The sequence below is a fragment of the Salvelinus namaycush genome, unplaced genomic scaffold, assembly GCF_016432855.1.
Source record: "Salvelinus namaycush isolate Seneca unplaced genomic scaffold, SaNama_1.0 Scaffold225, whole genome shotgun sequence".
Classification (NCBI taxonomy): domain Eukaryota; kingdom Metazoa; phylum Chordata; class Actinopteri; order Salmoniformes; family Salmonidae; genus Salvelinus; species Salvelinus namaycush.
Window position 1 is genome coordinate 2,822 of NW_024059064.1, and position 72,089 is coordinate 74,910.

At 46.8% G+C, this 72,089-nt stretch overlaps 1 protein-coding gene across 1 annotated transcript; it reads right to left on the reverse strand.

The window, feature by feature from the left end:
- Positions 1-4,262: 4,262 nt before the first annotated feature.
- Positions 4,263-45,505, reverse strand: LOC120038571 (transcription elongation factor A protein 2-like). Its single transcript, XM_038984265.1, has 10 exons — positions 45,277-45,505; positions 35,585-35,647; positions 34,978-35,083; positions 30,395-30,491; positions 29,295-29,449; positions 24,354-24,410; positions 24,029-24,183; positions 23,208-23,354; positions 13,953-14,024; positions 4,263-6,090 (listed from the first exon to the last, which is right to left on the reverse strand). Exons 1-10 carry the CDS (start codon positions 45,343-45,345, stop codon positions 6,082-6,084), a joined length of 930 nt encoding a protein of 309 aa, XP_038840193.1. The 5' UTR covers positions 45,346-45,505; the 3' UTR covers positions 4,263-6,081.
- Positions 45,506-72,089: the final 26,584 nt, after the last annotated feature.

Below are 72,089 nucleotides of genomic sequence, written 5' to 3' on the forward strand. Positions count from 1 at the left end.
GATCTTCTGAACTGCACGTGGCCCAGTTGATCTACTGAACTGCACGTGGCCCAGTTGATTTACTGAACTGTACGTGGCCCAGTTGATCTACTGAACTTCACGTGGCCCAGTTGATTTACTGAACTGCACGTGGCCCAGTTGATTTACTGTACTGTACGTGGCCCAGTTGATTTACTGAACTGCACGTGGCCCAGTTGATTTACTGAACTGCACGTGGCCCAGTTGATTTACTGAACTGTACGTGGCCCAGTTGATCTACTGAACTGCACGTGGCCCAGTTGATCCACTGAACTGCACGTGGCCCAGTTGATCTACTGAACTGTACGTGGCCCAGTTGATCTTCTGAACTGCACATGGCCCAGTTGATCTTCTGAACTGCACGTGGCCCAGTTGATCTTCTGAACTGCACGTGGCCCAGTTGATTTACTGAACTGTACGTGGCCCAGTTGATTTACTGAACTGCACGTGGCCCAGTTGATCTACTGAACTGTACGTGGCCCAGTTGATCTACTGAACTGCACATGGCCCAGTTGATTTACTGAACTGCACGTGGCCCAGTTGATTTACTGAACTGCACATGGCCCAGTTGTTTGATCTACTGAACTGTACGTGGCCCAGTTGATCTTCTGAACTGCACGTGGCCCAGTTGATCTACTGAACTGCACGTGGCCCAGTTGATTTACTGAACTGTACGTGGCCCAGTTGATCTACTGAACTTCACGTGGCCCAGTTGATTTACTGAACTGCACGTGGCCCAGTTGATTTACTGTACTGTACGTGGCCCAGTTGATTTACTGAACTGCACGTGGCCCAGTTGATTTACTGAACTGCACGTGGCCCAGTTGATTTACTGAACTGTACGTGGCCCAGTTGATCTACTGAACTGCACGTGGCCCAGTTGATCCACTGAACTGCACGTGGCCCAGTTGATCTACTGAACTGTACGTGGCCCAGTTGATCTTCTGAACTGCACATGGCCCAGTTGATCTTCTGAACTGCACGTGGCCCAGTTGATCTTCTGAACTGCACGTGGCCCAGTTGATTTACTGAACTGTACGTGGCCCAGTTGATTTACTGAACTGCACGTGGCCCAGTTGATCTACTGAACTGTACGTGGCCCAGTTGATCTACTGAACTGCACATGGCCCAGTTGATTTACTGAACTGCACGTGGCCCAGTTGATTTACTGAACTGCACATGGCCCAGTTGATCCACTGAACTGCACGTGGCCCAGTTGATCTACTGAACTGTACGTGGCCCAGTTGATCTTCTGAACTGCACGTGGCCCAGTTGATCTACTGAACTGCACGTGGCCCAGTTGATTTACTGAACTGTACGTGGCCCAGTTGATCTACTGAACTTCACGTGGCCCAGTTGATTTACTGAACTGCACGTGGCCCAGTTCATTTACTGTACTGTACGTGGCCCAGTTGATTTACTGAACTGCACGTGGCCCAGTTGATTTACTGAACTGCACGTGGCCCAGTTGATTTACTGAACTGTACGTGGCCCAGTTGATCTACTGAACTGCACGTGGCCCAGTTGATTTACTGAACTGCACGTGGCCCAGTTGATTTACTGAACTTCACGTGGCCCAGTTGATCTACTGAACTGCACGTGGCCCAGTTGATTTACTGAACTGCACGTGGCCCAGTTGATTTACTGAACTGCACGTGGCCCAGTTGATTTACTGAACTGTACGTGGCCCAGTTGATTTACTGAACTGTACGTGGCCCAGTTGATTTACTGAACTGCACGTGGCCCAGTTGATCTACTGAACTGTACATGGCCCAGTTGATCTACTGAACTGCACATGGCCCAGTTGATTTACTGAACTGCACGTGGCCCAGTTGATTTACTGAACTGCACATGGCCCAGTTGATCCACTGAACTGCACGTGGCCCAGTTGATCTACTGAACTGTACGTGGCCCAGTTGATCTTCTGAACTGCACGTGGCCCAGTTGATTTACTGAACTGCACGTGGCCCAGTTGATCTACTGAACTGTACGTGGCCCAGTTGATCTACTGAACTGCACATGGCCCAGTTGATTTACTGAACTGCACGTGGCCCAGTTGATTTACTGAACTGCACATGGCCCAGTTGATCCACTGAACTGCACGTGGCCCAGTTGATCCACTGAACTGCACGTGGCCCAGTTGATCTACTGAACTGTACGTGGCCCAGTTGATTTACTGAACTGTACGTGGCCCAGTTGATTTACTGAACTGCACGTGGCCCAGTTGATCTACTGAACTGTACGTGGCCCAGTTGATCTACTGAACTGCACATGGCCCAGTTGATTTACTGAACTGCACGTGGCCCAGTTGATTTACTGAACTGCACATGGCCCAGTTGATCCACTGAACTGCACGTGGCCCAGTTGATCTACTGAACTGTACGTGGCCCAGTTGATCTTCTGAACTGCATGTGGCCCAGTTGATCTACTGAACTCTACGTGGCCTTGTTGATCTACTGAACTGTACGTGGCCCAGTTGATTTACTGAACTGCACGTGGCCCAGTTGATTTACTGAACTGCACGTGGCCCAGTTGATTTACTGAACTGTACGTGGCCCAGTTGATTTACTGAACTGTACGTGGCCCAGTTGATTTACTGAACTGCACGTGGCCCAGTTGATCTACTGAACTGTACGTGGCCCAGTTGATCTACTGAACTGCACATGGCCCAGTTGATTTACTGAACTGCACGTGGCCCAGTTGATTTACTGAACTGCACGTGGCCCAGTTGATCCACTGAACTGCACGTGGCCCAGTTGATCTACTGAACTGTACGTGGCCCAGTTGATCTTCTGAACTGCACGTGGCCCAGTTGATCTTCTGAACTGCACGTGGCCCAGTTGATCTTCTGAACTGCACGTGGCCCAGTTGATTTACTGAACTGTACGTGGCCCAGTTGATTTACTGAACTGCACGTGGCCCAGTTGATCTACTGAACTGTACGTGGCCCAGTTGATCTACTGAACTGCACATGGCCCAGTTGATTTACTGAACTGCACGTGGCCCAGTTGATTTACTGAACTGCACATGGCCCAGTTGATCCACTGAACTGCACGTGGCCCAGTTGATCTACTGAACTGTACGTGGCCCAGTTGATCTTCTGAACTGCATGTGGCCCAGTTGATCTACTGAACTCTACGTGGCCTTGTTGATCTACTGAACTGTACGTGGCCCAGTTGATTTACTGAACTGCACGTGGCCCAGTTGATTTACTGAACTGCACGTGGCCCAGTTGATTTACTGAACTGTACGTGGCCCAGTTGATCTACTGAACTTCACGTGGCCCAGTTGATTTACTGAACTGCACGTGGCCCAGTTGATTTACTGTACTGTACGTGGCCCAGTTGATTTACTGAACTGCACGTGGCCCAGTTGATTTACTGTACTGTACGTGGCCCAGTTGATTTACTGAACTGCACGTGGCCCAGTTGATTTACTGAACTGCACGTGGCCCAGTTGATTTACTGAACTGTACGTGGCCCAGTTGATCTACTGAACTGCACGTGGCCCAGTTGATTTACTGAACTGCACGTGGCCCAGTTGATTTACTGAACTGCACGTGGCCCAGTTGATCTACTGAACTGCACGTGGCCCAGTTGATTTACTGAACTGCACGTGGCCCAGTTGATTTACTGAACTGCACGTGGCCCAGTTGATTTACTGAACTGTACGTGGCCCAGTTGATCTACTGAACTGCACGTGGCCCAGTTGATTTACTGAACTGCACGTGGCCCAGTTGATTTACTGAACTGTACGTGGCCCAGTTGATCTTCTGAACTGTACGTGGCCCAGTTGATTTACTGAACTGTACGTGGCCCAGTTGATTTACTGAACTGCACGTGGCCCAGTTGATTTACTGAACTGCACGTGGCCCAGTTGATCTACTGAACTGTACGTGGCCCAGTTGATTTACTGAACTGTACGTGGCCCAGTTGATTTACTGAACTCCACGTGGCCCAGTTGATTTACTGAACTCCACGTGGCCCAGTTGATTTCAGGCTCCCGAGTGGCTTGCGGTCTAAGGCATTTCAGTGCTAGAGGCATCACTACAAACCCTTGTTTCGATTCCAGGCTGTATTGGGGAATCCCATAGGGCAGCGCACAATTGGCCCAGCGTCGTCCGGGTTAGGGTTTGGCCGGAGATAGGCCTTCATTGTAAATAAGAATTTGTTCTTTCACAGACTTGCCTGGTTAAATAAAAAAGTGTTTACAAAGTTCTAACAAGAACTCACCAGGACCGCCAGTCTCTTTCCACACTCCCTACTGCTTTTAATTTAAAACAAGTTCCCATTGGGAGGACAAGTGTTTACATACAAAATAAATCACTTGCATGACAAAACTTTTCAAACCAGTCGACCGTTTTTGTCAGGATGCCCTCTTCTCCAGTAGCCTGAAATCCAACCAACATCATTATCATTGTTTCAACAACGGAGAAAGTAGGTTTGGATATCAGGCTACTTCTCCAGTACCCGCTAACCCTTTACTAGCGTACGATCAGGCTACTTCTCCGGTCCCCGCTAACCCTTTACTAGTGTACGATCAGGCTACTTCTCCAGTCCCCGCTAACCCTTTACTAGCGTACGATCAGGCTACTTCTCCAGTACCCGCTAAACCTTTACTAGCGTACGATCAGGCTACTTCTCCAGTCCCCGCTAACCCTTTACTAGCGTATGATCAGGCTACTTCTCCAGTCCCCGCTAACCCTTTACTAGCGTATGATCAGGCTACTTCTCCAGTACCCGCTAACCCTTTACTAACGTACGATCAGGCTACTTCTCCAGTCCCCGCCAACCCTTTACTAACGTACGATCAGGCTACTTCTCCAGTCCCCGCTAACCCTTCACTAGCGTACGATCAGAGAAGGACAAGAGGAGAAACTGACAACTGTCCCGTCTCCTCCCTTTTCTCATTCCACTCCTCTGTAACTCTACATCTTCTAGCAGAACCTCCAGTTTCATTCATTTGTTCATTTTAACAGAAGAATTTAAACCTAAATGGAAGTCTTTAAGAACCCGTGCAGCGTGTTTGTAAGACAGTAGATTCAGAATGACTCTATATACAGCAGGTGTGTATCCCAAATGGCACCCTATCCCCTTTGTAGTGCACTACTTTTAGTGCCCTATATAGTGAATAGGGTGCCATTTGGGATACACACGTCAAGAGTGCATATACTCTATCTACAGCAAGTGTATAAAACGAATAGCAAAATAATCATTTGTGGCACAGAGAGGCAAAGAAAGGCACCACTATGTTCCCTAATGCCAAAAACAAAAGCTTTTTTTTTGTTGTTGTTGTAAGATATAGCTTAAACTAATAAACATCAAACCAAAACCTTGTCTTTAAGAGTAAGTGCTTAACTTCAGCCTGGTACCGAGATCGGTTTCCGAGATCGGTTTCCGTGATCGGTTTCTGAGATCGGTCAGTGCTCTTGTCAACTCGTTGACATTCAATAAGAGGTTGTGGTAAGAGAGCAGAAACAGAAAAGGTACCCAGGCTAGCTCCATATCACAGAAATTAAAATACTAGACTAGCTCCATATCATAGAAATTAAAATACTAGACTAGCTCCATATCATAGAAATTAAAATCCTAGACTAGCTTCATATCATAGAAATTAAAATACTAGACTAGCTCCATATCATAGAAATTAAAATACTAGACAGGCTCCATATCATAGAAATTAAAATACTAGACTAGCTCCATATCATAGAAATTAAAATACTAGACTAGCTCCATATCATAGAAATTAAAATACTAGACTAGCTCCATATCATAGAAATTAAAATCCTAGACTAGCTCCATATCATAGAAATTAAAATACTAGACTAGCTCCATATCATAGAAATTAAAATACTAGACAGGCTCCATATCATAGAATATCATTAAAATACTAATACACGTCAAACATTTTCTCAAAATATATTCCAGATTTATGAGGTATCAAAACAAAATAAAAACAACAAAAGGAAGAAAGAAAAAAAACAGATTTGCAGTTGTAACAAAATAGGTCCCGGTTCTTCTTTATCCGTGTCAGCTCATCTTGTAGCCAATCATCATCTTCTCCTCAACAGAACTGGAGTGGAAGGAGAAAAGGGTTTCAGTAAAGGTTATACCTGTGGGTGATTTACTTTAGTTGAATGCACTGATTGCAAGTCCTTCTGGATAAATTACTAAAATGTGAGAATACATGAGAGAAAAAAATAAACTATCTGGTAGGTGTGTTGTATTATCCTGATGTGAGAGAATATATAACTTCATTAAAAGTCTGCATGGTTACCACTACATTAGTAACCGGTAAAGTCACCACTGCTTGACAATGTCTGCTGCCATCTAGTGGTGAAACTGTGGTACTGCAAAAGGGCTGCGCAGCCAAGCAACAACCGTAGCATCATGAATCCACTTCCCCTACATCTGCTGCCATCTAGTGGTGACACTGTGGTACTGCAAAAGGGCTGAGCAGCCAAGACACAACGTATCACCATGATTCCACTTCCCCTATTTCTCCTAGCCCTTATTTACAAATCACAACAAGTCAAGGTTAGGTACCTCTCATTAGTCATATGTTGGATTCCAAATGAACCCCTTACCTCTACCCCTATACACATGACTACAGATCTGACAGAAGTGGATATGGTAAACATTCCACCTAACCAAATCAGAACGTGAACCACATACATACAACTACTGTTCCAATCATTTAAGATCTAGAGAAGAGGGTAGGGGGGGTAAAGGGTCCATGTGGAACTCGGCAAAATGCCCAAACCCTTATCAATCCTAACTCCAACAAGAAAAAGTTGGACCCGTTTAAAAAAATAGACCTGTTGGTTCTTGGTGACTTCTGATTGGCTAACAAAAACAAGCTACACGACACTCTTGTGAAAAGCAAAGAGCGAGAGCAGAAACATAAACGACCCCGTGACGCTACTGCAAGGGGGTCGCGTTCAGATCTGTACTGGTTCCTTACAGTTAAAATTACACCCGAGATCCGTAACCATCACATCAGATCGGAACCAGACCAGTAACAATCACATCAGAACCAGACCCGTAACAATCACATCAGAACCAGACCCGTAACAATCACATCAGAACCAGACCCGTAACAATCACATCAGAACCAGACCCGTAACAATCACATCAGAACCAGACCCGTAACAATCACATCAGAACCAGACCCGTAACAATCACATCAGAACCGTAACAATCAGATCAGAACCAGACCCGTAACAATCACATCAGAACCAGACCCGTAACAATCACATCAGAACCGTAACAATCAGATCAGAACCAGAACCGTAACAATCACATCAGAACCAGACCCGTAACAATCACATCAGATCAGAACCAGACCCGTGACAATCAGATCAGATCAGAACCGTAACAATCACATCAGAACAGAACCAGACCCGTAACAATCACATCAGATCAGAACCAGACCCGTGACAATCAGATCAGATCAGAACCAGACCCGTGACAATCAGATCAGAACCAGACCCGTGACAATCAGATCAGAACCAGACCCGTGACAATCACATCAGAACCAGACCCGTGACAATCACATCAGAACCAGACCCGTGACAATCACATCAGAACCAGACCCGTAACAATCACATCAGAACCAGACCCGTGACATTAAACAGAATTTTGATCTGGACCCAGGCGGGTCCCGGATCTAGTCTCGGGTATTCAGGAAGACTAACTCCAACCACCAGATCAAGTAAAGAAGGTACTCCCTACTGGGTAGTGTCTATAACTAGGGAGCAGGGTAGTGTCTATAACTAGGGAGCAGGGTAGTGTCTATAACTAGGGAGCAGGGTAGTGTCTATAACTAGGGAGCAGGGTAGTATCTATAACTAGGGAGCAGGGTAGTGTCTATAACTAGGGAGCAGGGTAGTGTCTATAACTAGGGAGCAGGGTAGTGTCTATAACTAGGGAGCAGGGTAGTGTCTATAACTAGGGAGCAGGGTAGTGTCTATAACTAGGGAGCAGGGTAGTGTCTATAACTAGGGAGCAGGGTAGTGTCTATAACTAGGGAGCAGGGTAGTGTCTATAACTAGGGAGCAGGGTAGTGTCTATAACTAGGGAGCAGGGTAGTATCTATAACTAGGGAGCAGGGTAGTATCTATAACTAGGGAGCAGGGTAGTGTCTATAACTAGGGAGCAGGGTAGTGTCTATAACTAGGGAGCAGGGTAGTGTCTATAACTAGGGAGCAGGGTAGTGTCTATAACTAGGGAGCAGGGTAGTGTCTATAACTAGGGAGCAGGGTAGTGTCTATAACTAGGGAGCAGGGTAGTGTCTATAACTAGGGAGCAGGGTAGTGTCTATAACTAGGGAGCAGGGTAGTGTCTATAACTAGGGAGCAGGGTAGTGTCTATAACTAGGGAGCAGGGTAGTGTCTATAACTAGGGAGCAGGGTAGTGTCTATAACTAGGGAGCAGGGTAGTGTCTATAACTAGGGAGCAGGGTAGTGTCTATAACTAGGGAGCAGGGTAGTGTCTATAACTAGGGAGCAGGGTAGTGTCTATAACTAGGGAGCAGGGTAGTGTCTATAACTAGGGAGCAGGGTAGTGTCTATAACTAGGGAGCAGGGTAGTGTCTATAACTAGGGAGCAGGGTAGTATCTATAACTAGGGAGCAGGGTAGTGTCTATAACTAGGGAGCAGGGTAGTGTCTATAACTAGGGAGCAGGGTAGTGTCTATAACTAGGGAGCAGGGTAGTGTCTATAACTAGGGAGCAGGGTAGTGTCTATAACTAGGGAGCAGGGTAGTGTCTATAACTAGGGAGCAGGGTAGTGTCTATAACTAGGGAGCAGGGTAGTGTCTATAACTAGGGAGCAGGGTAGTATCTATAACTAGGGAGCAGGGTAGTGTCTATAACTAGGGAGCAGGGTAGTGTCTATAACTAGGGAGCAGGGTAGTGTCTATAACTAGGGAGCAGGGTAGTGTCTATAACTAGGGAGCAGGGTAGTGTCTATAACTAGGGAGCAGGGTAGTGTATATAACTAGGGAGCAGGGTAGTGTCTATAACTAGGGAGCAGGGTAGTGTCTATAACTAGGGAGCAGGGTAGTGTCTATAACTAGGGAGCAGGGTAGTGTCTATAACTAGGGAGCAGGGTAGTGTCTATAACTAGGGAGCAGGGTAGTGTCTATAACTAGGGAGCAGGGTAGTGGCTATAACTAGGGAGCAGGGTAGTGTATATAACTAGGGAGCAGGGTAGTGTCTATAACTAGGGAGCAGGGTAGTGTCTATAACTAGGGAGCAGGGTAGTATCTATAACTAGGGAGCAGGGTAGTATCTATAACTAGGGAGCAGGGTAGTGTCTATAACTAGGGAGCAGGGTAGTATCTATAACTAGGGAGCAGGGTAGTGTCTATAACTAGGGAGCAGGGTAGTGTCTATAACTAGGGAGCAGGGTAGTGTCTATAACTAGGGAGCAGGGTATTAGTCATATGTTGGATTCCAAATGAACCCCTTACCTCTACCCCTATACACATGACTACAGATCTGACAGAAGTGGATATGGTAAACATTCCACCTACCCAAATCAGAACGTGAACCACATACAACTACTGTTCCAATCATTTAAGATCTAGAGAAGAGGGTAGGGGGGGTAAAGGGTCCATGTGGAACTCGGCAAAATGCCCAAACCCTTATCAATCCTAACTCCAACAAGAAAAAGTTGGACCCGTTTAAAAAAATAGACCTGTTGGTTCTTGGTGACTTCTGATTGGCTAACAAAAACAAGCTACACGACACTCTTGTGAAAAGCAAAGAGCGAGAGCAGAAACATAAACGACCCCGTGACGCTACTGCAAGGGGGTCGCGTTCAGATCTGTACTGGTTCCTTACAGTTAAAATTACACCCGAGATCCGTAACCATCACATCAGATCGGAACCAGACCAGTAACAATCACATCAGAACCAGACCCGTAACAATCAGATCAGAACCAGACCCGTAACAATCACATCAGAACCAGACCCGTAACAATCACATCAGAACCAGACCCGTAACAATCACATCAGAACCGTAACAATCAGATCAGAACCAGAACCGTAACAATCACATCAGAACCAGACCCGTAACAATCACATCAGATCAGAACCAGACCCGTGACAATCAGATCAGATCAGAACCGTAACAATCACATCAGAACAGAACCAGACCCGTAACAATCACATCAGATCAGAACCAGACCCGTGACAATCAGATCAGATCAGAACCAGACCCGTGACAATCAGATCAGAACCAGACCCGTGACAATCACATCAGAACCAGACCCGTGACAATCACATCAGAACCAGACCCGTAACAATCACATCAGAACCAGACCCGTGACATTAAACAGAATTTTTGATCTGGACCCAGGCGGGTCCCGGATCTAGTCTCGGGTATTCAGGAAGACCTCTAACTCCAACCACCAGATCAAGTAAAGAAGGTACTCCCTACTGGGTAGTGTCTATAACTAGGGAGCAGGGTAGTGTCTATAACTAGGGAGCAGGGTAGTGTCTATAACTAGGGAGCAGGGTAGTGTCTATAACTAGGGAGCAGGGTAGTATCTATAACTAGGGAGCAGGGTAGTGTCTATAACTAGGGAGCAGGGTAGTGTCTATAACTAGGGAGCAGGGTAGTGTCTATAACTAGGGAGCAGGGTAGTGTCTATAACTAGGGAGCAGGGTAGTGTCTATAACTAGGGAGCAGGGTAGTGTCTATAACTAGGGAGCAGGGTAGTGTCTATACCTAGGGAGCCGGGTAGTGTCTATAACTAGGGAGCAGGGTAGTGTCTATAACTAGGGAGCAGGGTAGTATCTATAACTAGGGAGCAGGGTAGTATCTATAACTAGGGAGCAGGGTAGTGTCTATAACTAGGGAGCAGGGTAGTGTCTATAACTAGGGAGCAGGGTAGTGTCTATAACTAGGGAGCAGGGTAGTGTCTATAACTAGGGAGCAGGGTAGTGTCTATAACTAGGGAGCAGGGTAGTGTCTATAACTAGGGAGCAGGGTAGTGTCTATAACTAGGGAGCAGGGTAGTGTCTATAACTAGGGAGCAGGGTAGTGTCTATAACTTAGGGAGCAGGGTAGTGTCTATAACTAGGGAGCAGGGTAGTGTCTATAACTAGGGAGCAGGGTAGTGTCTATAACTAGGGAGCAGGGTAGTGTCTATAACTAGGGAGCAGGGTAGTGTCTATAACTAGGGAGCAGGGTAGTGTCTATAACTAGGGAGCAGGGTAGTGTCTATAACTAGGGAGCAGGGTAGTGTCTATAACTAGGGAGCAGGGTAGTGTCTATAACTAGGGAGCAGGGTAGTATCTATAACTAGGGAGCAGGGTAGTGTCTATAACTAGGGAGCAGGGTAGTGTCTATAACTAGGGAGCAGGGTAGTGTCTATAACTAGGGAGCAGGGTAGTGTCTATAACTAGGGAGCAGGGTAGTGTCTATAACTAGGGAGCAGGGTAGTGTCTATAACTAGGGAGCAGGGTAGTGTCTATAACTAGGGAGCAGGGTAGTGTCTATAACTAGGGAGCAGGGTAGTATCTATAACTAGGGAGCAGGGTAGTGTCTATAACTAGGGAGCAGGGTAGTGTCTATAACTAGGGAGCAGGGTAGTGTCTATAACTAGGGAGCAGGGTAGTGTCTATAACTAGGGAGCAGGGTAGTGTCTATAACTAGGGAGCAGGGTAGTGTCTATAACTAGGGAGCAGGGTAGTGTCTATAACTAGGGAGCAGGGTAGTGTATATAACTAGGGAGCAGGGTAGTGTCTATAACTAGGGAGCAGGGTAGTGTCTATAACTAGGGAGCAGGGTAGTGTCTATAACTAGGGAGCAGGGTAGTGTCTATAACTAGGGAGCAGGGTAGTGTCTATAACTAGGGAGCAGGGTAGTGTCTATAACTAGGGAGCAGGGTAGTGTCTATAACTAGGGAGCAGGGTAGTGTCTATAACTAGGGAGCAGGGTAATGTCTATAACTAGGGAGCAGGGTAGTGTCTATAACTAGGGAGCAGGGTAGTGTCTATAACTAGGGAGCAGGGTAGTGTCTATAACTAGGGAGCAGGGTAGTGTCTATAACTAGGGAGCAGGGTAGTGTCTATAACTAGGGAGCAGGGTAGTGTCTATAACTAGGGAGCAGGGTAGTGTCTATAACTAGGGAGCAGGGTAGTGTCTATAACTAGGGAGCAGGGTAGTGTCTATAACTAGGGAGCAGGGTAGTGTCTATAACTAGGGAGCAGGGTAGTGTCTATAACTAGGGAGCAGGGTAATGTCTATAACTAGGGAGCAGGGTAGTGTCTATAACTAGGAAGCAGGGTAGTGTCTATAACTAGGGAGCAGGGTAGTATCTATAACTAGGGAGCAGGGTAGTGTCTATAACTAGGGAGCAGGGTAGTGTCTATAACTAGGGAGCAGGGTAGTGTCTATAACTAGGGAGCAGGGTAGTGTCTATAACTAGGGAGCAGGGTAGTGTCTATAACTAGGGAGCAGGGTAGTGTCTATAACTAGGGAGCAGGGTAGTGTCTATAACTAGGGAGCAGGGTAGTGTCTATAACTAGGGAGCAGGGTAGTGTCTATAACTAGGGAGCAGGGTAGTGTCTATAACTAGGGAGCAGGGTAGTGTCTATAACTAGGGAGCAGGGTAGTGTCTATAACTAGGGAGCAGGGTAGTGTCTATAACTAGGGAGCAGGGTAGTGTCTATAACTAGGGAGCAGGGTAGTGTCTATAACTAGGGAGCAGGGTAGTGTCTATAACTAGGGAGCAGGGTAGTGTCTATAACTAGGGAGCAGGGTAGTGTCTATAACTAGGGAGCAGGGTAGTGTCTATAACTAGGGAGCAGGGTAGTGTCTATAACTAGGGAGCAGGGTAGTGTCTATAACTAGGGAGCAGGGTAGTGTCTATAACTAGGGAGCAGGGTAGTATCTATAACTAGGGAGCAGGGTAGTGTCTATAACTAGGGAGCAGGGTAGTGTCTATAACTAGGGAGCAGGGTAGTATCTATAACTAGGGAGCAGGGTAGTGTCTATAACTAGGGAGCAGGGTAGTGTCTATAACTAGGGAGCAGGGTAGTGTCTATAACTAGGGAGCAGGGTAGTGTCTATAACTAGGGAGCAGGGTAGTGTTTATAACTAGGGAGCAGGGTAGTGTATATAACTAGGGAGCAGGGTAGTGTCTATAACTAGGGAGCAGGGTAGTGTCTATAACTAGGGAGCAGGGTAGTGTCTATAACTAGGGAGCAGGGTAGTATCTATAACTAGGGAGCAGGGTAGTGTCTATAACTAGGGAGCAGGGTAGTGTCTATAACTAGGGAGCAGGGTAGTGTCTATAACTAGGGAGCAGTGTAGTGTCTATAACTAGGGAGCAGGGTAGTGTCTATAACTAGGGAGCAGGGTAGTGTCTATAACTAGGGAGCAGGGTAGTGTCTATAACTAGGGAGCAGGGTAGTGTATATAACTAGGGAGCAGGGTAGTGTCTATAACTAGGGAGCAGGGTAGTGTCTATAACTAGGGAGCAGGGTAGTGTATATAACTAGGGAGCAGGGTAGTGTCTATAACTAGGAGCAGGGTAGTGTCTATAACTAGGGAGCAGGGTAGTGTCTATAACTAGGGAGCAGGGTAGTGTCTATAACTAGGGAGCAGGGTAGTGTCTATAACTAGGGAGCAAGGTAGTGTCTATAACTAGGGAGCAGGGTAGTGTCTATAACTAGGGAGCAGGGTAGTGTCTATAACTAGGGAGCAGGGTAGTGTCTATAACTAGGGAGCAGGGTAGTGTCTATAACTAGGGAGCAGGGTAGTGTCTATAACTAGGAGCAGGGTAGTGTCTATAACTAGGGAGCAGGGTAGTGTATATAACTAGGAGCAGGGTAGTGTCTATAACTAGGGAGCAGGGTAGTGTATATAACTAGGGAGCAGGGTAGTGTCTATAACTAGGGAGCAGGGTACACAGCCTACCTTCCAGCGGTTGCCACAGCCGTTGCACAGTACGAAGGTGGTCATGGGTTCATCAGCACTGCGCGTCTGCACCTAGAAAACACAGAGAACGACAGCGTGTACAGCAGGGGTAGGCAACTAAATCCAGCCGTGGGATGATTTTTGTCCGGAGCGGATGGTCGGGGGGGGCGAAACATAATGATAATAATTTGTACACTGCAAATTGACTACAACTAAGGCTAAAAAGAGATTGTTTTTGAAAATAACATACATTAAATTACATTGAGACATGATCACATATTTCTGATGATTTTACAGTCATTTTTGACCCCAAAATAAAAATCTATAAATACAATACCAGTCAAAAGTTTGCACACACCTACTCACACTCACACACCTACTCATTCCAGGGTTTTTCTTTATTTTTACTATTTTCTACATTGTAGAATAATAGTGAAGACATCAACACTATGAAATAACACATATGGAATCATGTAGTAACCAAAAAAGTGTTAAAAAAATCAAAATATATTGTAGATTCTTCAAAGTAGCCACCCTTTGCCTTGATGACAGTTTTGCACACTCTTGGCATTCTCTCAACCAGCTTCATAAAGGTAGTCACCTGGAATGCATATAAATTAACAGGTGTGCCTTGTTAAAAGTTAATTTGTGGAATTTCTTTCCTTCTTAATGCCAATCATCTGTGTTGTGACAAGGTAGGGGTGCTTTACAGAAGAAGCCCTATTTGGTCGAAGGAATTGTCCCTAGAGCTCCGAGACAGAATTGTGTCGATGCACAGATCTGGGGAAGGGTACCAAAACATTTCTGCAGCATTGAAGATCCCCAAGAACACAGTGGTCTCCATCATTCTTAAAGGGAAGAAGTTTGGAACCACCAAGACTCTTCCTAGAGCTGGCCGCCCGTCCAAACAGAGCAATCGGGGGAGAAGGGCCTTGGCCAGGGAGGTGACCAAGAACCCAATGGTCACTCTGACAGAGCTCCAGAGTTCCTCTGTGGAGATGGGAGAACCTTCCAGAAGGACAACCATCTCTGCACTACTCCACCAATCAGGCCTTTATAGTAAAGTGGCCAAACGGAAGCCACTCCTCAGTAAAAGGCACATGACAGCCTGCTAGGAGTTTGCCAAAAGGCACCTAAATCAAATCAAATCAAGTTTATTTTATATAGCCCTTCGTACATCAGCTAATATCTCGAAGTGCTGTACAGAAACCCAGCCTAAAACCTCAAACAGCAAGCAATGCAGGTGTAGAAGCACGGTGGCTAGGAAAAGCTCCCTAGAAAGGCCAAAACCTAGGAAGAAACCTAGAGAGGAACCAGGCTATGAGGGGTGGCCAGTCCTCTTCTGGCTGTGCCGGGTGGAGATTATAACAGAACATGGCCAAGATGTTCAAAATGTTCATAAATGACAAGCATGGTCAAATAATAATCAGGAATAAATGTCAGTTGGCTTTTCATAGCAGATCATTAAGAGTTGAAAACAGCAGGTCTGGGACAAGTAGGGGTTCCATAACCGCAGGCAGAACAGTTGAAACTGGAACAGCAGCAAGGCTGCAAACCTAAAGGACTCTCAGACCATGAGAAACAAGATTCTCTGGTCTGATGAAACCAAGATTGAACACTGTGGCCTGAATGCCAAGCGTCACATGTCTGGAGGAACCCTGTAGGAAACCTCCCTACGGTGAAGCATGGTGGTGGTGGCAGCATCATGCTGTGGGGGTGTTTTTCAGCGGCAGGGACTGGGAGACTAGTCAGGATCGAGGGAAAGATGAACAGAGCAAAGTATAGAGAGATCCTTGATGAAAACCTGCTCCAGAGCACTCAGGACCTCAGACTGGGGCGACTGTTCACCTTCCAACAGGACAACGACCTTAAGCACACAGCAGAGACAGCGCAGGAGTGGCTTCGGGACAAGTCTCTGGACATACTAAGACAATCATGAAGAGGGCACGACAACACCTTTTCCCCTCAGGAGACTGAAAAGATTTGGCATGGGTCCCCAGATTAACAAAAAGTTGTACATCTGCACCATCGAGAGCTTCCTGACCGGTTGCATCACCGCCTGGTACGCCAACAAGTCGCTACAGAGGGTAGTGCGTACGGCCCAGTACATCACTGGGGCCAAGCTTCCTGCCATCCAGGACCTATATACCAGGCGGTGTCAGAGGAAAGCACAAACAATTGTCAAAGACTCCAGTCACCCAAGTCATAGACTGTTCTCTCTGCTACCGCACGGCAAGCTGTACCGGAACACCAAGTCTAGGACCAAAATGCTCCTTAACAGCTTCTACCCCCAAGCCATAAGACTGCTGAATAATTAATGGAAACTCTTTACATTGACGCCCCCATCCATTAGTTTTTTACAGTTCTGCTACTCGCTGTTTATTATCTATGCATAGTCACTTCACCCCTACCTACATGTACAAATGACCTCTAACCTTTACTCCCACACACTGACTCGGTACCGGTACCTCCTATATATAGCCTCGTTACTGTTATGTTATTGTGTTACTTCTTATTATTTTCTACTATAGTTTATTTGGTAAACATTTTCTTAACTTTTCTTAAACTGCACTGTTGGTTAAGGGCTTGTAAGTAAGCATTTCACAGTAAGGTCTACACTTGTATTTGGCGCATGTGACACATTTTAATGTCCTTGAGTGTCCTTGAGTGACATTTCTAAAAACCTGTTTATGTTATGGTGTGTAGATTGATGAAGAAAACAAACAATTTAATTAATTTTAGAATAACTGTAACGTAACAAAGATGGAAAAAGTCAAAGGGTCTGAATACTTTCTGAATACAATGTGTATATATAGATATCAAAAAAAATCCCACTAAAATCTTTGGCGGTCCAAAAAAACAATACTTTGAGTCCAGTTTTGGCCCGCGGGCCGCCAGTAGCCTACCTCTCATCTATAGTATCTGTTAGCTGTTTGAATACTTTCTGAAGGCACGGTATGTTAGTCCCTGTGTAGAGGTCCAGTTCACTATGTCAGTCCCTGTGTAGAGGTCCAGTTCACTATGTCAGTCCCTATGTAGAGGTCCAGTTCACTATGTTAGTCCCTGTGTAGAGGTCCAGTTCACTATGTCAGTCCCTGTGTAGAGGTCCAGTTCACTATGTCAGTCCCTGTGTAGAGGTCCAGTTCACTATGTCAGTCCCTGTGTAGAGGTCCAGTTCACTATGTCAGTCCCTGTGTAGAGGTCCAGTTCACTATGTCAGTCCCTGTGTAGAGGTCCAGTTCACTATGTTAGTCCCTGTGTAGAGGTCCAGTTCACTATGTCAGTCCCTGTGTAGAGGTCCAGTTCACTATGTCAGTCCCTGTGTAGAGGTGCAGTTCACTATGTTAGTCCCTGTGTAGAGGTGCAGTTCACTATGTCAGTCCCTGTGTAGAGGTCCAGTTCACTATGTCAGTACCTGTGTAGAGGTGCAGTTCACTATGTCAGTACCTGGGTAGAGGTCCAGTTCACTATGTCAGTCCCTGTGTAGAGGTGCAGTTCACTATGTTAGTCCCTGTGTAGAGGTGCAGTTCACTATGTCAGTCCCTGTGTAGAGGTGCAGTTCACTATGTCAGTCCCTGTGTAGAGGTCCAGTTCACTATGTCAGTCCCTGGGTAGAGGTCCAGTTCACTATGTCAGTCCCTGTGTAGAGGTCCAGTTCACTATGTCAGTCCCTGTGTAGAGGTGCAGTTCACTATGTCAGTCCCTGTGTAGAGGTCCAGTTCACTATGTCAGTCCCTGTGTAGAGGTGCAGTTCACTATGTCAGTCCCTGTGTAGAGGTCCAGTTCACTATGTCAGTACCTGTGTAGAGGTCCAGTTCACTATGTCAGTCCCTGTGTAGAGGTCCAGTTCACTATGTCAGTACCTGTGTAGAGGTGGAGTTCACTATGTCAGTACCTGTGTAGAGGTGGAGTTCACTATGTCAGTACCTGTGTAGAGGTGGAGTTCACTATGTCAGTACCTGTGTAGAGGTGGAGTTCACTATGTCAGTACCTGGGTAGAGGTCCAGTTAACTATGTCAGTACCTGTGTAGAGGTGCAGTTCACTATGTTAGTCCCTGTGTAGAGGTCCAGTTCACTATGTCAGTACCTGTGTCCAGTTCACTATGGCAGTACCTGTGTAGAGGTGCAGTTCACTATGTCAGTACCTATGTCCAGTTCACTATGTCAGTACCTGTGTGTAGGTCCAGTTCACTATGTCAGTACCTGTGTAGAGGTGCAGTTCACTATGTCAGTACCTGTGTCCAGTTCACTATGTCAGTACCTGTGTAGAGGTGCAGTTCACTATGTCAGTACCTGTGTAGAGGTGCAGTTCACTATGTCAGTACCTGTATCCAGTTCACTATGTCAGTACTTGTGTCCAGTTCACTATGTCAGTACCTGTGTAGAGGTCCAGTTCACTATGTCAGTACCTGTGTAGAGGTCCAGTTCACTATGTCAGTACCTGTGCAGAAGTGCAGTTCACTATGTCAGTACCTGTGTCCAGTTCACTATGTCAGTACCTGTGTAGAGGTCCAGTTCACTATGTCAGTACCTGTGTCCAGTTCACTGTGTCAGTACCTGTGTAGAGGTCCAGTTCACTATGTCAGTACCTGTGTAGAGGTCCAGTTCACTATGTCAGTACCTGTGTCCAGTTCACTATGTCAGTACCTGTGTGTAGGTCCAGTTCACTATGTCAGTACCTGTTTCCAGTTCACTATGTCAGTACCTGGGTAGAGGTCCAGTTCACTATGTCAGTACCTGTGTAGAGGTCCAGTTCACTATGTCAGTACCTGTGTAGAGGTCCAGTTCACTATGTCAGTACCTGTGTCCAGTTCACTATGTCAGTACCTGTGTCCAGTTCACTATGTCAGTACCTGGGTAGAGGTCCAGTTCACTATGTCAGTACCTGTTTCCAGTTCACTATGTCAGTACCTGTGTAGAGGTGCAGTTCACTATGTCAGTACCTGTGTCCAGTTCACTATGTCAGTACCTATGTCCAGTTCACTATGTCAGTACCTGTGTAGAGGTGCAGTTCACTATGTCAGTACCTGTGTCCAGTTCACTATGTCAGTACCTATGTCCAGTTCACTATGTCAGTACCTGTGTAGAGGTGCAGTTCACTATGTCAGTCCCTGTGTAGAGGTCCAGTTCACTATGTCAGTCCCTGTGTAGAGGTCCAGTTCACTATGTCAGTACCTATGTCCAGTTCACTATGTCAGTACCTGTGTAGAGGTGCAGCTCACTATGTCAGTCCCTGTGTAGAGGTCCAGTTCACTATGTCAGTCCCTGTGTAGAGGTCCAGTTCACTATGTCAGTACCTGTGTAGAGGTGGAGTTCACTATGTCAGTACCTGTGTAGAGGTGGAGTTCACTATGTCAGTACCTGTGTAGAGGTGGAGTTCACTATGTCAGTACCTGTGTAGAGGTGGAGTTCACTATGTCAGTACCTGTGTAGAGGTGGAGTTCACTATGTCAGTACCTGTGTAGAGGTCCAGTTCACTATGTCAGTACCTGTGTCCAGTTCACTATGTCAGTACCTGTGTAGAGGTGCAGTTCACTATGTCAGTACCTATGTCCAGTTCACTATGTCAGTACCTGTGTGTAGGTCCAGTTCACTATGTCAGTACCTGTGTAGAGGTGCAGTTCACTATGTCAGTACCTGTGTCCAGTTCACTATGTCAGTACCTGTGTAGAGGTGCAGTTCACTATGTCAGTACCTGTGTAGAGGTGCAGGTCACTATGTCAGTACCTGGGTAGAGGTCCAGTTCACTATGTCAGTACCTGTGTCCAGTTCACTATGTCAGTACCTGTGTAGAGGTCCAGTTCACTATGTCAGTACCTGTGTAGAGGTCCAGTTCACTATGTCAATACCTGTGCAGAGGTGCAGTTCACTATGTCAGTACCTGTGTCCAGTTCACTATGTCAGTACCTGTGTAGAGGTCCAGTTCACTATGTCAGTACCTGTGTACAGTTCACTGTGTCAGTACCTGTGTAGAGGTCCAGTTCACTATGTCAGTACCTGTGTAGAGGTCCAGTTCACTATGTCAGTACCTGTGTCCAGTTCACTATGTCAGTACCTGTGTGTAGGTCCAGTTCACTATGTCAGTACCTGTTTCCAGTTCACTATGTCAGTACCTGGGTAGAGGTCCAGTTCACTATGTCAGTACCTGTGTAGAGGTCCAGTTCACTATGTCAGTACCTGTGTAGAGGTCCAGTTCACTATGTCAGTACCTGTGTCCAGTTCACTATGTCAATACCTGTGTCCAGTTCACTATGTCAGTACCTGTGTCCAGTTCACTATGTCAGTACCTGTGTCTAGTTCACTATGTCAGTACCTGTGTCCAGTTCACTGTGTCAGTACCTGTGTAGAGGTCCAGTGCACTATGTCAGTACCTGTGTAGAGGTCCAGTTCACTATGTCAGTACCTGTGTCCAGTTCACTATGTCAGTACCTGTGTCCAGTTCACTGTGTCAGTACCTGTGTAGAGGTCCAGTGCACTATGTCAGTACCTGTGTGTAGGTGCAGTTCACTATGTCAGTACCTGTGTCCAGTTCACTATGTCAGGACCTGTGTAGAGGTCCAGTTCACTATGTCAGTACCTGTGTAGAGGTCCAGTTCACTATGTCAGTACCTGTGTCCAGTTCACTATGTCAGTACCTGTGTCCAGTTCACTATGTCAGTACCTGGGTAGAGGTCCAGTTCACTATGTCAGTACCTGTTTCCAGTTCACTATGTCAGTACCTGTGTAGAGGTGCAGTTCACTATGTCAGTACCTGTGTCCAGTTCACTATGTCAGTACCTATGTCCAGTTCACTATGTCAGTACCTGTGTAGAGGTGCAGTTCACTATGTCAGTACCTGTGTCCAGTTCACTATGTCAGTACCTATGTCCAGTTCACTATGTCAGTACCTGTGTAGAGGTGCAGTTCACTATGTCAGTCCCTGTGTAGAGGTCCAGTTCACTATGTCAGTCCCTGTGTAGAGGTCCAGTTCACTATGTCAGTACCTATGTCCAGTTCACTATGTCAGTACCTGTGTAGAGGTGCAGCTCACTATGTCAGTCCCTGTGTAGAGGTCCAGTTCACTATGTCAGTCCCTGTGTAGAGGTCCAGTTCACTATGTCAGTACCTGTGTAGAGGTGGAGTTCACTATGTCAGTACCTGTGTAGAGGTGGAGTTCACTATGTCAGTACCTGTGTAGAGGTGGAGTTCACTATGTCAGTACCTGTGTAGAGGTCCAGTTCACTATGTCAGTACCTGTGTAGAGGTGGAGTTCACTATGTCAGTACCTGTGTAGAGGTCCAGTTCACTATGTCAGTACCTGTGTCCAGTTCACTATGTCAGTACCTGTGTAGAGGTGCAGTTCACTATGTCAGTACCTATGTCCAGTTCACTATGTCAGTACCTGTGTGTAGGTCCAGTTCACTATGTCAGTACCTGTGTAGAGGTGCAGTTCACTATGTCAGTACCTGTGTCCAGTTCACTATGTCAGTACCTGTGTAGAGGTGCAGTTCACTATGTCAGTACCTGTGTAGAGGTGCAGGTCACTGTGTCAGTACCTGGGTAGAGGTCCAGTTCACTATGTCAGTACCTGTGTCCAGTTCACTATGTCAGTACCTGTGTAGAGGTCCAGTTCACTATGTCAGTACCTGTGTAGAGGTCCAGTTCACTATGTCAATACCTGTGCAGAGGTGCAGTTCACTATGTCAGTACCTGTGTCCAGTTCACTATGTCAGTACCTGTGTAGAGGTCCAGTTCACTATGTCAGTACCTGTGTCCAGTTCACTGTGTCAGTACCTGTGTAGAGGTCCAGTTCACTATGTCAGTACCTGTGTAGAGGTCCAGTTCACTATGTCAGTACCTGTGTCCAGTTCACTATGTCAGTACCTGTGTGTAGGTCCAGTTCACTATGTCAGTACCTGTTTCCAGTTCACTATGTCAGTACCTGGGTAGAGGTCCAGTTCACTATGTCAGTACCTGTGTAGAGGTCCAGTTCACTATGTCAGTACCTGTGTAGAGGTCCAGTTCACTATGTCAGTACCTGTGTCCAGTTCACTATGTCAATACCTGTGTCCAGTTCACTATGTCAGTACCTGTGTCCAGTTCACTATGTCAGTACCTGTGTCCAGTTCACTATGTCAGTACCTGTGTCCAGTTCACTGTGTCAGTACCTGTGTAGAGGTCCAGTGCACTATGTCAGTACCTGTGTAGAGGTCCAGTTCACTATGTCAGTACCTGTGTCCAGTTCACTATGTCAGTACCTGTGTCCAGTTCACTGTGTCAGTACCTGTGTAGAGGTCCAGTGCACTATGTCAGTACCTGTGTGTAGGTGCAGTTCACTATGTCAGTACCTGTGTCCAGTTCACTATGTCAGGACCTGTGTAGAGGTCCAGTTCACTATGTCAGTACCTGTGTCCAGTTCACTATGTCAGTACCTGTGTGTAGGTGCAGTTCACTATGTCAGTACCTGCGTGTAGGTCCAGTTCACTATGTCAGTACCTGAGTCCAGTTCACTATGTCAGTACCTGTGTGCAGTTCACTATGTCAGTACCTGTGTGCAGTTCACTATGTCAGTACCTGTTTCCAGTTCACTATGTCAGTACCTGTGTCCAGTTCACTATGTCAGTACCTGTGTCCAGTTCACTATGTCAGTACCTGTGTCCAGTTCACTATGTCAGTACCTGTGTCCAGTTCACTATGTCAGTACCTGTGTCCAGTTCACTATGTCAGTACCTGCGTGTAGGTGCAGTTCACTATGTCAGTACCTGTGTCCAGTTCACTATGTCAGTACCTGCGTGTAGGTGCAGTTCACTATGTCAGTACCTGTGTCCAGTTCACTATGTCAGTACCTGCATGTAGGTGCAGTTCACTATGTCAGTACCTGTGTGTAGGTGCAGTTCACTATGTCAGTACCTGTGTGTAGGTGCAGTTCACTATGTCAGTACCTGTGTCCAGTTCACTATGTCAGTACCTGCATGTAGGTGCAGTTCACTATGTCAGTACCTGCGTGTAGGTGCAGTTCACTATGTCAGTACCTGTGTGTAGGTGCAGTTCACTATGTCAGTACCTGCGTGTAGGTGCAGTTCACTATGTCAGTACCTGCGTGTAGGTGCAGTTCACTATGTCAGTACCTGTGTGTAGGTGCAGTTCACTATGTCAGTACCTGTGTCCAGTTCACTATGTCAGTACCTGTGTGTAGGTGCAGTTCACTATGTCAGTACCTGTGTCCAGTTCACTATGTCAGTACCTGTGTAGAGGTCCAGTTCACTATGTCAGTACCTGTGTGTAGGTGCAGTTCTTGCCCCTGCATTTGCCACATTGAAACATGTCCGTCTCGGTCCCGCCCACTTTAGACAGCTGGTGCTCTCTGATGGCGTCCTTGGTCAAAGTCTTCCTCATCTCTTTCAGCTCCGCGCTCGCCATCTCCTGTCGGGTCACACACAGACAGAACCTTACAGGACGGGTCTCAGATATGAAGCGCACACAAACCACATTAAAGAGTAAATCCCTTCTCTTTCAAAGTGTGTAAAGGCGTCCGAATGCTTCGCACAGTTTTTTATCTCGGGCTGTTCCGGCACACCACATTATTTCAGAAGGAGAGCCCGAAGTCCACGCCCCTTCGTTCTGTGATTGGTTAACAGTAGGGATTCTACAATGACGTTTTGAAGTTGTCATTCAACGAGAGACGACTCGCTTTCATGTAAAAAAAATCCATTGAGAAATACTGCACCAAACATCTCTGTTAGATGTAAAAGTTATCTTAGATTAGTCTGGCTACGGCGTCTTTGTTTTTCAAGCGAAGGTCTTTATGGGAGCACACTGGTTTGGTTGGAGTGGACACCAGCTGACCTGAATCATTATGCTGTACTATTAAAACATGAAACACACAGACACCTCTCTCTCACCCTACACACACACACTCCCCCCACGCTCCCCACACACACTCCCCCCCACCACAGACTCCCCCCACACAGACCCCCCCCACACACACGCTCCCTCCCACGCTCCCCCCCACCACACAGACCCCCCCGCACACACCCCCCACACAGACCCCCCCCCACCCCCCCCCCCACACACAGACCCCCCTCCCCCCCACGTACCTCAGCGGCCATGTTAGCGATGCGGTCAGCTGAGATGTTCCCAGCGAGGACATTGCGCCGGAGGTCTGGGTTCTTCGGGTCCTTCAGGTTGGAGATACGGCTCCTCAGTCTGGACTTGTACTTCTGGTCTGTAGACCTAAACTCCTGGTAGATACGTGGAGACGGGAAAGTGAAGGAGAACGACGCAGGGAAGAAAGAAAAAAAACTTTTGCCACCAAAAAGATAACCAAAAGCACAACTCTGTACTCACACTATTACAATGCGTCTGGTCCTCACCACACCAGCAGAAACAGAATGACAACAAGAACACAGGTGGAAAGGATATAGTCCTCAATCTGAGCAGCCAAGTTCTCAGTGTCTGCTCCAATGGGCTTGTAGTCATCTGGAACATCAAACACAGTTGTCAGTGCAGGCTAGTGGCCAATCCTCAACAAAAAACAGGGCTTTAGTTTGAGATACCGTTACTCGAGGTATAACAAAACACTACTGTGTTTTCCCATCTATCTAAGGTCTCCATTATATTAAAATCATGGTTGTATAAAAATATTTCACTACAAAAGTGTTTAAGTTGATAGATTGTGACACATCTTCTTTAACTTAGAAATAATCATTTCTGGCTGTAGAGGGGGGTGGGGGGGGGGGGCACATCAGGTCATGTAACCCAATATTACAAGTTGTGATGTTAGAGCTAAAATGTGGAATACAAGTTTGTCTGCACTACATACACAAACAACCAACATTAAGATATCTTTTTTTTTATTTAAATTTTAAAATCTTACCCCCTTTTCTCCCCAATTTTCGTGGTATCCAATCGCTAGTAATTACTATCTTGTCTCATCGCTACAACTCCCGTACGGGCTCGGGAGAGACGAAGGTCGAAAGCCATGCGTCCTCCGAAGCACAACCCAACCAAGCCGCACTGCTTCTTAACACAGCGCGCCTCCAACCCGGAAGCCAGCCGCACCAATGTGTCGGAGGAAACATCGTGCACCTGGCCCCCTCGGTTAGCGCGCACTGCACCCGGCCCGCCACAGGAGTCGCTGGAGCGCGATGAGACAAGGATATCCCTACCGGCCAAACCCTCCCTAACCCGGACGACGCTAGGCCAATTGTGCGTCGCCCCACGGACCTCCCGGTCGCGGCCGGCTGCGACAGAGCCTGGGCGCGAACCCAGAAACTCTGGTGGCGCAGCTAGCGCTGCGATGCAGTGCCCTAGACCACTGCGCCACCCGGGAGGCCCTCATTAAGATATCTTAACGTATCGAGGAAACATAGACCTGTAAACACACGTAAAAATAGGTCGGAAATATCAACTATGAATGTTTGCGTTTTTACTATTTCGTTGCATTACAACCTGTAATTTAAATTGCTTTTTATTTGGATTTCATGTAATGGACATACACAAAATAGTCCAAATTGGTGAAGTGAAATTTCCAAGTGAAATTTTAAAAATAACTTGTTTCAAAAGATTTGGGGGGGGGGTAGGAATGTGGTGCGTGCATATGTATTCACCCCCTTTGCTATGAAGCACTTAAAAAGGACCTGGTGCAACCAATTACCTTCAGAAGTCACATAATTAGTTAAATAAAGTCCACCTGTGTGCAATCTAAGTGTCACATGATCTGTCACATGATCTCAGTATATATACACCTGTTCTGAAAGGCCCTCAGAGTCTGGAACACCACTAAGCAAGGGACAACACCAAGCAAGAGACACCATGAAGACCAAGGAGCTCTCCAAACAGGTCAGGGACAAAGTTGTGGAGAAGTACAGATCAGGGATGGGTTATAAAAAAATATCAGAAACTTTGAACATCCCACGGAGCACCATTAAATCCATTATTAAAAAATGTAAAGAATATGGCTCCACAACAAACCTGCCAAGAGAGGGCTGCCCACCAAAACTCATAGACCAGGCAAGGAGGGCATTAATCAGAGAGGTAACAAAGAGACCAAAGATAACCCTGAAGGAGCTGCAAAGCTCCACAGTGGAGATTGGAGTATCTTTCCATAGGACCACTTTAAGCCGTACACTCCACAGAGCGGGGCTTTACGGAAGAGTCGCCAGAAAAAAAGCCATTGCTTAAAGAAAAAAATAAGCAAACACGTTTGGTGTTCGCCAAAAGGCATTTGGGAGACTCCCCAAACATATGGAAGTAGGTACTCTGGTCAGATGAGACTAAAATTGAGATTTTTGGCCATCAAGGTAAACGCTATGTCTGGCGCAAACCCAACACCTCTCATCACCCCGAGAACACCATCCCCACAGTGAAGCATGGTGGTGGCAGCATCATGCTGTGGGGATGTTTTTCATCGGCAGGGACTGGGAAACTGGTCAGAATTGAAGTAATGATGGATGGTGCTAAATACAGGGAAATTCTTGAGGGAAACCTGTTTCAGTCTTCCAGAGATTTAAGACTGGGACAGAGGTTCACCTTCCAACAGGACAATGACCCTAAGCATACTGCTAAAGCAACACTCAAGTGGTTTACGGGGAAACATTTAAATGTCTTGGAATAGCCTAGTCAAAGCCCAGACCTCAATCCAATTGAGAATCTGTGGTATGACTTAAAGATTGCTGTACACCAGCGGATCCCATCCAACTTGAAGGAGCTGGAGCAGTTTTGCCTTGAAGAACAGGCAAAAATCCCAGTAGCTTGATGTACCAAGCTTATAGAGACATACCCCAAGAGACTTGCAGCTGTAATTGCTGCAAAAGGTGGCTCTACAAAGTATTGATTTTGGGGGGTGAATAGTTATGCACGCTCAAGTTTTCTGTTTTTTAGTTCTTATTTCTTGTTTGTTTCACATTAAAAAATATGTTGCATCTTCAAAGTGGTAGGCATGTTGTGTAAATCAAATGATACAAACCCCCCAAAAATCCATTTTAATTCCAGGTTGTAAGGCAACAAAATAGGAAAAATGCCAAGGGGGGTGAATACTTTCACAAGCCACTGTATTAGTTTTTAGCACAAATTTCACATTCATTTAAAATGGCCCTCCAGCCACCCCATACCTTAGATCCCCCTTGTGATTGGGCTCTGTTACACCCACAGAGTGCCTTCAGAAAGTATTCATACCCTTTGACTTATGTCACATTGTGTTGTGTTACAGACTGAATTCAAAATGGATTCCATGTTTTATAATTCTACACACAGTACCCCATAATGACAAAGTGAAAACATGTTTTTATTAACATTTTCAAATGTATTGAAAATTAACTGAAGATCGATCTAATGTCCATGTATTCACACCCCTGAGTCAATACATGTTAGAATAACCTTTGGCAGCGATTACAGCTGTGAGTCTTTCTGGGTAAGTTTCTAAGAGCTTTACACACCTGGATTGTACAATATTTGCCCATTATTATTTTAAAGATTCTTCAAGCTCTGTCAAAATGGTTGTTGATCATTGCTAGACAACCATTTTCAAGTCTTTCCATAGATGTTCAAGATGATTTAAGTCAAAACTGTAACTAGGCCACTCCAAAACATTCAGGGTCTTCTTGGTAAGCAACTCCAGTGTAGATTTGGCCTTGTGTTTTGGGTTGTTGTCGTGCTGAAAGGTGAATTAATCTCCCAGTGTCTGGTGGAAAGCAGACTTTCAGGTTTCCTCTAGGATTTTGCCTGTGCTTAGATCGATTCAGTTTCTTTTTATCCTAAACTCCCTAAACTTCTTGTAGTTCTTGCCGATGACAAGCATACCCATAACATGATGCAGACACCACCACGCTTGAAAATATGACGAGTGGTACTCAGTGATGTGTTGTATTTGCCTCAAACAACTTTCTAGTCAGGACATAAAGATAATTTCTTTGCCACTTTTTTTTCAGTTTTACTTTCTACCTTATTGCAAAAAGGATGCAAGCTTTTGATATTTTTATTCTGGACAGGCTTCCTTCTTTTCACTGTCATTTAGGTTAGTATTGTAGACTAACTACAATTCAACTATGTAACTGTTTTAAAGTCACCATTGGCCGCATGGTGAAATCTCAGAATTTCCTTCCTCTCCGGCAACCAAGTTAGGAAGGACGCTTGTGTCTTTGTAGTGACTGGGTGTATTGATAATGCATCCAAAGTGTAATTAATAACTTCACCATGCTCAAAAGGGATATTCAGCGTCTGCTTTTTTTTACCAATAGGTGCCCTTCTTTACGAGGCATTGGAAAACCTCCCTGGTATTTGTGATTAAATCTGTTTAAAATTCACTGCTCAACTGAGGGACCTTACAGATAATTGTACGTGTTGGGTACAGAGATGAGTTAGTCATTCAAAAATCATGTTTAGGTAGTTGTTAAAAAAAAATAATGTTAATCTCTTATTGCACACAGAGTACATGCAGCATATTACACTGCATGGCCAAAAGTATGTGGACATCCTTTCAAACTATTTCAGCCACACCCGTTGCTGACAGGTGTATAAAATCGAGCACACAGTCATCCAATCTCCATAGACAAACATTAGCAGTAGAATGGGCCCTACTGAAGAGCTCTGTGACATTCAACGTGGCAGAGTCCAACAAGTCAGTTCCTCAAATGTCTGTCCTGCTAGAGCTGCCCCGGTCAACTGTAAGTGCTGTTATTGTTAAGTCGAAACGTCCAGGAGCAACAACGGCTCAGCCACAAAGTGGCAAGCCACACCAGCTCACATAACTGGACTACCGAGTGCTGAAAAATCATCTATTATCCTCAGTTGCAACACTCACTACAGAGTTCCAGCCTGCCTCTGGAAGCAACATCAGCACTAGAACTGTTCGTCATGACATTCTAGACGATTCTGTGCTTCCAACATTGTGGCAACAGTTTGGGGAAGGCCCTTTCCTGTTTCAGCATGACAATGCCCCCGTGCACAACGCGAGGTCCATACAGAAATGCTTTGTCAAGATCAGTGTGGAAGAACTTAACTGGCCTGCACAGAGCCCTGACCTGTAGTGTATACGACTTGTTAAGCACATTTTTACTCCTGAACTTATTTTTGGCTTGCCATAACAAAGGGGTTGAATACTTATTCACTCAAGAGATTTCAATCTTTTAATTTTTAATTTAAGTGTAAACAATTCTAAAAACATTATTCTACTTTGATATTATGGGGTATTGTTTTGTAGGCCAGAGACACAAAATCTTAATTTAATCCATTTTAAAATCAGGCTGTAACAACAAAATATGGAAAAAGTCAAGGGGTATGAATACTTTCTGAAGGCTCTGTATAAACCTATACAGCTCTGGAATGTGCTGAAAATGGCAGCCATCTTGGTAGGGTCTGTCTCACCGTCGGTCTGCAGGGCAGCCACCAGCAGCTCTCGGCACTTCGTGCGTACGCTGTCAGTGGTGACGGGAGTGGGAGGGAAGGAGGTGAACTTTAGTGTGGTGGGGGTCGTAGGTGTGGTGGGAGTCTTCGGGGGCTCCGGCAGTTCTTGTTTCTTACTAGGGTAGACAAGAGGGTGACAGCGAGAAGAAAGTGTTACATTGTGTTATGAGTCACCCTGATCCTTCCATTTATTCTGACTGGGTATCAAACCCGTCGTCCGTCTACCGGTCAAACCCCAGTCGTCCGTCTACCTACCGGTCAAACCCTCCGTCGTCCGCCTACCGGTCAAACCCCCCGTCGTCCGCCTACCGGTCAAACCCCCCGTCGTCCACCTACCGGTCAAACCCCCGTCGTCTAACTACCGGTCAAACCTCAGTCGTCTACCTACCGGTCAAACCCCCGTCGTCTACCTACCGGTCAAACCCCCGTCGTCCACCTACCGGTCAAACCCCCGTCGTCTACCTACCGGTCAAACCGCCTTCGTCTACCTACCGGTCAATCCCCAGTCGTCTAGCTACCGGTCAAACCCCCATCGTCTACCTACCGGTCAAACCCCAGTCGTCTAGCTACCGGTCAAACCCCCATCGTCTACCTACCGGTCAATCCCCAGTCGTCTAGCTACCGGTCAAACCCCCATCGTCTACCTACCGGTCAAACCCCAGTCGTCTACCTACCGGTCAAACCCCCATCGTCTACCTACCGGTCAAACCCCAGTCGTCTACCTACCGGTCAATCCCCAGTCGTCTACCTACCGGTCAATCCCCAGTCGTCTACCTACCGGTCAAACCCCAGTCGTCTACCTACCGGTCAAACCCCCATCATCTACCTACCGGTCAAACCCCCGTCGTCTACCTACCCGACCCAAGTCTTTTGGGCTCTAGATTACCCATCACCAACGAGTAGTTCATTGAACCACCTATGCAACATATGACTCCACATTAGCCCGTTGAGCTAAACGCCTAGGCATTAGTTCAGAGAGCTCACACAAGTCTTCAGAGCTCAGACGAGGTTATTCCCTGAACTACCTCTTGGTACATGACTGACACTTGATGGTGTCTCACCTCCGGTCGCTGGATCCAGGACTGTCCTTGGACGAAGATGACCTCAGAGGAGAGCCCTCCCTCCTCTTCTCCTCCACAGCTTTCCCCTCAGCACCGTCTGTAGACATACACAGTCAGCTGATTCATATCTATATAGGTGACGGTTCAACATTTACATAATGGGTACCTGGAGGAAAATTAGGGAGGTTTTTTGCTTTTTAAATTTTTTGGTCAAATCTAGTCCAATTAATTTGTTATAGATGAAATTTCAAAATGTCAGTGTTTTAGTATTTAGTTGCTTATGAGGCTATATATCAATGTGCATGATGCCGCCCTTCATCTCTGATTCTTATACTGGGCAATATCAAGTGTGCCTATAGGCTAGTTAGAGTGGTCTCAGTCACATGATCCACGGCCTATAGGCTAGTTAGAGTGGTCTCAGTCACATGATCCACAGCCTATAGGCTAGTTAGAGTGGTCTCAGTCACATGATCCACAGCCTATAGGCTAGTTAGAGTGGTCTCAGTCACATGATCCACAGCCTATAGGCTAGTTAGAGTGGTCTCGGTCACATGATCCACAGCCTATAGGCTAGTTAGAGTGGTCTCAGTCACATGATCCACAGCCTATAGGATAGTTAGAGTGGTCTCAGTCCTATAGGCTAGTTAGAGTGGTCTCATTCACATGATCCACAGCCTATAGGCTAGTTAGAGTGGTCTCAGTCACATGATCCACAGCCTATAGGCTAGTTAGAGTGGTCTCAGTCACATGATCCACAGCCTATAGGCTAGTTAGAGTGGTCACAGTCACATGATCCACGGCCTATAGGCTAGTTAGAGTGGTCTCAGTCACATGATCCACAGCCTATAGGCTAGGAAGGCCTAGTCCAAAAAACGAATTATTTTACAGACGGACTAGCCTATAGCCTATGTTCTATTCAGTTTGAGAATGACAGTGCGAAGACGAGGAGGACCGAAGGTCAACTTTGATAGATTTCTACTACTATAATAGATTTGATTAAAAACAAGATGTTTCTTTCCCATGATGTATTTATCATAGTTATCGATCTCACGATAAGCCAGATTCCAGTACCTTACACTGAGTGGACAAAACATTAAGAACACCTGCTCTTCCCATGACAGAGACTGACCAGGTGAATCCAGGTGAAAGCTATGATCCCTTATTGATGTCACTTGTTAAATCCACTTCAATCAGTGTAGATGAAGGGGAGGAGACAAGTTAAAGAAGGATTTTTAAGTTGTGTATGTGTGCCATTCAGAGGGTGAATGGGCAAGACAAAAGATTAAAGTGCCTTTGAACGGGGTATGGTAGTAGGTACCAGAGACACCAGTTTGTGTCAAGAACTGCAACGCTGCTGGGTTTTTCACGCTCAACAGTTTCCTGTGTGTAATAAGAATGGTCCACCACCCAAAGGACATCCAGCCAATTTGACTCTGGGAAGCATTGGGAGTCAACATGGGCCAGCATCCCTGTGGAACGCTTTCGACACCTTGTAAAGTCCACGCCCCCGACGAATGGAGGCTGTTCTGGAGGGGGTTGCAACTCAACATTAGGAAGGTGTTCCTAATGTTTGGTAAACTCGATCTATATTGTGGTGCTGAAACTTGGAGCAGCAGCCACGGCACAATCAGAAACGGATCGCTCACGGTGCTGAAAGGAGGCATAATTACATTTTCGCCATCTTTATTTTAATGAAGACTTTACTAAACAACAAGAGGGCTTTTGTGTTGGAGGCTATTTATCCCTACAGGAGAAACAAGAGGTAGTCCGACCTGTTAAGAGAGATGAAACGAGGCTATAGGCTGATAGATCCATAGATTTGTTAAGTCAATTCCTCCACCCACCGTGCACTCTTTAACTAGCCTACCTCCGTGTCAGCTAAGGGCTGTTAGTTAAAAACCAAGACTGGTATTGAGAGGGTATGTGGGGGTATGAGGTGGTATGAGAGGGGTATGTGGGGTATGAGAGGGGTATGTGGGGTATGTGGGGGTATGAGAGGGGTATGTGGGGGTATGAGAGGGGTATGTGGGGGTATGAGAGGGGTATGTGGGGGTATGAGGGGGTATGAGAGGGGTATGTGGGGGTATGAGAGGGGTATGTGGGGGTATGAGAGGGGTATGTGGGGTATGAGAGGGGTATGTGGGGGTATGAGAGGGGTATGTGGAGGTATGAGAGGGGTATGAGAGGGTATGTGGGGGTATGAGAGGGGTATGTGGGGTATGAGAAGGATATGTGGGGGTTATGTGGGGGTATGAGAGGGGTATGTGGGGGTATGAGAGGGGTATGTGGGGGTATGAGAGGGGTATGTGGGGGTATGAGAGGGGTATGTGGGGTATGAGAGGGTATGTGGGGGTATGAGAGGGGTATGTGGGGGTATGAGAGGGGTATGTGGGGGTATGAGAGGGGTATGTGGGGGTATGAGAGGGGTATGTGGGGGTATGAGAGGGGTATGTGGGGTATGAGAGGGTATGTGGGGGTATGAGAGGGGTATGTGGGGGTATGAGAGGGTATGAGAGGGGTATGTGGGGGTATGAGAGGGGTATGAGAGGGGTATGAGAGGGTATGAGAGGGGTATGTGGGGGTATGAGAGGGGTATGTGGGGGTATGTGGGGGTATGAGAGGGGTATGTGGGGGTATGAGAGGGGTATGAGAGGGGTATGTGGGGGTATGAGAGGGGTATGTGGGGGTATGAGAGGGGTATGTGGGGGTATGAGAGGGGTATGTGGGGTATGAGAGGGGTATGAGAGGGGTATGTGGGGGTATGAGAGGGGTATGTGGGGGTATGAGAGGGGTATGAGAGGGGTATGTGGGGGTATGAGAGGGGTATGTGGGGGTATGAGAGGGGTATGTGGGGGTATGAGAGGGGTATGTAGGGTATGAGAGGGTATGAGAGGGTATGAGAGGGTATGAGAGGGTATGAGAGAGTATGAGAGGGTATGAGAGAGTATGAGAGGGTATGAGAGGGTATGAGAGGGTATGAGAGGGTATGAGAGGGTATGAGAGGGTATGAGAGGGGTATGTGGGGGTATGAGAGGGGTATGTGGGGGTATGAGAGGGGTATGTGGGGGTATGAGAGGGGTATGGGGGATATGAGAGGGGTATGTGGGGGTATGAGAGGGGTATGTGGGGGTATGAGAGGGGTATGTGGGGGTATGAGAGGGGTATGTGGGGGTATGAGAGGGGTATGTGGGGGTATGAGAGGGGTATGAGAGGGGTATGTGGGGGTATGAGAGGGGTATGTGGGGGTATGAGAGGGGTATGTGGGGGTATGAGAGGGGTATGAGAGGGTATGTGGGGGTATGAGAGGGGTATGTGGGGGTATGCGAGGGGTATGTGGGGGTATGAGAGGGTTATGTGGGGTATGAGAGGGTATGTGGGGGTATGAGAGGGGTATGTGGGGTATGAGAGGGGTATGTGGGGGTATGAGAGGGGTATTTGGGGGTATGAGAGGGGTATGTGGGATATGAGAGGGGTATGAGAGGGGTATGAGAGGGGTATGTGGGGGTACGAGAGGGTATGTGGGGGTATGAGAGGGGTCAGAAGTCCGGTTAAATGGAAGACATGTTCTCTGCAATCCACTTTATTTTAATTCCTATTTTGGATATAGGGGAGGTTCACGTTTTTCCCCTCATGCGTTCAGAGAGGATTTAGGTTAAATATACGTTTCTGAAGGGAGAGACATCCATTTCCATTTCAGAGAGGACTGATTTTATAATCAAGTTCACTCCCTAGAAACATGCTTCTTGTTTGGACTTCTTAAACTGTAGTGGTTGTATTACTGTATTATAATAAGTATCCGTCCCGGTCTCTCTAGATCAGACAGGATCCCACCTGTCCAGTACAGGCAGACCAACAGACAGACACCACGTTTCACAGGTATGAGGCAGACCTACACAGACACCACGTTTCACAGGTATGAGGCAGACCAACAGACAGACACCACGTTTCACAGGTATGAGGCAGACCAACAGACAGACACCACGTTTCACAGGTATGAGGCAGACCAACAGACAGACACCACGTTTCACAGGTATGAGGCAGACCTACACAGACAGACACCACGTTTCACAGGTATGAGGCAGACCTACAGACAGACACCACGTTTCACAGGTATGAGGCAGACCTAAAAACAGAGTCGTATGAGATGTGAGGCAGACCTACAGACAGAATCGTATGAGATGTGAGGCAGACCAACAGACAGAGTCGTATGAGATGTGAGGCAGACCAACAGACAGAGTCGTATGAGATGTGAGGCAGACCAACAGACAGAGTCGTATGAGATGTGAGGCAGACCTACAGACAGAGTCGTATGAGATGTGAGGCAGACCTACAGACAAGAGTCGTATGAGATGTGAGGCAGACCTACAGACAGAGTCGTATGAGATGTGAGGCAGACCTACAGACAGAATCGTATGAGATGTGAGGCAGGACAACAGACAGAGTCGTATGAGATGTGAGGCAGACCAACAGACAGAGTCGTATGAGATGTGAGGCAGACCAACAGACAGAGTCGTATGAGGTGTGAGGCAGACCTACAGACAGAGTCGTATGAGATGTGAGGCAGACCTACAGGACAGACTTACCCAATAGTTTCTTCCAGGACTTGATGAGTGACTTGGCCAGGGTCTGGACCTCTTCCTCTGAACTCTGCTTCCTCACAGCGTTCACTGACATACCGATCCTGGTGGACTAACAAACACATTGTGTATGAGCTTCATCATTACAGTTCCTCACAGCGTTCACAGATCCTGCTGGACTAACAAACACATTGTGTATGAGCTTCATCATTACAGTTCCTCACAGCGTTCACAGATCCTGGTGGACTAACAAACACATTGTGTATGAGCTTCATCATTACAGTTCCTCACAGCGTTCACAGATCCTGGTGGACTAACAAACACATTGTGTATGAGCTTCATCATTACAGTTCCTCACAGCGTTCACAGATCCTGGTGGACTAACAAACACATTGTGTATGAGCTTCATCATTACAGTTCCTCACAGCGTTCACAGATCCTGGTGGACTAACAAACACATTGTGTATGAGCTTCATCATTACAGTTCCTCACAGCATTCACAGATCCTGCTGGACTGACACCGGCATTGAGAAAATAGTAGACACTGATCATAGTAATAGAATATTATTTTCTTTAGACAGAGGCCTACAGCAAGAGGAGAACTTAGGTCTACCTGTAGAGTCTCCAGAGACATGTTAATGATCTTTAGCTCCCTCAGCAGATATATGGCACCGTCCTGTGAAGAAAGGAGACAGCTAAATATTGACACCTGTTGAATTGAATGGATACCGTCTACAATAATGTAAATCTATTTTTAGTGAGCAAGCAGTATGCATATTCCAACACAATATTAGGCTAGAAACTATGATTTCTTTAAATTATATCGTGCAGGCATATGGTGATAAGGGAAATAAAAACAATTTTTAAGGCGGGTGGGGCTTAATTTGGTCCGGTTAACGGTCAGCGGTAACAGCAGGTCATCCATGAGGCAGGACTGAATGTGTATGAATTTATGAGGTTTATCTCCAGGTAAAATATTCTGGTTTCGCCTCCAGGGGTTGACAGAAGAGGTAGTGGCCTGATAAAAAAATATCCAGGCTCAAGGTTAGCTTGTACACAGGGCAGCCTTTATGTGCCAGCCTTGGAGGGCCTGTCCCGCGCTACCGTACCTCCTTGGAGGACCTGTCCCGCTCTACCGTACCTCCTTGGAGGACCTGTCCTGCTCTACCGTACCTCCTTGGAGGGCCTGTCCCACTCTACCGTACCTCCTTGGAGGGCCTGTCCTGCTCTACCGTACCTCCTTGGAGGGCCTGTCCCGCTCTACCGTACCTCCTTGGAGGACCTGTCTCGCTCCAGCGTACCTCCTTGGAGGGTCTGTCCCGCGCTACCGTACCTCCTTGGAGGACCTGTCCCGCTCTACCGTACCTCCTTGGAGGACCTGTCCTGCTCTACCGTACCTCCTTGGAGGGCCTGTCCCGCTCTACGGTACCTCCTTGGAGGACCTGTCCCGCTCTACGGTACCTCCTTGGAGGGCCTGTCCCGCTCTACCGTACCTCCTTGGAGAACCTGTCTCGCTCCAGCGTACCTCCTTGGAGGGTCTGTCCCGCGCTACCGTACCTCCTTGGAGGACCTGTCCCGCTCTACCGTACCTCCTTGGAGGACCTGTCCTGCTCTACCGTACCTCCTTGGAGGGCCTGTCCCGCTCTACGGTACCTCCTTGGAGGGCCTGTCCTGCTCTACCGTACCTCCTTGGAGGACCTGTCTCGCTCCAGCGTACCTCCTTGGAGGGTCTGTCCCGCGCTACCGTACCTCCTTGGAGGACCTGTCCCGCGCTACCGTACCTCCTTGGAGGACCTGTCCCGCTCTACCGTACCTCCTTGGAGGACCTGTCCTGCTCTACCGTACCTCCTTGGAGGGCCTGTCCTGCTCTACCGTACCTCCTTGGAGGGCCTGTCCCACTCTACCGTACCTCCTTGGAGGGCCTGTCCTGCTCTACCGTACCTCCTTGGAGGGCCTGTCCCACTCTACCGTACCTCCTTGGAGGGCCTGTCCCGCTCTACCATACCACCTTAGATGGCCTGTCCCGCTCTACGGTACCTCCTTGGAGGGCCTGTCCTGCTCTACCGTACCTCCTTGGAGGGCCTGTCCTGCTCTACCGTACCTCCTTGGAGGGCCTGTCCCACTCTACCGTACCTCCTTGGAGGGCCTGTCCCGCTCTACCATACCTCCTTAGATGGCCTGTCCCGCTCTACGGTACCTCCTTGGAGGGCCTGTCCCACTCTACCGTACCTCCTTGGAGGGACTGTCCCACTCTACCGTACCTCCTTGGAGGGCCTGTCCTGCTCTACCGTACCTCCTTGGAGGGCCTGTCCTGCTCTACGGTACCTCCTTGGAGGGCCTGTCCCACTCTACCGTACCTCCTTGGAGGGACTGTCCCACTCTACCGTACCTCCTTGGAGGGCCTGTCTCGCTCTACCGTACCTCCTTAGATGGCCTGTCCTGCTCTACCGTACCTCCTTGGAGGGCCTGTCCCACTCTACCGTACCTCCTTGGAGGGCCTGTCCCACTCTACCGTACCTCCTTGGAGGGCCTGTCCCGCTCTACCGTACCTCCTTGGAGGGCCTGTCCTGCTCTACCGTACCTCCTTGGAGGAACTGTCCCGCTCTACCGTACCTCCTTGGAGGACCTGTCTCGCTCCAGCGTACCTCCTTGGAGGGTCTGTCCCGCGCTACCGTACCTCCTTGGAGGACCTGTCCCGCTCTACCGTACCTCCTTGGAGGACCTGTCCCGCTCTACCGTACCTCCTTGGAGGGCCTGTCCCGCTCTACGGTACCTCCTTGGAGGACCTGTCCCGCTCTACGGTACCTCCTTGGAGGGCCTGTCCCGCTCTACCGTACCTCCTTGGAGGACCTGTCTCGCTCCAGCGTACCTCCTTGGAGGGTCTGTCCCGCGCTACCGTACCTCCTTGGAGGACCTGTCCCGCTCTACCGTACCTCCTTGGAGGACCTGTCCTGCTCTACCGTACCTCCTTGGAGGGCCTGTCCTGCTCTACGGTACCTCCTTGGAGGGCCTGTCCTGCTCTACCGTACCTCCTTGGAGGACCTGTCTCGCTCCAGCGTACCTCCTTGGAGGGTCTGTCCCGCGCTACCGTACCTCCTTGGAGGACCTGTCCCGCTCTACCGTACCTCCTTGGAGGACCTGTCCCGCGCTACCGTACCTCCTTGGAGGACCTGTCCCGCTCTACCGTACCTCCTTGGAGGACCTGTCCTGCTCTACCGTACCTCCTTGGAGGGCCTGTCCTGCTCTACCGTACCTCCTTGGAGGGCCTGTCCCACTCTACCGTACCTCCTTGGAGGGCCTGTCCCGCTCTACTGTACCTCCTTAGATGGCCTGTCCTGCTCTACCGTACCTCCTTGGAGGGCCTGTCCCACTCTACCGTACCTCCTTGGAGGACCTGTCCCACTCTACCGTACCTCCTTGGAGGGCCTGTCCCGCTCTACCGTACCTCCTTGGAGGGCCTGTCCCGCTCTACGGTACCTCCTTGGAGGGCCTGTCCCACTCTACCGTACCTCCTTGGAGGGCCTGTCCCGCTCTACCGTACCTCCTTGGAGGGCCTGTCCCGCTCTACGGTACCTCCTTGGAGGGCCTGTCCCGCTCTACCGTACCTCCTTGGAGGGCCTGTCCCGCTCTACGGTACCTCCTTGGAGGGCCTGTCCTGCTCTACCGTACCTCCTTGGAGGGCCTGTCCTGCTCTACCGTACCTCCTTGGAGGGCCTGTCCCGCTCTACCGTACCTCCTTGGAGGGCCTGTCCCGCTCTACCGTACCTCCTTGGAGGGCCTGTCCTGCTCTACCGTACCTCCTTGGAGGGCCTGTCCCGCTCTACCGTACCTCCTTGGAGGGCCTGTCCCGCTCTACCGTACCTCCTTGGAGGGCCTGTCCCACTCTACCGTACCTCCTTGGAGGCCCTGTCCTGCTCTACCGTACCTCCTTGGAGGGCCTGTCCCGCTCTACCGTACCTCCTTGGAGGGCCTGTCCTGCTCTACCGTACCTCCTTGGAGGGCCTGTCCCGCTCTACCGTACCTCCTTGGAGGGCCTGTCCCGCTCTACCGTACCTCCTTGGAGGGCCTGTCCCACTCTACCGTACCTCCTTGGAGGGCCTGTCTTGCTCTACGGTACCTCCTTGCCCATCCAAATAAAATATTTACATTTATTTGACGGAGATGCGAAGCAGACAGAGAGATACATAAATCTCAGACAAAGCGAAACAGCTCCCCTCTGTCTTAGTATGTGTAGCCAGCCCATGAATCTGTATTACTCCGCCATTTTTAAAGTCGTGCCCCCCTCCGTCCTTGATGTTTTCTAAAACACGTCTATAAAGGCACGGTCATTGTTAGAATTTTAATATCACAAACAGTGTTATAGCCAGTTTTAGGAGAGAATGTCATTTTTTTATGGTTGCCCCCCCCCCCCCCCCCCCCCCTCCTCCCAACAGTAGGGCCAGCTCCCCCTCTCCTCCCAACAGTAGGGCCTGCTCCCATCCTCCTCCCAACAGTAGGGCCTGCTCCCCTCCTCCTCTCAACAGTAGGGCCTGCTCCCCTCCTCCTCTCAACAGTAGGGCCTGCTCCCCTCCTCCTCCCAACAGTAGGGCCTGCTCCCCTCCTCCTCTCAACAGTAGGGCCTGCTCCCATCCTCCTCCCAACAGTAGGGCCTGCTCCCCTCCTCCTCTCAACAGTAGGGCCTGCTCCCATCCTCCTCCCAACAGTAGAGCCTGCTCCCCTCCTCCTCTCAACAGTAGGGCCTGCTCCCCTCCTCCTCTCAACAGTAGGGCCTGCTCCCCTCCTCCTCTCAACAGTAGGGCCTGCTCCCCTCCTCCTCCCAACAGTAGGGCCTGCTCCCCTCCTCCTCTCAACAGTAGGGCCTGCTCCCATCCTCCTCTCAACAGTAGGGCCTGCTCCCTTCCTCCTCTCAACAGTAGGGCCTGCTCCCCTCCTCCTCTCAACAGTAGGGCCTGCTCCCCTCCTCCTCTCAACAGTAGGGCCTGCTCCCATCCTCCTCCCAACAGTAGGGCCTGCTCCCCTCCTCCACCCAACAGTAGGGCCTGCTCCCATCCTCCTCCCAACAGTAGGGCCTGCTCCCATCCTCCTCCCAACAGTAGGGCCTGCTCCCATCCTCCTCCCAACAGTAGGGCCTGCTCCCATCCTCCTCCCAACAGTAGGGCCTGCTCCCCCTCTCCTCCCAACAGTAGGGCCTGCTCCCATCCTCCTCCCAACAGTAGGGCCAGCTCCCCCTCTCCTCCCAACAGTAGGGCCTGCTCCCCTCCTCCTCCCAACAGTAGGGCCTGCTCCCCTCCTCCTCCCAACAGTAGGGCCTGCTCCCATCCTCCTCCCAACAGTAGGGCCTGCTCCCCTCCTCCTCTCAACAGTAGGGCCTGCTCCCATCCTCCTCCCAACAGTAGGGACTGCTCCCCTCCTCCTCCCAACAGTAGGGCCTGCTCCCATCCTCCTCCCAACAGTAGGGCCTGCTCCCCTCCTCCTCTCAACAGTAGGGCCTTCTCCCATCCTCCTCCCAACAGTAGGGACTGCTCCCCTCCTCCTCCCAACAGTAGGGCCTGCTCCCCTCCTCCTCCCAACAGTAGGGCCTGCTCCCCTCCTCCTCCCAACAGTAGGGCCTGCTCCCATCCTCCTCCCAACAGTAGGGCCTGCTCCCATCCTCCTCCCAACAGTAGGGCCTGCTCCCCTCCTCCACCCAACAGTAGGGCCTGCTCCCATCCTCCTCCCAACAGTAGGGCCTGCTCCCATCCTCCTCCCAACAGTAGGGCCTGCTCCCATCCTCCTCCCAACAGTAGGGCCTGCTCCCCTCCTCCACCCAACAGTAGGGCCTGCTCCCATCCTCCTCCCAACAGTAGGGCCTGCTCCCATCCTCCTCCCAACAGTAGGGCCTGCTCCCATCCTCCTCCCAACAGTAGGGCCAGCTCCCCCTCTCCTCCCAACAGTAGGGCCTGCTCCCATCCTCCTCCCAACAGTAGGGCCTGCTCCCCTCCTCCTCTCAACAGTAGGGCCTGCTCCCATCCTCCTCCCAACAGTAGGGCCAGCTCCCCCTCTCCTCCCAACAGTAGGGCCTGCTCCCATCCTCCTCCCAACAGTAGGGCCTGCTCCCCTCCTCCTCCCAACAGTAGGGCCTGCTCCCCTCCTCCTCCCAACAGTAGGGCCTGCTCCCATCCTCCTCCCAACAGTAGGGCCTGCTCCCATCCTCCTCCCAACAGTAGGGCCTGCTCCCATCCTCCTCCCAACAGTAGGGCCAGCTCCCCCTCTCCTCCCAACAGTAGGGCCTGCTCCCATCCTCCTCCCAACAGTAGGGCCTGCTCCCATCCTCCTCCCAACAGTAGGGACTGCTCCCCTCCTCCTCCCAACAGTAGGGCCTGCTCCCATCCTCCTCCCAACAGTAGGGCCTGCTCCCCTCCTCCTCTCAACAGTAGGGCCTGCTCCCATCCTCCTCCCAACAGTAGGGACTGCTCCCCTCCTCCTCCCAACAGTAGGGCCTGCTCCCCTCCTCCTCCCAACAGTAGGGCCTGCTCCCCTCCTCCTCCCAACAGTAGGGCCTGCTCCCATCCTCCTCCCAACAGTAGGGCCTGCTCCCCTCCTCCTCCCAACAGTAGGGCCTGCTCCCATTCTCCTCCCAACAGTAGGGCCTGCTCCCCTCCTCCTCTCAACAGTAGGGCCTGCTCCCCTCCTCCTCCCAACAGTAGGGCCTGCTCCCATCCTCCTCCCAACAGTAGGGCCTGCTCCCCTCCTCCTCCCAACAGTAGGGCCTGCTCCCATCCTCCTCCCAACAGTAGGGCCTGCTCCCATCCTCCTCCCAACAGTAGGGCCTGCTCCCCTCCTCCTCCCAACAGTAGGGCCTGCTCCCATCCTCCTCCCAACAGTAGGGCCTGCTCCCCTCCTCCACCCAACAGTAGGGCCTGCTCCCATCCTCCTCCCAACAGTAGGGCCTGCTCCCCTCCTCCTCCCAACAGTAGGGCCTGCTCCCATCCTCCTCCCAACAGTAGGGCCTGCTCCCATCCTCCTCCCAACAGTAGGGCCTGCTCCCCTCCTCCTCCCAACAGTAGGGCCTGCTCCCATCCTCCTCCCAAGAGTAGGGCCTGCTCCCCTCCTCCACCCAACAGTAGGGCCTGCTCCCATCCTCCTCCCAACAGTAGGGCCTGCTCCCCTCCTCCTCCCAACAGTAGGGCCTGCTCCCATCCTCCTCTCAACAGTAGGGCCAGCTCCCATCCTCCTCCCAACAGTAGGGCCTGCTCCCATCCTCCTCCCAACAGTAGGGCCTGCTCCCATCCTCCTCCCAACAGTAGGGCCTGCTCCCATCCTCCTCCCAACAGTAGGGCCAGCTCCCCCTCTCCTCCCAACAGTAGGGCCTGCTCCCATCCTCCTCCCAACAGTAGGGCCTGCTCCCATCCTCCTCCCAACAGTAGGGACTGCTCCCCTCCTCCTCCCAACAGTAGGGCCTGCTCCCATCCTCCTCCCAACAGTAGGGCCTGCTCCCCTCCTCCTCTCAACAGTAGGGCCTGCTCCCATCCTCCTCCCAACAGTAGGGACTGCTCCCCTCCTCCTCCCAACAGTAGGGCCTGCTCCCCTCCTCCTCCCAACAGTAGGGCCTGCTCCCCTCCTCCTCCCAACAGTAGGGCCTGCTCCCATCCTCCTCCCAACAGTAGGGCCTGCTCCCCTCCTCCTCCCAACAGTAGGGCCTGCTCCCATTCTCCTCCCAACAGTAGGGCCTGCTCCCCTCCTCCTCTCAACAGTAGGGCCTGCTCCCCTCCTCCTCCCAACAGTAGGGCCTACTCCCATCCTCCTCCCAACAGTAGGGCCTGCTCCCCTCCTCCTCCCAACAGTAGGGCCTGCTCCCATCCTCCTCCCAACAGTAGGGCCTGCTCCCATCCTCCTCCCAACAGTAGGGCCTGCTCCCCTCCTCCTCCCAACAGTAGGGCCTGCTCCCATCCTCCTCCCAACAGTAGGGCCTGCTCCCCTCCTCCACCCAACAGTAGGGCCTGCTCCCATCCTCCTCCCAACAGTAGGGCCTGCTCCCCTCCTCCTCCCAACAGTAGGGCCTGCTCCCATCCTCCTCCCAACAGTAGGGCCTGCTCCCATCCTCCTCCCAACAGTAGGGCCTGCTCCCCTCCTCCTCCCAACAGTAGGGCCTGCTCCCATCCTCCTCCCAAGAGTAGGGCCTGCTCCCCTCCTCCACCCAACAGTAGGGCCTGCTCCCATCCTCCTCCCAACAGTAGGGCCTGCTCCCCTCCTCCTCCCAACAGTAGGGCCTGCTCCCATCCTCCTCTCAACAGTAGGGCCAGCTCCCATCCTCCTCCCAACAGCAGGGCCTGCTCCCATCCTCCTCCCAACAGTAGGCCCTGTCAATAAGTCAATGTGCAGGAGTACGACGTAATAATTTGGCTTTATACACAGGGTACCAGTACCGAGTCGATGTGCATGGGTACGAGGTAATAACTTGGCTATAGGATAGACTCAGTACAGGATACCAGTACTGAGTCAACCTTTATTTAACTAGGCAAGTCAGTTAAGAACAAATTATTATTTACAATGACAGCCAGTGGGTTAACTGCCTTGTTCAGGGGCAGAACGACAGACCGACCTTGTCAACTCGGAGATTTGATCAGGCAACCTTTCGGTTACTGGCCCAACGCTCTAACCACTAGGCTACCTGCCGCCCCAATGTGCAGGAGTACGAGGTAACAACACTGAGTCAATGTGCAGGGGTACGAGGTAATAACATGGCTACATACAGGAAGTACCAGTACTGAGTTGATGCACAGGGGTAAGAGGTAATTGAGGTAGATATGTACATATAACTAGGATTAAGGCATTAGGATAGATAATATACAGTAGATAGTAGAGTTGATAACCAGCCCGTATAATTGCCTCGAAACTGAACCGGAACTAATTTTACGCATATAAACAAAATGAAATAAATGAAGGGAATGATGATGGGGGAGAACGGGTGAGTTGATGACCCAGAGGAAGCAAACAATGTATAATTATGTAATCACCAATTGTGAATGAAAAACATGGCGGGCCATTCTATTGTAATGAGCCATTGACATTATAATCTCTACATGGTATGTACCCTCTATCAGTCCACCAAATCCAAGTAGTTTTATAATATGGTGGTGCCCATGCCCCCCACCAAATGAAACCTTGAGACAGGAGAGAAGAACGGACTGCTTTGGGCCGATTATCAACACAAAATGTCATCACTGAGAGCGCAGGCTCAAATAAAAAAAACGAAATCAGCAACGCACCATCTTTTCGTTGTTTATGTGACATGCTCCAACCGATAACGGACTATTTTCTGACTGCGGTCATATCGACACGCTTATAAATGATGTTTAGGCTACTGATGTTTTTATCATTTGACTGGGCGTCTTGCTGACCGTGGGTCTTTGTGGTCGGTGCATTGTATTATGTGTCCTTATAGAAAGAAGCTGTTCCCGCGTTCCAACACATACGCTTTCTCTTACATAGTTGTAACTAAGGCACCCGGCGACTGTAATGTATTGAACACTTTCATGTTTTTACATATCATACAGTAAAATAAACGAATGAAAATGCTTGTGATATTTCAAATATGTATTCTAATCTTACCGAAGACCTTCAAACACAACCAAATTATATGTTTTTGCAATAGCATATATGAAATGCTATTAATTACACTATTAGCTTGCAACGGGCTCCTCTTCGTGTTAATCATTTGATTTGCTTGCACGCATAGGAGTTCCGTGAAATGGAAATAAAATGCCCATCCAACTGATTCGTTCTGGCCCGATCTATACCGACATCAAATGATCCCACTGATTAGCCTGCATAGCCATGATTGGACTTGCCTGCCTAACCAAACGCTACATCCATGGACTTTAGTTTCTTCTTGAAGTAGGCTATGTAGCGAACAATACAGCAACGAAATAATTCAGTTTGAGTCGTCAAAGCAACGATTGGGCCTGACTAATTATGAGAAGGCGAGAGGCCGGAGATGTGTGGTCGACCATTCATAAACAAATCACCCCGATAATTTAACACTGTTTCAATATCTATCCATTATGACAACCTACGCTGCAACACCGTAGCAATGTGCAACAATTCATTTTAATTTCAAATCGACCGAACAATCAGCTAGTTTTTTGAGTTCAGAATAACAAATAGCCAACACCTTTCAGTAGCTTTCCAGAATGTTCGATGGCTACAAAGGTGCATCACTCCAACACCACTATACTCCTGCACTGCCTCGCCTCTACCTGATTTCTGATGCTGGGGGCGTTGGTCCTGCGTCCACTGCCGCGCTAGATAGCAAACTCAACTTACCGTGTTTTTTTTGTGCACCATTTTGTCCAGCTTTTTAGCAATGCGTTCGACCTCGTGGTCTTTCGCCATTTTGCTTATATATATTTTTTTGTAGCTGCTCTTCTCTCCCGTTACGGATGAACCTCCATTTATGTTGAAAAAAAACCCTCTATCGTCTCTTTCCTTTCCCTCACAGTCCCCGACGCATCCACTTCTTTCCCCACAGCGCGCTGGTTCCTACGTCTGCTTCTTCTTCTTTGAGGTTTTATGGCAGACTACACCTATTGGTGTATTGCCGCGCCACCTACTGTACGGGGTATTGAAACAACAAATACATTAATGAATGATCCACTATTCATTTCGGGAAGAGGGGTTGGGGGCATTTAGGCTCAGCTGGCATACGATACGACCTACAGTCGTACGTACACTTGACAAATTACCAACTATTTTGCATGTATCGCACTGCATGGGTATCTCTCAAAAAACCCAAATACAAGTGTGTAGGGAATGGTTTGAGTGGGCGTCCTCACTCCACCCACCATTGCGGGTAAGTCAGTGCGCACCAACCACCTGATATAATTATTTGAATATATCCTTTGTTTTTACATCTAAAGCCAACACACTCTTAGGCGCCCTGCTTCGAAGATCCACACACACGCGACACGTTCCTAACCGATATCTTCTTGAAGCGCAGAGCACGCTCCTTCTGTTACATAGAAGGAGTTACATTTTTTTAAATGAGCCCACTTCTCTTTCCTCTCATCAACGCAGCCTTATTCAACTCATCCACAATTTTTAACAGAGACATCAATCAGATATCTCAGGTAACAACGACCCAAAAGGGTAAAGGAATAGAGAAAGTGAGAGAAACTACCATCTATATACCACTATTACACACCACCATCTATATACCACTATTACACACCACCATCTATATACCACTATTACACACCACCATCTATATACCACTATTACACACCACCATCTATATACCACTATTACACACCACCATCTATATACCACTATTACACACCACCATCTATATACCACTATTACACACCACCATCTATATACCACTATTACATACCACCATCTATATACCACTATTACATACCACCATCTATATACCACTATTACACACCACCATCTATATACCACTATTACACACCACCATCTATATACCACTATTACACACCACCATCTATATACCACTATTACATACCACCATCTATATACCACTATTACACACCACCATCTATATACCACTATTACACACCACCATCTATATACTACTATTACACACCACCAACTATATACCACTATTACACACCACCATCTATATACCACTATTACACACCACCAACTAACATCTATATACCACTATTACACACCACCATCTATATACCACTATTACATACCACCATCTATATACCACTATTACACACCACCATCTATATACCACTATTACACACCACCATCTATATACCACTATTACACACAACCATCTATATACCAATATTACACACCACCATCTATATACCACTATTACACACCACCATCTATATACCACTATTACATACCACCATCTATATACCACTATTACACACCACCATCTATATACCACTACTACATACCACCATCTATATACCACTATTACACACCACCATCTATATACCACTATTACATACCACCATCTATATACCACTATTACACACCACCATCTATATACCACTATTACACACCACCATCTATATACCACTATTACACACCACCATCTATATACCACTATTACACACCACCATCTATATACCACTATTACACACCACCATCTATATACCACTATTACACACCACCAATCTATATACCACTATTACACACCACCATCTATATACCACTATTACACACCACCATCTATATACCACTATTACACACCACCATCTATATACCACTATTACACACCACCATCTATATACCACTATTACACACCACCATCTATATACCACTATTACACACCACCAACTATATACCACTATTACACACCACCATCTATATACCACTATTACACACCACCATCTATATACCACTATTACACACCACCATCTATATACCACTATTACACACCACCATCTATATACCACTATTACACACAACCATCTATATACCAATATTACACACCACCATCTATATACCACCATCTATATACCACTATTACACACCACCATCTATATACCACTATTATACACCACCAACTAACATCTATATACCACTATTACATACCACCATCTATATACCACTATTACACACCACCATCCATTTACCACTATTACACACCACCATCTATATACCAATATTACACACCACCATCTATATACCACTATTACACACCACCAACTATATACCACTATTACACACCACCATCTATATACCACTATTACACACCACCATCTATATACCAATATTACACACCACCATCTATATACCACTATTACACACCACCATCTATATACCACTATTACACACAACCATCTATATACCACTATCACACACCACCAACTAACATCTATATACCACTATTACACACCACCATCTATATACCACTATTACACACCACCAACTAACATCTATATACCACTATTACACACCACCATCTATATACCACTATTACACACCACCAACTAACATCTATATACCACTATTACACACCACCACCTATATACCACTATTACACACCACCATCTATATACCACTATTACACACCACCATCTATATACCACAATTACACACCACCATCTATATACCACTATTACACACCACCATCTATATACCACTATTACACACCACCAACTAACATCTATATACCACTATTACAAACCACCACCTATATACCACTATTACACACCACCATCTATATACCACTATTACACACCACCATCTATATACCACTATTACACACCACCATCTATATACCACTATTACACACCACCATCTATATACCACTATTACACACAACCATCTATATACCACTATTACACACCACCAACTAACATCTATATACCACTATTACACACCACCATCTATATACCACTATTACACACAACCATCTATATACCACTATTACACACCACCAACTAACATCTATATACCACTATTACACACCACCATCTATATACCACTATTACACACCACCATCTATATACCACTATTACACACCACCATCTATATACCACTATTACACACCACCATCTATATACCACTATTACACACCACCATCTATATACCACTATTACACACCACCATCTATATACCACTATTACACACCACCATCTATATACCACTATTACACACCACCATCTATATACCACTATTACACACCACCATCTATATACCACTATTACATACCACCATCTATATACCACTATTACACACCACCATCTATATACCACTATTACACACCACCATCTATATACCACTATTACACACCACCATCTATATACCACTGGTACACACCACCAACTATATACCACTATTACACACCACCATCTATATACCATTATTACACACCACCAACTATATACCACTATTACACACCACCATCTATATACCACTATTACACACCACCATCTATATACCACTATTACACACCACCATCTATATACCACTAGTACACACCACCAACTATATACCACTATTACACACCACCATCTATATACCACTATTACACACCACCATCTATATACCACTATTACACACCACCATCTATATACCACTAGTACACACCACCAACTATATACCACTATTACACACCACCATCTATATACCACTATTACACACCACCATCTATATACCACTATTACACACCACCATCTATATACCACTATTACACACCACCATCTATATACCACTATTACACACAACCATCTATATACCACTATTACACACCACCAACTAACATCTATATACCACTATTACACACCACCATCTATATACCACTATTACACACCACCATCTATATACCACTATTACATACCACCATCTATATACCACTATTACACACCACCATCTATATACCACTATTACACACCACCAACTAACATCTATATACCACTATTACACACCACCATCTATATACCACTATTACACACCACCATCTATATACCACTATTACACACCACCATCTATATACCACTATTACACACCACCATCTATATACCACTATTACACACCACCATCTATATACCACTATTACACACCACCATCTATATACCACTATTACACACCACCATCTATATACCACTATTACACACCACCATCTATATACCACTATTACACACCACCATCTATATACCACTATTACACACCACCATCTATATACCACTATTACACACCACCATCTATATACCACTATTACACACCTCCATCTATATACCACTATTACACACCACCATCTATATACCACTGGTACACACCACCAACTATATACCACTATTACACACCACCATCTATATACCATTATTACACACCACCAACTATATACCACTATTACACACCACCATCTATATACCACTATTACACACCACCATCTATATACCACTATTACACACCACCATCTATATACCACTAGTACACACCACCAACTATATACCACTATTACACACCACCATCTATATACCACTATTACACACCACCATCTATATACCACTATTACACACCACCATCTATATACCACTAGTACACACCACCAACTATATACCACTATTACACACCACCATCTATATACCACTATTACACACCACCATCTATATACCACTATTACACACCACCATCTATATACCACTATTACACACCACCAGCTATATACCACTATTACACACAACCATCTATATACCACTATTACACACCACCAACTAACATCTATATACCACTATTACACACCACCATCTATATACCACTATTACACACCACCATCTATATACCACTATTACATACCACCATCTATATACCACTATTACACACCACCATCTATATACCACTATTACACACCACCAACTAACATCTATATACCACTATTACACACCACCATCTATATACCACTATTACACACCACCATCTATATACCACTATTACACACCACCATCTATATACCACTATTACACACCACCATCTATATACCACTATTACACACCACCATCTATATACCACTATTACACACCACCATCTATATACCACTATTACACACCACCATCTATATACCACTATTACACACCACCATCTATATACCACTATTACACACCACCATCTATATACCACTATTACACACCACCATCTATATACCACTATTACACACCACCATCTATATACCACTATTACACACCACCATCTATATACCACTATTACACACCACCATCTATATACCACTATTACACACCTCCATCTATATACCACTATTACACACCACCAACTAACATCTATATACCACTATTACACACCACCATCTATATACCACTATTACACACCTCCATCTATATACCACTATTACACACCACCAACTAACAGCTATATACCACTATTACACACCACCATCTATATACCACTATTACACACCACCATCTATATACCACTATTACACACCACCAACTATATACCACTATTACACACCACCAACTATATACCACTATTACACACCACCATCTATATACCACTATTACATACCACCATCTATATACCACTATTACACACCACCATCTATATACCACCATCTATATACCACTATTACACACCACCATCTATATACCACCATCTATATACCACTATTACACACCACCATCTATATACCACTATTACACACCACCATCTATATACCACTATTACACACCCCATCTATATACCACTATTACACACCACCATCTATATACCACTATTACACACCACCAACTAACATCTATATACCACTATTACAAACCACCACCTATATACCACTATTACACACCACCATCTATATACCACTATTACACACCACCATCTATATACCACTATTACACACCACCATCTATATACCACTATTACACACCACCATCTATATACCACTATTACACACAACCATCTATATACCACTATTACACACCACCAACTAACATCTATATACCACTATTACACACCACCATCTATATACCACTATTACACACAACCATCTATATACCACTATTACACACCACCAACTAACATCTATATACCACTATTACACACCACCATCTATATACCACTATTACACACCACCATCTATATACCACTATTACACACCACCATCTATATACCACTATTACACACCACCATCTATATACCACTATTACACACCACCATCTATATACCACTATTACACACCACCATCTATATACCACTATTACACACCACCATCTATATACCACTATTACACACCACCATCTATATACCACTATTACACACCACCATCTATATACCACTATTACATACCACCATCTATATACCACTATTACACACCACCATCTATATACCACTATTACACACCACCATCTATATACCACTATTACACACCACCATCTATATACCACTGGTACACACCACCAACTATATACCACTATTACACACCACCATCTATATACCATTATTACACACCACCAACTATATACCACTATTACACACCACCATCTATATACCACTATTACACACCACCATCTATATACCACTATTACACACCACCATCTATATACCACTAGTACACACCACCAACTATATACCACTATTACACACCACCATCTATATACCACTATTACACACCACCATCTATATACCACTATTACACACCACAATCTATATACCACTAGTACACACCACCAACTATATACCACTATTACACACCACCATCTATATACCACTATTACACACCACCATCTATATACCACTATTACACACCACCATCTATATACCACTATTACACACCACCATCTATATACCACTATTACACACAACCATCTATATACCACTATTACACACCACCAACTAACATCTATATACCACTATTACACACCACCATCTATATACCACTATTACACACCACCATCTATATACCACTATTACATACCACCATCTATATACCACTATTACACACCACCATCTATATACCACTATTACACACCACCAACTAACATCTATATACCACTATTACACACCACCATCTATATACCACTATTACACACCACCATCTATATACCACTATTACACACCACCATCTATATACCACTATTACACACCACCATCTATATACCACTATTACACACCACCATCTATATACCACTATTACACACCACCATCTATATACCACTATTACACACCACCATCTATATACCACTATTACACACCACCATCTATATACCACTATTACACACCACCATCTATATACCACTATTACACACCACCATCTATATACCACTATTACACACCACCATCTATATACCACTATTACACACCTCCATCTATATACCACTATTACACACCACCATCTATATACCACTGGTACACACCACCAACTATATACCACTATTACACACCACCATCTATATACCATTATTACACACCACCAACTATATACCACTATTACACACCACCATCTATATACCACTATTACACACCACCATCTATATACCACTATTACACACCACCATCTATATACCACTAGTACACACCACCAACTATATACCACTATTACACACCACCATCTATATACCACTATTACACACCACCATCTATATACCACTATTACACACCACCATCTATATACCACTAGTACACACCACCAACTATATACCACTATTACACACCACCATCTATATACCACTATTACACACCACCATCTATATACCACTATTACACACCACCATCTATATACCACTATTACACACCACCAGCTATATACCACTATTACACACAACCATCTATATACCACTATTACACACCACCAACTAACATCTATATACCACTATTACACACCACCATCTATATACCACTATTACACACCACCATCTATATACCACTATTACATACCACCATCTATATACCACTATTACACACCACCATCTATATACCACTATTACACACCACCAACTAACATCTATATACCACTATTACACACCACCATCTATATACCACTATTACACACCACCATCTATATACCACTATTACACACCACCATCTATATACCACTATTACACACCACCATCTATATACCACTATTACACACCACCATCTATATACCACTATTACACACCACCATCTATATACCACTATTACACACCACCATCTATATACCACTATTACACACCACCATCTATATACCACTATTACACACCACCATCTATATACCACTATTACACACCACCATCTATATACCACTATTACACACCACCATCTATATACCACTATTACACACCACCATCTATATACCACTATTACACACCACCATCTATATACCACTATTACACACCTCCATCTATATACCACTATTACACACCACCAACTAACATCTATATACCACTATTACACACCACCATCTATATACCACTATTACACACCTCCATCTATATACCACTATTACACACCACCAACTAACAGCTATATACCACTATTACACACCACCATCTATATACCACTATTACACACCACCAACTATATACCACTATTACACACCACCAACTATATACCACTATTACACACCACCATCTATATACCACTATTACACACCACCATCTATATACCACCATCTATATACCACTATTACACACCACCATCTATATACCACCATCTATATACCACTATTACACACCACCATCTATATACCACTATTACACACCACCATCTATATACCACTATTACACACCCCATCTATATACCACTATTACACACCACCATCTATATACCACTATTACACACCACCATCTATATACCACTATTACACACCACCATCTATATACCACTATTACACACCACCAACTAACATCTATATACCACTATTACACACCACCATCTATATACCACTATTACACACCACCATCTATATACCACTATTACACACCACAATCTATATACCACTATTACACACCACCATCTATATACCACTATTACACACCACCATCTATATACCACTATTACACACCACCATCTATACCACTATTACACACCACCATCTATATACCACTATTACACACCACCATCTATATACCACTATTACACACCACCATCTATATATCACTATTACACACCACCATCTATATACCACTATTACACACCACCATCTATATACCACTATTACACACCACCATCTATATACCACTATTACACACCACCATCTATATACCACTATTACACACCACCATCTATATACCACTATTACACACCACCATCTGCCTCAGCATAAGACCCACTGTTCCACTCTGACCCTGGCAACCTCAACCTGTCTCTCTCGTACTGGACACGTCTTCTGATCCTTAGCATTATGGGCCCCCCACAATTGACACACACATTTTTTCCCCCCCACCAATACTAAGTATTCCTTTGTCCCATGCCCTCCTGCACATTCCTCACATGTCTGAATCTCCCTCCTACACACTTCTTCAAGATGACCATAAGCTTGGTGTGTGAAACACCTTAGTGGGCTATTTGTTACCAAAGCTATTTTGGAATAACTGACATATCCATAGATGCGGGAAGTATTGGGTGCTGAGGGTGCTGTAGCACCCCCTGATAAACAACAAATAAACATTTCTCCACCAAATTCGTGCACTAGGCTTTTATCACTCATGTAAGAGTTGAGCTAACTACTACTAACTACTAACTACTAACTACTGCTAACTACGTCAGCAGAGATGAGAGACAGGCTGAACAACACATCAATGTGTTTTATAACAAATACTTTCAAAAAGCTGTCATTTGTATTTTCAAAATGCTAAATACTTTTCAATACCATTTCTTTATAGCGATTCACAGCTTTGTGTCCCTCTTTCACCTTACATTGGTATCAAATGTCTGATGGCACTATGGTGTGATAATAGTGTCTGCTAAATTACCTAAATGTAAATGTATACATTTATGTAAAAATGAACAATTGCAAAGCATGCTGAGCATTACTCTGATGAGCTCCGCCCCGAAACAAAAACAATGACAATACCCAGTGTGCTTTGCAGTTGTTAATTTTCATATATACATTTACATTCGATTTTGGTAACTTATCCAGAGTGAAAGTACATTCAACTAAGGTAGATAGACAACAACATATCACAACCATAACATTTAAGAACCGTCTGTAACCATTACTGTGAATGTTGTTGTTGTTCAGATGGCTACTTGCGAATGTATTTTACAATACAAAATTGAATACAATACTTTGCAAAAGTACGCTTCTGAGAAATCCCATTATGCCCTCAGATGAACCATCAAACAAGCAAAGCGTCAATACAGGATTAAGATTGAATCCTACTAAACTGGCTCTGACGCTTGTCGGATGTGGCAGGGCTTGAAAACTATTACGGACTACAAAGGGAAACCCAGACGCGAGTTGCCCAGTGACACGACCCTACTAGACGAATGCACGAGCTGCACGAGAGCACCAGCTGTTCTGGATGACTGTGTGGATGACTGTGTGATAACGCTCTTGGTAACCGATGTGAACAAAACCTTTAAACAGGTCAATTACCACCTGGTATATAGGTCCTGGATGGCAGGAAGCTTGGCCCCAGTGATGTACTACGCCATTCGCACTACCCTCTGTAGCACCTTACGGTCAGATGCCGAGCAGTTGCCATACCAGGCGGTGATGCAACCGGTCAGGATGCTCTCGATGGTGCAGCTGTAGAACCTTTTGAGGATCTGGGGACCCATGCCAAATCTTTTCAGTCTCCTGAGGGGGAAAAGGTTTTGTCGTGCCCTCTTGTCGTGACCAATCTAGTTTGTTGTTGATGTGGACACCAAGGGGGGAAAGGTTTTGTCGTGCCCTCTTCACGACTGTCTTGGTGTGTTTGGACCATGATAGATCGTTGGTGATGTATACACCAAGGAACTTGAAACTCTCAACCTGTTCCACTACAGCCCCGTCGATGTTAATGGGGGCCTGTTCAGCCTTCCTTTTTCTGTAGTCCACGATCAGGTCCTTTGTCTTGCTTACATTGAGAGAGAGGTTGTTGTCCTGGCAACACACGGCCAGGTCTCTGTCCTCCTCCCAATAGGCTGTCTCATCGTTGTCGGTGATGAGGCCTACCACTGTTGTGTCGTCAGCAAACTTAATGATGGCGTTGGAGTCGTGCTTGGCCTACGTAGTCGTGGGTGAACAGGGAGTACAGGAGGGGACTAAGGATGCACCCCTGATGGGCCCCCAGTGTTGAGGATCAGCGTGGCAGACGTGTTGTTGCCTACCCTTACCACCTGGGGGCGGCCCGTCGGAAAGTCCAGGATCCAGATGCAGAGGGAGGTGTTTATTCCCAGGGTCCTTAGCTTAGTGATGAGCTTTGTGGGCACTATGGTGTTGAACGCTGAGCTGTAGTCAATGAACAGCATTCTCACATAGGTGTTCCTTTTGTCCAGGTGGGAAATGGCAGTGTGGAGTGAGTCATCTGTCGGGGCGGTATGCGAATTGGTCTCGGGAGTCTCTGCATTTGAGCTTGTTTATTGTGGTATAGCGTGACAAAAAGTAGAATTCAAATATACAAGAACTCACCAACATTGTGGTCCCTCGCCGATTTAAACTGCCCCTTTAGTCCATTTATCCTGATGCCGGGTCGGGTCTGGCCTCTCCATGCTCTTCAAGAACAAACTAACGCTGGCACCAGACTAAATCACACTTTTTCTTCATCAGCCAGTGGGCGTCGCTGTTTCTCTGTTTAGGGTTGACTCGCGGCGGGTGGGTGGAAGCCTGTCAGTTCATTTTATTTCATTCCATGATAGTAAGCCACCCACTGACTGCACGGTAGGTGCAGTGTGTGTGTGTGTGTGTGTGTGTGTGTGTGTGTGTGTGTGTGTGTGTGTGTGTGTGTGTGTGTGTGTGTGTGTGTGTGTGTGTGTGTTTTTGTGTGTTTGCTTTGTTAGGAAACTCCACCTCAGCTTGTGGGGGAAGTCCTTCTATGCCACTGTTCAGGCTTCACACACACACACACACACACACACACACACACACACACACACACACACACACACACACACACACACGCACACGCACACGCACACGCACACACACACACACACACACACACACACACACACACACACACACATGTTGGGAGGAAGCCCTGCCGCCATAGTGGCAGTGAGGTCATTTGTTTCAGACCGTGTCCAAGGCTGTATTATTCCTGTCCATAACAATGTTCTGCTCCACTGGGGCCCAATGATGAGGACATTGTTGTCATACCAAAGTTATTCAACAGAAAGATTAATCTGTGAACACACAGCCTTCTTGCTTTGTGTGTGTCTGTCTTCAACATCTAATACACGGTAGGCTAAAAAGTAAACGTATTATAGTGGTCCTATAGTATCTTAACTAATAGCACTAAAAGTATTGGGACTCCATAAAGCAATCTGGTCAAGTAATTGACTTTGTGTTATGTGAACTGTTTTGCCATTTTGCCATTTTACTGTGGGTCATTTATACATGCCATGGAATATATGGGAATTACTCCAGGCAGTCCTTTTGCGTGATTTCTCCAATGGCAGTTGCTTCATTACACCACTAGATGGCAGTGTTTTCAGATTGTTCGTTTCAATGCTGTCCTCTTTACTACGCTGCATAATGAAAATACTTCAGATCACCTACTCACAAAAATACCGATTGTCTTTATTGTGCAAGCCATTATGAAGTTTTTTGAATTGTCAATCATGTGTGATTTTTGTGTTTTACCTTCAGAGTAGGCTTGTAGTGTTGTTTATAAGATGCTATGAGTTGATATAAGGACAGACATCAGACTGGGAATGAACAGAGCTCTCTGTTTTACAGACAGTCCGGGTGGGTTAAATTGAAATCAGATAGCATGACATTTTTCACTGTCACAGAATATATTCGATATCCCACCGCAGATGAAAATCCAATGCATGGGAGATTGAAGCTTTTGGGGATACAGGGCTAAAATGTATCTGAAAGAAAGCTAACGTCTTCTGAACTGAACTGTTAGGCATGTGGCTTGATTATACAAATACTGTTCCTCCAAAGGCCTTTATAGCACAACCAAGTCCTCATACTGCCAATCATGGACCAGAATCATCTTGAAGTATCCACTATGACCTATTTATTGCCTTACCTCCCTAATCTTACCTCATTTGCACACACTGTATATATATTTTTTCTATTGTGTTATTGACTATATGTTTGTTTATCCCATATGTAAGTCTGTGTTGTTTGTGTCGCACTGCTTTGCTTTATCTTGGCCAGGTCGCAGTTGTAAATGAGAACTTCTTCTCAACTGGCCTACCTGGTTAAATAAAGGTGAAATATTTTTTTTTTTTTCAAGATAGTCCTCCATTTAGTTATCGATTTAATTTTCTAAATTTGTCTCTATTTCAAGCTCCATAGTGTTGGTGGTTTCTCACCTCAGTGAGCGATTTTGAGAAGCTCTAAGCCAGTTTTCACTCCAGCCTTTACCAACTAGGATCTTCTCTCTCTCTCTCTCTCTCTCTCTCTCTCTCTCTCTCTCTCTCTCTCTCTCTCTCTCTCTCTCTCTCTCTCTCTCTCTCTCTCTCTCTCTCTCTCTCTCTCTCTCTCTCTCTCTCTCTCTCTCTCTCTCTCTCAATATAGGACTGAGACATCCAAGCTGATTTAAACAAAGCGACATTATCCTCCCTGCCTCTCCTCTGTCTAGAGTCCTCTCTGTCTGTTAGATGAGAGGAGAGGAGATGTTCTTGATTCCTAACACATGTACTAAAGCACATAAAACACTGGTTCACACACACACACACACACACACACACACTGGTTCACACACACACATTGGTTCACACACACACAAAGACACACACACACATACACACACACACACTGGTTCACACATACACATTGGTTCACACACACACAAAGACACACACAGACATACACACACACACTGGTTCACACACACACACACTGGTTCACACACAAACACAAAGCCACACACACACACACACACACACACTGGTTCACACACACACTGGTTCACAAGACACAAACAGACAAGACAAAACATGTTGTTGTTTAGGTTGACATGTTGTTGTTTAGGTTGACATGTTGTTGTTTAGGTTGACATGTTGTTGTTTAGGTTGACATGTTGTTGTTTATGTTGACATGTAGTTTATGTTAGTAATGATTAGTAATGATTAGTAATGCCCAGTAATGACTAGTAATGACAGTAATGACAGTAATGACTGTAATGACTAGTAATGTCTGTAATGACAGTAAAGAGTAATGACAGTAATGACTGTAATGCCTGTAATGTCTGTAATGACAGTAAAGAGTAATGACAGTCGTGACAGTAAGGACAGTAAAGAGTAATGACAGTAATGACAGTAAAGAGTAATGCCTGTAATGTCTGTAATGACAGTAAAGCGTAATGACAGTAATGACAGTAATGACAGTAATGACAGTAATGAGTAATGACAGTAATGACAGTAAAGAGTAATGACAGTAATGACAGTAATGACAGTAAATAGTAATGCCAGTAATGACTGTAATGACAGTAATGACACTAATGACAGTAATGCATGTAATGACAGTAATGACAGTAATGACAGTAATGACAGTAAATAGTAATGCCAGTAATGACAGTAATGACAGTACTGAGTAATGACAGTAATGACAGTAATGAGTCATGACCGTAATGACAGTAATGACTGTAATGACCGTAATGACAGTAATGACTGTAATGACTGTAATGACAGTAACAACAGTAATGACAGTAAAGAGTAATGACAGTAAAGAGTAATGACAGTAATGACTAATGACAGTAATGACAGTAACAACAGTAAGATAATTATTGTACCAGAGCTTTCCTTTCCAAAGAATGACTAGCTACAGCTTCCAAAGTCAGTGGACTAAGGAAGTATATATTTGTAATAATTCTAAGGAAGAGAGTGGCTGTAATACAATGCTGTATCCCTCATCTGAGTGTGTCAAACACTGACTCACTGGTTCACGGTCAGTCTTACCCTGGCAGTGGTGGACATTGTGTGATACGAGTCAATATTAATTATACAGTATTATGTTTCAACCCTATCAATGCTGAGGTCATGGGTTACGTTCCCACAGGGACGACACACTGAACATTTATGCATTCATGTCTGAGAAATGTCTGCTGGCTCTGAGTCCAGTCTTCAATAACCCTCTGGCTCTGAGTCCAGTCTTCAACAACCCTCTGGTTCTGAGTCCAGTCTTCAACAACCCTCTGGCTCTGAGTCCAGTCTTCAATAACCCTCTGGTTCTGAGTCCAGTCTTCAATAACCCTCTGGCTCTGAGTCCAGTCTTCAACAACCCTCTGGTTCTGAGTCCAGTCTTCAATAACCCTCTGGTTCTGAGTCCAGTCTTCAATAACCCTCTGGCTCTGAGTCCAGTCTTCAATAACCTTCTGGTTCTGAGTCCAGTCTTCAATAACCCTCTGGCTCTGAGTCCAGTCTTCAATAACCCTCTGGTTCTGAGTCCAGTCTTCAACAACCATCTCTGCTGCTGGCTCTGAGTCCAGTCTTCAACAACTGTATCTGCTGCGTGTGTGTGTGTGTGTGTGTGTGTGTGTGTGTGTGTGTGTGTGTGTGTGTGTGTGCGTGCGTGCGTGCGTGCGTGCGTGCGTGCGTGCGTGTGTGTGTGCGTGCATGTGTGTGTGTGAGTGTGTGTGTGGCTTGCCCCTTGTCCAACCCGTGTCACGACAGATGTTCTCATGTTCTCATTCTGCTAGCCCATAACGATGACATCACCATGTTCCTGTCTCTGAAGCTGAGATTTGAGTCACACTGGCGGAATGTGGTGGGGTCTGTGTCTCAAATTGGTACCCTTATTCCCTATGCAGTGCACTACTTTAGACCAGGGTCCATAGAGCTCTGGTAGTACATTATAGGGAAACAGGGTGCCATTTTGGACGTGACGGTGGCCGATCTGGCCTGGACAGTGGCAGGAAATACAGTAATACAACTTAACAATGGGCTCCACCGTGCACCTTACCTCAGACTGACCCGCTCCTATGTAGCTGGCTACCCTGCTGTCAGTAAGTCTCTCCTCTTTCCATGGGCAATCAGTGGTTGCCACACCGTATCGTCGTTCTCTAAACGTCGATACGTTTACACAAAACTCTACAAAAGATTGATTTACTGCACACTAAAAAATATCCATCAGTGGTTTTTGAACATTAAAGTTGTTTCTGCCAGAAGCAGCATCTGGAACAATAGAGGAGCATGGGTAAAATCACTGGGGGGGGGGAAGTCAAGCCAGGAATGAAAAGCCATTTTACAACCTATGTGTTGTGATAAGTGTGTTGTTTGCTCTATAACATGGCAGTTCATATGCCTTTCCACCGTGATATAGAGGCCTAAAGGCCGAGACAATAAGAAAACACAGTGGCAGAATAAATTCAACCACACTATTTGTTTCATCACTAAACCGAAATGTATATATACATTTCTCCTCCATCACGCATTTGTTCGTGAAACAGTTACATTTCAATACAGGCTGCTGAACTACAAATCCCAGAACAGTTACATTTCAATATAGGCTGCTGAACTACAAATCCCAAAACAGTTACATTTCAATACAGCCTGCGGAACTACAAATCCCAGAACAGTTACATTTCAATATAAAGCTGCTGAACTACAAAGACCAGAACAGTCACATTTCAATACAGCCTGCTGAACTACAAATCCCAGAACAGTCACATTTCAATACAGCCTGCTGAACTACAAATCCCAGAACAGTCACATTTCAATATAGCCTCTTGCAAATTGAAGGAAATGTATGAAACACAGAGAGATGACAGATACCTTACTTTGAATGTCGTTTTTCTTTTTTCGTCTGTCAATTTTTTGCTGAAGGCTGGTTCTGTTCACGTCCATGAATACATGCCACACGTGGTCCCGTGTGGCTCAGTTGGTAGAGCATGGCGCTTGCAACGCCAGGGTTGTGGGTTCAATTCCCACGGGGGGACCAGGGTTCAATTCCCACGGGGGGACCAGGATGAATATGTATGAACTTTCCAATTTGTAAGTCGCTCTGGATAAGAGCGTCTGCTAAATGACTTAAAATGTAAAATGTAAATGCCACTGCTGTGAGAGAGCACAAGGTTTTCACTTCTTTATGTACTGTTCAAATCAAATCAAGTTTGGGGAGGCAGGTAGCCTAGTGGTTAGAGCGTTGGGCCAGTAATCGAACAAGGCAGTTAACCCACTGTTCCTCGGCCGTCATCGTAAATAACAATGTCTTCTTTAACTGACTTGCCTAGTTAAATAAAGGTAAAATAGAAAGTTTATTGGTCACATACATATATTTAGCAGATGTTATTGCGGGTGTAGCGAAATGCTTGTGTTCCTAGGTCCAACAGTGCAGTAGTATCTAACAATTCACAACAATAATAATTTCACACATACAGTTTTAGCAGATTAAATAAATGAAGAAGTAAAGTACGATGGGGGAGAAAGGGTGAGTTGATTAACCAAAAGGGGAAGCAAACAATGCATAAATATGTAATCACCAATTGTGAATGGGCCATTATATTGTATTGCCCCATTCTAACTCTAATCTCAAATCCAAGAAGTTTTATCAGTCTACTCTGGCGTACTTGGAATGCACAGTGCGTGCGTAACTGACAATGGAAGGAAGACCAAGATGAATGAATGCACATGTTGCTACAAAATCAATGAAAAACGACTCAGATGGAGAATAAGTCTAGCATGATGAAATCACTGATGATTATTCTTCTGATTCTGATCCTCAGCCTGAACCCACACCTCCGAGGCCCCAGCCTGAACCCACACCTCCGAGGCCCCAGCCTGAACCCTACACCTCCGAGGCCTCAGCCTGAACCCACACCTCCACTGCCTCAGCCTGAACCCACACCTCCACTGCCTCAGCCTGAACCCACACCTCTACTGCCTCAGCCTGAACCCACACCTCCACTGCCTCAGCCTGAACCCACACCTCCACTGCCTCAGCCTGAACCCACACCTCCGAGGCCTCAGCCTGAACCCACACCTCCACTGCCTCAGCCTGAACCCACACCTCCACTGCCTCAGCCTGAACCCACACCTCCACTGCCTCAGCCTGAACCCACACCTCCACTGCCTCAGCCTGAACCCACACCTCCACTGCCTCAGCCTGAACCCACACCTCCACTGCCTCAGCCTGAACCCACACCTCCACTGCCTCAGCCTGAACCCACACCTCCGAGGCCTCAGCCTGAACCCACACCTCCACTGCCTCAGCCTGAACCCACACCTCCACTGCCTCAGCCTGAACCCACACCTCCACTGCCTCAGCCTGAACCCACACCTCCGAGGCCTCAGCCTGAACCCACACCTCCACTGCCTCAGCCTGAACCCACACCTCCACCTCCTCAGCCTGAACCCACACCTCCACTGCCTCAGCCTGAACCCACACCTCCGAGGCCTGAACCCACACCTCCTCAGCCTGAACCCTACACTGGCTCAGCCTGAACCCACACCTCCTCAGCCTGAACCCTACACTGCCTCAGCCTGAACCCACACCTCCTCAGCCTGAACCCAAACCTCCTCAGCCTGAACCCTACACTGCCTCAGCCTGAACCCACACCTCCTCAGCCTGAACCCTACACTGCCTCAGCCTGAACCCACACCTCCTCAGCCTGAACCCACAACTCCTCAGCCTGAACCCACACCTCCTCAGCCTGAACCCACACCTCCTCAGCCTGAACCCACACCTCCTCAGCCTGAACCCTACACTGCCTCAGCCTGAACCCACACCTCCTCAGCCTGAACCCACACCTCCTCAGCCTGAACCCACACCTCCTCAGCCTGAACCCACACCTCCTCAGCCTGAACCCACACCTCCTCAGCCTGAACCCACACCTCCTCAGCTTGAACCCTACCATACCGAGGCCTGAGCGCAAAACCCCCCAGAATGGTGCGCAATGAGCATGAAACTTTGAGACAGGAGGGAAGAAAGGACTGCACCGGTTGGACAGGAGAGAAGAAAGGACTGCACCGGTTGGACAGGAGAGAAGAAAGGACTGCACCGGTTGGACAGGAGAGCAGAAAGGACTGCACCGGTTGGACAGGAGAGAAGAAAGGACTGCACCGGTTGGACAGGAGAGAAGAAAGGACTGCACCGGTTGGACAGGAGAGAAGAAAGGACTGCACCGGTTGGACAGGAGAGCAGAAAGGACTACACCGGTTGGACAGGAGAGAAGAAAGGACTGCACCGGTTGGACAGGAGAGAAGAAAGGACTGCACCGGTTGGACAGGAGAGAAGAAAAGACTGCACCGGTTGGACAGGAGAGAAGAAAGGACTGCACCGGTTGGACAGGAGAGAAGAAAGGACTGCACCGGTTGGACAGGAGAGCAGAAAGGACTGCACTGGTTGGACAGGAGAGAAGAAAGGACTGCACCGGTTGGACAGGAGAGAAGAAAGGACTGCACCGGTTGGACAGGAGAGAAGAAAGGACTGCACCGGTTGGACAGGAGAGAAGAAAGGACTGCACCGGTTGGACAAGAGAGAAGAAAGGACTGCACCGGTTGGACAAGAGAGAAGAAAGGACTGCACCGGTTGGACAGGAGAGAAGAAAGGACTGCACCGGTTGGACAGGAGAGAAGAAAGGACTGCACCGGTTGGACAGGAGAGAAGAAAGGACTGCACCGGTTGGACAGGAGAGCAGAAAGGACTGCACCGGTTGGACAGGAGAGAAGAAAGGACTGCACCGGTTGGACAGGAGAGAAGAAAGGACTGCACCGGTTGGACAGGAGAGAAGAAAGGACTGCACCGGTTGGACAGGAGAGCAGAAAGGACTGCACCGGTTGGACAGGAGAGAAGAAAGGACTGCACCGGTTGGACAGGAGAGAAGAAAGGACTGCACCGGTTGGACAGGAGAGCAGAAAGGACTGCACCGGTTGGACAGGAGAGAAGAAAGGACTGCACCGGTTGGACAGGAGAGAAGAAAGGACTGCACCGGTTGGACAGGAGAGAAGAAAGGACTGCACCGGTTGGACAGGAGAGAAGAAAGGACTGCACCGGTTGGACAGGAGAGAAGAAAGGACTGCACCGGTTGGATAGAACAAGCCGGTGACAATGCTTTGGGCCGATTATCAGCACAAAATGTCATCATTGAGAGCTCAGGCTCAAGCAAAACAAACTAAATCAGCAACGCACCAGCTTTCATTGTTTATGTGACATGGACATGCTCCAGCCGATAACGGACTATTTTCTGACTGCGGTCATAGCGACACCTTCATTAAAATGACATTATTCATTTTGTCGCCCAGTTTTAACCGTTATCAAGCACGTTCGGTGAATTTGTTTGTTGTTGTTGCCATGATAGAAAGAAGCTTTCTGTTTCATAGCAACTAAGTTTCATAGCAACTTAGTTTCATAGCAACTTAGTTTCATAGCAACTAAGGCGCTCCACGAATATAATATATTGAACACTTGAATGTGTTTACATATATACTATAGTAACAGAAACGAATGAAAACGCTTGTGATATTTAAAATACGTATTTTTCGTATTTTTAAATGTTACCTTCAAACATAACCGAATTATATATATTTTCCGATAGCATATATGACATACATTATTTACACTTTTAGCTTGAAGGGGAGCTCCTCTTCGTGTTAATCGTTTGATTTACTCGAACACATACTGTAGGAGATCTCGTGAAAAAAACAAAACATCAATGTAAATCAAACGCCCATCCAACTGGTTCGTTCTGGCCCCGTCTACGTAGATATCAAATCATAATGGAATGTTATTGGTCACAGACACGTTTTTAGCAGATGTTATTGCGGGTGTATCGAAACACTTGTGATCCTACTTCCCAACAGCGAAAGTAGTACCTAACAATTCACAACAACATACATACTCATCTAAAAGTAAACGAATGGATTTAAGAAATATACAAATATTAGGACGAGCAATGTCGAAGTGGCGTTGACTAAAATACAGTAGAAGAGAACAGAGTATACACATATGAAATGAGTAATGCAGTATGTAAACATTGGTAAAGTGAATAGTTTTCCATTTTTATAAATGATCTGTGATTCCATGTCTATGTATGTAGGGCAGCAGCCTCTAAGGTTGGAGACGTCCCCCTCCTCAACTCCTTCCTCATCCATCTTCCTTCCTACCTCATCCATCTCTGTTCCTACCTCATCCATCTCCCTTCCTACCTCATCCATCACCCGTCCTACCTCATCCAACTCCCTTCCTACCTCATCCAACTCCCTTCCTACCTCATCCAACTCCCTTCCTTCCTCACCCAACTCCCTTCCTACCTCATCCAACTCCCTTCCTACCTCATCCAACTCCCTTCCTACCTCATCCAACTCCCTTCCTACCTCATCCATCTCTGTTCCTACCTCACCCAACTCCCTTCCTACCTCACCCAACTCCCTTCCTACCTGATCCAACTCCCTTCCTACCTCATCCATCTCCCTTCCTACCTCATCCAACTCCCTTCCTACCTCATCCAACTCCCTTCCTACCTCATCCAACTCCCTTCCTTCCTCACCCAACTCCCTTCCTACCTCATCCATCTCCCTTCCTACCTCATCCATCTCTGTTCCTACCTCACCCAACTCCCTTCCTACCTCATCCAACTCCCTTCCTACCTCATCCAACTCCCTTCCTACCTCACCCAACTCCCTTCCTACCTCATCCAACTCCCTTCCTACCTCACCCAACTCCCTTCCTACCTCATCCAACTCCCTTCCTTCCTCACCCAACTCCCTTCCTACCTCATCCATCTCCCTTCCTACCTCATCCATCTCTGTTCCTACCTCATCCAACTCCCTTCCTACCTCATCCAACTCCCTTCCTACCTCATCCATCTCTGTTCCTACCTCATCCATCTCCCTTCCTACCTCATCCATCTCCCTTCCTACCTCATCCAACTCCCTTCCTACCTCATCCAACTCCCTTCCTACCTCATCCATCTCCCTTCCTACCTCATCCATCTCCCTTTGTCATGCTTCTCACTCCTTTCTTTCATCAGCTCCTCAGCACATCATTCTCTCACTCCTTTCTTAATAACTCACCTCTCTCCTCAGCGGTCCCTATCAGGCTGTGCACCCTAACCACTCTCCTCCTCCTCCCCCTCCTATCCCTCTCTCCAACCTTGACCTGGCTCAGCTGGGGACTGCAGCACTTCCTGCTTGGCCTGACCACAGCGGGACAGACGGACGGACGGACGGATGGTGGTCCGTAGCTGGCCTCCATGTGCCACACTGCTCTGTCTGACCATTCTGTGGGAAGGACTGGACCAGCAAACTCTCACCCGGCACTCTCTCTCTCTCTCTCTCTCTCTCTCTCTCTCTTCCCCTCACAGCCATTTCCTCCTCCTGCCTGCCTGCTTTCTCGTCCGCTTGCTTCTCTCCCTTTCTGCTCCCCAACCAACGAACAGCTTGAGACTTTTTTATTTTTATGTTTTGTTTTGTTCTCCCTCTAAGTTGTGTCCCTTGAGTATAGGGAGAAGAATAGGGGGAACAGTGTGAAGCAGAGAAATGTGCTCTCTTCCTGCTGTGGAGTAGAGGGGCTGTAAAGGGGCTGGATCTCAGGGGGTTCTGTCTCTCTGTCTGCCTGTCTGCCTGCCTGGCTGTCTGTCTGTCTGTCTGTCTGTCTGTCTGTCTGTCTGTCTGTCTGTCTGTCTGTCTGTCTGTCTGTCTGTCTGTCTGTCTGTCTGTCTGTCTGTCTGTCTGTCTGTCTGTCTGTCTGTCTGTCTGTGTCTGTGTCTGTGTCTGTCTGTCTGTTGCTCTGTCTGTCTGTCTGTCTGTCTGTCTGTCTGTCTGTCTGTCTGTCTGTCTGTCTGTCTGTCTGTCTGTCTGTCTGTCTGTCTGTCTGTCTGTCTGTCTGTCTGTCTCTGTCTCTGTCTCTGTCTCTGTCTCTGTCTCTGTCTCTGTCTGTGCCTGCCTGTCTGTCTCTCTCTCTCTCATTTGCAATTTTCGGAGGCACATTTCCCCACTCTTCTCATGCAAGATGTGGTTTTCAAGACTTGTGTTGTCCTCCAATAGGATTTCATTAGAGCCATTACCCAAGGGATCAGTCAATCAGCCCATTGAAGCACAAAACTGCAGGCAGCATATATATATATATATATATATATATACACACACACAGTCAAAGTTTGGACAGATACTCATTCAAGGGTTTTTCCTTTATTTTTACTATTTTCTACATTGTGGAATAATATTGAAGACATCAGAACTATGAAATAACACATATGGAATCATGTAGTAAGCGAAAAAGTAGCCACCCTTTGCCTTGATGACAGCTTTGCCCAATCTTGGCATTCTCTCAACCATCTTCACCTGGAATGCTTTTCCAACAGTCTTGAGTTCCCACATATGCTGAGCACTTGTTGGCTGCTTTTCCTTTACTCTGCGGTCCAACACATCTCAAACTATCTCAATTGGGTTGAGGTCGGGTAATTGTGGAGGCCAGGTCATCTGATGCAGCATTCCATCACTCTCCTTCTTGGTCAAATAGCCCTTACACAGCCTGGAGGTGTGTTGGGTCACTGTCCTGTTGAAAAACAAATGATAGTCTTGCCCATTGATTTAGTCTTGCCCATTCACCCTCTGTTCGGCACACAATCCACGTCTCAATTGACTCAAGCCTTAAAAATCCTTCTTTAACCTGTCTCCTCCCCTTCATCTACACTGATTGAAGTGGATTTAACAGGTGACATCAATAAGGGATCATAGCTTTCGCCTGGATTCACCTGGTCAGTCTATGTCATGGAAAGAGCAGGTGTTCCTAATGTTTTGTAAACCCAGTGTGTATATACTGAACAAAACTATATGTAAAGTGTTGGTCTCATGTTTCATGAACTGAAATAACAGAAATTTGTCTACTTCCCTGTTTCTCCTTTGCCAAGATAATCCTTCTGTCACGTGTGCTCCCTCTCCGGCCTCTAGGTCACCAGGCTGCTCGTTATGGCGCACACCTGTCACCATCGTTACGCGCACCTGCGAGTCATCAGACTCACCTGGACTCCATCACTTCCCTGATTACCTTCCTTATATATGTCACTCCCTTTGGTTCCTTCCCCAGGCGTTATTGTTTCTGTTTTATGTCTGTGCGTTGGTCGTGTTTCTTGTTTTGTATTATGTTGCGTTTATTTATTAAAACATTCACTCCCTGAACTTGCTTCCTGACTCTCAGTGCACATCGTTACACCATCCACCTGACAGGTCAAATCAAATCAAATCAAATTTTATTTGTCACATACACATGGTTAGCAGATGTTAATGCGAGTGTAGCGAAATGCTTGTGCTTCTAGTTCCGACAATAGAGTAATAACCAACGAGTAATCTAACCTAACAATTCCACAACTACTACCTTATACACACAAGTGTAAAGGGATAAAGAATATGTACATAAAGATATATGAATGAGTGATGGTACAGAACGGCATAGGCAAGATGCAGTAGATGGTATAGAGTACAGTATATACACATGAGATGAGTAATGTAGGGTATGTAAACATTATATTAAGTGGCATTGTTTAAAGTGGCTAGTGATACATTTTTACATAAATTTCCATCAATTCCCATTATTAAAGTGGCTGGAGTTGAGTCAGTATGTTAGCAGCGGCCACTAAATGTTAGTGGTGGCTGTTTAACAGTCTGATGGCCTTGAGATAGAAGCTGTTTTTCAGTCTCTCGGTCCCTGCTTTGATGCACCTGTACTGACCTCGCCTTCTGGATGATAGCGGGGTGAACAGGCAGTGGCTCGGGTGGTTGTTGTCCTTGATGATCTTTATGGCCTTCCTGTGACATCGGGTGGTGTAGGTGTCCTGGAGGGCAGGTAGTTTGCCCCCGGTGATGCGTTGTGCAGACCTCACTACCCTCTGGAGAGCCTTACGGTTGTGGGCGGAGCAGTTGCCGTACCAGGCGGTGATACAGCCCGACAGGATGCTCTCGATTGTGCATCTGTAGAGGTTTGTGAGTGCTTTTGGTGACAAGCCGAATTTCTTCAGCCTCCTGAGGTTGAAGAGGCGCTACTGCGCCTTCTTCACAACGCTGTCTGTGTGGGTGGACCAATTCAGTTTGACCGTGATGTGTACACCGAGGAACTTAAAACTTACTACCCTCTCCACTACTGTCTCGTCGATGTGGATAGGGGGGTGCTCCCTCTGCTGTTTCCTGAAGTCCACAATCATCTCCTTTGTTTTGTTGACGTTGAGTGTGAGGTTATTTTCCTGACACCACACTCCGAGGGCCCTCACCTCCTCCCTGTAGGCCGTCTCGTCGTTGTTGGTAATCAAGCCTACCACTGTAGTGTCGTCCGCAAACTTGATGATTGAGTTGGAGGCGTGCATGGCCACGCAGTCGTGGGTGAACAGGGAGTACAGGAGAGGCCTCAGAACGCACCCTTGTGGGGCCCCAGTGTTGAGGATCAGCGGGGTGGAGATGTTGTTACCTACCCTCACCACTTGGGGGCGGCCCGTCAGGAAGTCTAGTACCCAGTTGCACAGGGCGTGGTCGAGACCCAGGGTCTCGAGCTTGATGACGAGTTTGGAGGGTACTATGGTGTTAAATGCTGAGCTGTAGTCGATGAACAGCATTCTCACATAGGTATTCCTCTTGTCCAGATGGGTTAGGGCAGTGTGCAGTGTGGTTGCGATTGCGTCGTCTGTGGACCTATTGGGTCGGTAAGCAAATTGGAGTGGGTTTAGGGTGTCAGGTAGGGTGGAGGTGATATGGTCCTTGACTAGTCTCTCAAAGCACTTCATGATGACGGAAGTGAGTGCTACGGGGCGGTAGTCGTTTAGCTCAGTTACCTTAGCTTTCTTGGAAACAGGAACAATGGTAGCCATCTTGAAGCATGTGGGAACAGCAGACTGGGATAAGGATTGATTGAATATGTCCGTAAACACACCAGCCAGCTGGTCTGCGCATGCTCTGAGGACGCGGCTGGGAATGCCGTCTGGGCCTGCGGCCTTGCGAGGGTTAACACGTTGTTAACCCTTGTTAATGTTTTACTCACCTCGGCTGCAGTGAAGGAGAGCCCGCAGGTTTTGGTAGCGGGCCGTGTCAGTGGCACTGTATTGTCCTCAAAGCGAGCAAAAAAGTTATTTAGTCTGTCTGGGAGCAAGACATCCTGGTCCGCGACGGGGCTGGTTTTCTTTTTGTAATCCGTGATTGACTGTAGACCCTGCCACATACCTCTTGTGTCTGAGCTGTTGAATTGCGACTCTACTTTGTCTCTATACTGGCACTTAGCTTGTTTGATTGCCTTGCGGAGGGAATAGCTACACTGTTTGTATTCGGTCATGTTTCCGGTCACCTTGCCCTGGTTAAAAGCAATGGTTCGCGCTTTCAGTTTCACGCGAATGCTGAAACTGACAGGTGGGGCATATCAAGAAGCTGATTTAACAGCATGATCATCAGACAGTTGCGCCTTGTGCTGGTTGACAATAAAAGGCCACTCTAAAATGTGAAGTTTTGTCACACAACACAATGCCAAGTTTGATGAAACTGAGGAGTATTTCTGTCTGTAATCCTCCCCTTTTGTGAGGAAAAACTCATTATGATTGGCTGGGCCTAGCTCCCAAATGGGTGGTCTTATGCCCTCCCAAGCCCACCCATGGCTGTGCCCCTGCCCAGTCATGTGAAAATCCATAGATTAGAGCCTA

Excerpts from the sequence above, each read along its gene's own strand:
- LOC120038571 (XM_038984265.1), bottom strand. The coding sequence starts at position 45,345 with ATGGCGAAAGACCACGAGGTCGAACGCATTGCTAAAAAGCTGGACAAA. Across the intron at positions 35,084-35,584 it reads TGTCTCTGGAGACTCTACAG|TCCACCAGGATCGGTATGTC; the intron begins GTAGACCTAAGT and ends TGTGTTTGTTAG. Across the intron at positions 14,025-23,207 it reads AGAACTGCACCTACACACAG|GTGCAGACGCGCAGTGCTGA; the intron begins GTACTGACATAG and ends TGTGTTTTCTAG.